The 72089-nt window shown below is 36.1% G+C and overlaps 1 protein-coding gene and 1 long non-coding RNA gene across 3 annotated transcripts; one reads left to right on the forward strand and one right to left on the reverse strand.

Moving 5' to 3' along the window:
* Positions 1-5959: 5959 nt before the first annotated feature.
* Positions 5960-36928, reverse strand: WDR75 (WD repeat domain 75). 2 transcript variants are annotated; one of them, XM_047873653.1, is made up of 22 exons: positions 36750-36894; positions 35009-35109; positions 31277-31406; positions 28445-28510; positions 27474-27564; positions 23691-23815; positions 22067-22137; positions 20955-21074; positions 20358-20446; positions 18279-18437; positions 17419-17478; positions 17218-17333; positions 16002-16177; positions 14696-14853; positions 14126-14306; positions 13202-13296; positions 12325-12420; positions 11598-11767; positions 11002-11061; positions 7971-8117; positions 7562-7653; positions 5960-6676 (listed from the first exon to the last, which is right to left on the reverse strand). In XM_047873653.1, exons 2-22 carry the CDS (start codon positions 35065-35067, stop codon positions 6472-6474), a joined length of 2466 nt encoding a protein of 821 aa, XP_047729609.1. In that variant the 5' UTR covers positions 35068-35109; positions 36750-36894; the 3' UTR covers positions 5960-6471. The 2 variants fall into 2 exon arrangements, with proteins under 2 accessions (XP_047729609.1, XP_047729608.1); XM_047873652.1 differs by lacking the exon at positions 35009-35109 and having other exon boundaries at positions 36750-36928.
* Positions 36929-36947: 19 nt separating this feature from the next.
* LOC125173978 (uncharacterized) lies at positions 36948-47075 on the forward strand. The gene is made up of 3 exons (XR_007155208.1): positions 36948-37032; positions 41976-42202; positions 46922-47075. It is a non-coding gene; the product is annotated as an uncharacterized LOC125173978 (long non-coding RNA).
* Positions 47076-72089: the final 25014 nt, after the last annotated feature.

A 72089-nucleotide genomic window follows, 5' to 3' on the forward strand; every position in this document is an offset into this window, starting at 1 on the left:
TAAACACAGAAGTATTAATGGTTGCCAAGGGTGTGGGTCGGGTAGGTTGGGAGAAATGGGAAGTGATTGCTAATGAACTGAGTTTTGGGGTGACAAAAATGTTCTGAAATTGTGGTGATGGTGTACAACCCTGTGAATATTCTAAAAAACTCCCGAATGTACACTTTAAGTTGTATAGTGTATGAGTTATATCTCAATCTGTTAGTTAAAAAAACTGTATAGGCCTTACTTGGATACTGATTCAAACACACTAAAAAGCCATTTATAGCAATTCTGTTAACATTCTTTGAAATGTGCTCTTATAATTTGTCTACTTGACTGTTCTGACGACACATAATGCTACATTAGTTTCAAGGGAATAACATGGTGATGTGACAACTCTATACATTACTTTATGCTCACCATAAGCAATCATCTGTCACCATACAAACCTTACAGTATCAGTGATTATATTCCCTAAGTGGCACCTTTTATCCTCATCATGACATTCTATAACTAAAAGCATGTATCTCCCACTCCCCTTCACCCATTTCACCCATTCCCCCAACCTCCTTCCCTCTGAGTATTGTATACAAACAATACAAATACAATACAATTTGTATATTCTTGCCTCCTTTGTTATAGATTAATTGGCCATATAAGCATGGGTTTTTTTTTTCTGGGCTCTCTGTTCCATTGATCTATGTGTCTTATTTTTGTGCCAGTTCCATATTGTTTTGATTATTACAGCTTTGTAGTGTATCTTGAAATCTGGGAATGTGATACCTCCATGTGTTCTTTCTCAAGATTGTTTTGGCTATTTGGGGTCTCTTGAGCTTCCATATAAATCTTATCATTTAGTCAAATTCTGTGAAAAATGCTGTTGGTACTTTGATAGGGATTGGATTAAATCTGTAGATTGCTTTGGATAGCGTGCACATTTGAATATTCTGCTATTCCATGTGCATGGAATATCTTTCCATTTATTTGTGTTGTCTTCAATCTCTTTCATAAGTGTTTTATAGTTTTCAGAGTACAGGTCTTTCACCTCCTTGGTTAGTTTATTCCTAGGAATTTTATTATTTTTGGTGCAACTGTAAATGGGATTGTCTTCTCAAGTTCTTTCTGCTACTTTATTGGTAGTGTATAAAAACACACCTGATATATGTGTATTTTTTATCCTGCAACATTACTAAATTCATTTATTATTTCTAAAAGTTTTGTGGTGGAGTCTTTAGGTTCTATGCATAGTACTGTGTCATCTGCAAATAGTGATAGTTTAACCTCTTCCTTACCCATTTGAATGCCTTTTCTTTTTCTTGTCTGGTTGCTGTGGCTAGGACTTCTAATACAATGTTGAATAAAAGTGGTGAGAGTGGACATCCTTATCTTATTCCTGTTCTTAGGAAAAAAGCTGTTTTTCACCAGAGTATGATCTTCACTGTTTTCCATATATGGCCTTAATTATGTTTAGGTATGTTCCCTCCATACCCACTTTGTTGAGATTTATCATGAATGGATGTTGAATTTTGTCAAATACTTTTTCTGCAACTATGGAGATTATATTTTTATCCTTCATTTTGATAATGTGGTGTATCCCATTGATTGATTTGTGAATACTGAATTTTCCTTACATTGGCCATAAACTCAATTGTGGTGAATACTCAATGCATTTTAAATCAAGTTTGCTAATATTTTGTTGAGAATTTCTGCATCTATGTTCATCAGAGATGTTGGCGTGTAGCTTTCTTTTTGTAATGTCTTTGTCTGATTTTGGTATCAGGATAATGATGACCTTGGAGAATTATTCTGGAATCTTTCCTTCCTCTTCTACTCTTTGGAATGGTTTGAGAATAGACGTTAACTGCTCTTTAAATGCTTGGTAGAATTCATTTTGGAACCCTGGACTTTTTTGGAAGCTTTCTGGTTACAAATTCAATTTGTAACTAGTAATTAGGTTTCAGGTTTTCTATTTCTTCCTGATTCAATTTTGGAAAATTGGTTCTAGGAATTCATTTCTTCTAGATTGTCTGATTTATTGGCATATAACTTTTCACAGTAGTCTCTTATAATCCTTTGTATTTTTGTGGTGTTGGTGGTTATGTCTTTTTTGTTTCTGATTTTGTGTCCTTTTTCTTGAGGAGTCTGGTTAAAGGTTTATCAATTTTATATTCTGAAATCAGCTCTTGGTTTCATTGGTATTTTCTATTTTGTTGTATTTCATGTATTTCTGCTTTGATCATTATTTCCTGTTTTCTACTACACTTTGTTTTTCTACTTCCTTTAGGTATAAGGATAGATTGAGATTTTTTTTTTTTTTTTTTTTTTTGAGGTAGGTCTGTATTGCTGTAAATTTCCCTTCGAACTTTCACTGTGTCCCAAGGATTTTGGACAGTTGTTTTCATTTTCACTTGCCTCCCTTGTACTTTCTGATTTCCTCATTAATCCATTGGTTATTCAGAAACGTTTAGCTTCCATGTTTGTTTTTTAGTTTTTTTTTTTTTTTTTTTTTTGGCGGGGGGAGGATTTTTAGTTTACCATTGTGGTTGAAAAAGGTGTGTTATAGGACTCCAATCTTAAATTGATTAAAGTGTTGTTTTGTGGCCTAACATGTGAACTATCCTGGAGAATGTTCTAAGTGCCCTTGAAAATAATATGTTCTGGGGCGCCTGGGTGGCTCAGTCAGTTAAGCGTCCGACTTCCGCTCAGGTCATGATCTCGTGGTCTGTGAGTTCAAGCCCCGTGTCAGGCTCTGTGCTAACTGCTCAGAGCCTGGAGCCTGTTTCAGAGTCTGTGTCTCCCTCTCTCTCTGACCCTCCCCCATTCATGTTCTGTCTCTGTCTCAAAAATAAACGTTAAAAAAAAATTAAAAAATAATGTTCTGATGTTTTTGGATGGTATGTTCTGTATGTATCTGTTACATCCATTTGGTCTAACATGTTCAAAGACACCATTTCCTTATTGATTTTCTGCCTGGATGAACTATCCATTGATGTAACTGGGGTGTTAATATTCCCTACTCTTTTATTGCTGTCAATTTCTCCATTTATGTCTGTTATTTGCTTTATGTATTTAGTTGCTCCAGTGTTGGGTGCATATTTACAAGTGTTGTATCTTTTGTTGGATTGATCCTTTTATAATTAGGTAATGTCCTTGTCTCTTGTCATAGTCTTTGTTTTAAAGTCTACTTTGTCCGATATAAATATTGCTACCCCAGTTTTATTTTTTTATTTCCATTTGCATGAAGTATTTTTCTACCTATTCACTTTTGGTCTGTGTATATCCTTAGGTTTGATAGAAGTCTCTTGCAGGTAACACATAAATATGTCCCCTCACCCCAACCCTGTATTTGGATTGACAAATTTAGACCATTTAAAGTAATTAATAGGTATGTACTTATTGTCATTGTTTTCTGGTTTTCTTAGTACTTCTTTGTTCCTTTCTTCTCCTGCTTGTTTCCTTGTGATTGATGATTTTTAGTGTTATGGTTGGCGTTCCACTTTTTAGTGTCTGTTACAGGTTTTGGGTTTGTGATTACTATGAGGTTCATCTATAACATCCTAAATATATAGCAGTCTACATTAATTTGATAATCACTTAAATTTGAACACATTCTAGAAGAACATTTTTACTCCCTCCATGTTTTATGTATATTTTATATCTTTATTCCTGATTTTCCTATTTCTAATTATGTTCTTTTTCACTTAAAGGAGTCCCTTTAACATTTAAAAAAATATTCATTTTGAGAGAGTGCATGTGTGAGCAGGAGACGGGCAGAGAGAATCCCAAGCAGACTCCATGCTCAGCACAGAGCCTGACCTTATGACTGTGAGATCATGACCTGAACCAAAATCAAGAGTCACTTAACTGAGCTATGCAGGCACCCCTTAACATTTAAGGCCTGTTTAGTGGTGATGAATTCCTTGAACTTTTACTAGAATTTTGTTTTTTACACCTCTCCTATTTTGAATAGCCTCCCTAGGTAGAGTATACTTGGTTATAGGTTTTTTTCCCTTTCAGCACTTTAATTATGGCATGCTACTCCCTTCTGAGCTGCAGTTTCTGAAAAATCAGCTTTTATCCTTATGGGGTTTCCCTTGTACTTAACTATTTGCTTCTCTCTCACTGCTTTTAAAATTCTGTTTTAATCTTTCACATTTTAATTATGTGTCTTGGTATGGACCTCTTTGGATTCATTTTATTTGGAACTCTTTGTGCTTCCTGAACCAGACTTCTTCAGGTTAGGGAGTTTTCAGCTATTGTTTCTTCAAGTAAGTTTTCTCTTTCTCTTTTCTTCTGGGGCCCCCAAGAATGTGAATGTTTTTGGTTTGATGTTGTCCAACATGTTCCTTAACCTATCCTCATTTTGTAATTTTTTTTTTCCTGTTTAGCTTGAGTGCTTTCCATTAGCCTGTCTTCCAGATGGCTGATCCGTTCTTCTGCATTTGCTAATCTGTTAATTCCATCTATTTTTCATTTTAGTCAATGCATTCAAATCGAATTGGTTTTCTGGATTTTCTCTTTGTTGAAGTTCTGAGTTCTTCCACTCTTCTCTCCAGTCTGGTGAGCATCTTTATGATCATTACTTCAAATTCTATCAGATTATTGCCTATCACTATTTCACTTCTCTGAGGTTTCATCTTGTTCTTTCATTTGGATCATATTCCACTGTCTCATTTTGCTTCATTTTGTGTTTGTTTCTATGAATTAAGTGGATCAGCTACTTCTAAACTTGAAGCAATGGTCCTGTGTATGGTCATCTTTTGTGTAAACTGTGAATGCCTGTTGACTTTGGCATGGGCTGGGGATGCCCTGGTGGGATGGCTGGGCCTGGAGTGTTCCAAGTACTTTGTACCTGTGTCACCTTGGCAAGATGCCTGCAGCTACAGGCATACTGACCAGGGGTATTCAGTATCACACTGGGGCCACCTTGGTGGGATAACTGGAGGTGATGGGGGCTATGGATCTGGGACTCATTAAAGTGCTAAGCTGGTTAGGGTGCTCTGACCTTGCTCCCATCCATGCTATCAATATGGAGGGAGAATATAAACCATGACACTCACCAAGCCCTCACTTGGAGTGAGGGCAGCAGCTCTCCTACTGGTTGACAGAGTTCTAGGGCTGAACACTTTCTATTCTAGTTGCTCTTTTAAACCGTGGCTTTTTTCCTGTGCTCCAGGGCAGACAAAACTGTTTGCATGCAATTCCTCAGTACTATTCCTCCACTGCAGTTTGCAGTGTGGGGAGTAGATGTTCTCTCCATTACTGTGTCTCTGTCTCTTTGGCTGTTGTGTATGTGGTTTATCTTTTGTTGTGCAGAAGCTGCTCAGTTAGTCCTCAGGAATTGCACCAGAAATATGTATAGATTTGGTGTGTCTGTGGAGAAGTGCAGTTCCGGGTCATCCTATGTCATGGTCTTGGACTGGAGAGCTGTGTATTTTACTGTTTTTGTGTTAATTTTTTAATGTCAATTTAATAGGGATAGACTGGGAAAACTCCAAACGCTAAATGGTTAGAAAGTAGCCACTTCAGTACTTTAATATAAAACAGATACTTGCATTCTCCTCTATTAGCAGTGGGACTTTTGGTTAAAAAGTAGTTGTTCTTAGGGTACCTGAGTGGCTCAGTTGGCTAAACGTCTGACTTCAGGTCATGATTTCACGGTTTGTGAATTTGAGCCCCACGTCGGGCTCTGTGCTGACAGCTCAGAGCCTGGGGCCTGCTTTGGATTCTGTGTTTTCCTCTCTCTCTGCCCCTCTCCCGCTCATGCTCTGTCTCTCTCGCAAGAATAAACAAACACTAAAAAAACAAACAAAACAGAAAAAAGGTAGTTGTTCTTTGACTCAGTACACATAGCCAAAACACTGACAAAGTAATATCAGCTCTTCTTATTTTCCAAGGCTTTCCTAAAAATTGTGAGTAGATAAGCTTTTAGTCAAAAGGCTCAGAGCCAAATGATTTGAATTTAGAATTTTTCAGATTGTAGGCAGCCCATATTATTTAATACCCTTAGTGGGGTCTGTGGAACACCACATAATCAAATAATTGCTCCACATTTCTCTATGAGAAATAAATACACCAAAAGGTATGAAGCAGGACTACAGAAACATCACATCTGTTCAGGTCCTATTTGGTTATCAAATGAGTTTTGATGTTAAATTTAACAATAGTATCATCAACAAAATCTTTTGATTTTCGACTATTTATATCCCCAAATTGCAAATAAGGGGACATATGCTATAATCACCTGTGAGAAAACTAGCTTTTTTTTAAGGCTGATGTTACTCAAAATAAAAAGGAGATGGTATCTATGTGAATGCACCCAGGAACATTAAGAATGATGCAAAGACAGCTTTGAATTACCAGTTATTTAAAAAGTAAATCCTGTTCATATCTAATATTTTAAGAAAAGAAATAACATTAGATGTTTTTGGAGTTTCAATGTACAATAAAAAAACACAAAGTGCAAGAACCTTCCCCCACCTCCAAGGCTCAAAGGACAGTTATCCAGCTGTAGTCTACTTTCCTGAATTTTCTTAGTTCTTTTTCTTCAGATTTTGACAACTGATGTAGAAGGTCTTCTCCCAAGTCTGTGTTATTTGTATCTTGGATCTTTTCAGTAAAATCATTTTCTTCATCTGAATCATCACTTTCTTTTCCTTCTTCCATATCTACGTCTTCAGGAATTTCTTCACCACTTTCATTACAACAGAATAAAACAAACAATTTAAACAAACATTTTTCTAACTAAACAATAAGTTTCTAATTTAAGACACCTATGTAGAAATATAACCATACAGGGAAAGTAAATGAAAAACCTTATTAAGTGCACTTTAAAAATGATGGGTTAGGGCGCCTGGGTGGCTCAGTTAGTTAAGCATCTGACTCTTGGGCTTAGGTCATGATCTCACGGTTCATGAGACTGAGCACCATGTTGGGTTCTACACTGACAGCACATAGCCTGCTCGGGGTTCTCTCTATGCCTCCCCTGCTCTCTTTCAAACAAACATGAAATTTTTTTTAAATAAATTACGGGTTATTATAAAAAACAGGTGTGTAATTTTTAATCATAGATCAAATCCTTAAACCGTACACACATGAGGTCTTCCTGAAAGTTATTTTCAATGTGTTTTATTTACTTGGCTTAATCGTCATATATCCTTTAACTACATGTTAAAGCTTAAATAAAGAGAAATACAGTTGACCCTTGGACAACATGGGTTTGGACTGCAGATCCATTTACACATGGATTTTTTTTTTTTTATGCAGTACAATACTGCAAATGTATTCTCTCTTATGATTTTCCTAATTTCTTTTCTCTGGCTTATCTTACTGTAAGAATACAGTATACAACACATAAAATGTGTGTTAATTGACTGTTATTGGTAAGACTTCCAAGCACCAGTAGGCATTAGTAGTTAAGTTTTATAGGAGTCAAAAGTTACACACTGATTTTTGTGCAGGTCAGTGTCCTAACCCACACATGTTGAAGCCTCAAAGTGAAAGAACATTCTAATAAAGGCTAACATAACCATTTTGTTTCCCAAAACAATATCTAAACATATTTTAAAAACTGCTTTACCTCTTGGTCTCCTTAGACAGCAGCAATGAGCTTACAAACTTGGAGCACAGGAAGGAAGCAGATGGCAATACATGGGCTGGAGTATGAAGAAGCTAGAGTAAAAAAAAACAAGAAAAATAGAGTTTCATTTAAAATGATTTAATGCCACCAGCTGAATGTAACAGGGTTTCTCCACAGAAAAACCAAACCAAAAAAAAAATTTATTCCCGCCTTCCTATACTTAAGCGAACAATAATCTCTCCCCTCCTGTCAGGTCAGACCACAATAATCTGGAATTGCAAATTTATGTTATTTGGTTTAGGTATTAAAACTGCACAGTATACAAATAATTATTCAAAAATTATAAACTGTATAAAAACTATAAGGTGCTTTAATGTATTTAATCTGTTTCATGTTGTGAATCACTTACCTCACTAATCGCAGGTATATTTTCTGTTAAGGGTAGTTGTACCAGTTGACTCTCGAAAGCTTCATTTATTTTTTCATCCTGCTGTTCCCTGTGCTTTCCCAATATGAAATAAAATGGGGTTGTTGGAAGACTTTCTTCTGCTAGTAGCTATAAAGATTTAAGACAACGGGAAATTTCTTCAATAAAAAGAATTGCCTTTGACTCCATAAAAAAGTACTAGAGTCGTAAAATGTCAAGGATGGAAAGAACTTTAAAAACTATCTAGCATGATTCTTACACTTTATAGGTAAAGCAACTGAGGTCTAGCAGCCCACTTACTATGGGAAAAGCTAACAGTGGACACTTGACAGAACAAAATACGTAACACTGCTTCTCCCCCAATGACAAATGACAGCAAATGGGTTTTCAAAAGGACATAAACCCACAGGAGAAAGAAAATGGGTAAATAACATGTTGGAAGGTGGAAAGCAGGTTCAAGAGTGATAAGTAATTTAGTAGACACGAGAAAGAATCCTAAGCTGGCTGGGAAGCATTCTGACTTATATTGTGGAATCCTGCAAAGGCCCAGGAATTGGTGCTAACAAATAACCAGGGAGCCAGGCTGAATGTCTGCTTAGAGAGGACTCAGATTCCTAGATCTTCTTTTGAGCCCCAGCAGAGGGCTGGAAGTACATTCTTGGGAGAGTGGAACGAAAGTGTGACTTTAAACTGAACTGCCTGGTGGGGGCTGGTGGCAGTGTCGTCACAGCTGCAGGCAGTTGTACTTCACAGAACGTGCTTCCAGGTTGATATCCTCTAGGCAAGAACTTAGAAGAATTTTATCTGGGCAATCATAAAAAGACCTAAAAATAATGACTTTGGAGACTTTCTTAAAAATAGCCAGATGGCGGAGGCCAGCAGAGAAGTTCTACTTAGGCAAAGACCTTCCAAATGACTTTTTTGATCACTTTTAAATAAAAACAGCCAAGAAATCATCAGACTCTGATGAAAACCTCTGAAATGAAAGACACCAGAACAGATGGAAAACACACATATGAAGGATGTGGGAGTATGCGAAAGAGAAAAAAGCAGATAAGATGATAAAGATGAAGCAATCTCCCTGAAAGTAGAAAGAAAACAGGTAAAAAAGTAAGAATATTAAAGCACCATTCGAGAAGGTCCAGCACTAAGTAACAAATAGACAAATTGAAGGCAAAGAAGGAATTCTTTCTTAGTCATTTCTTGGATTAAAACTCTTGAAGGGGCGGGGAACCTGAGTGGCTCTGTTGGTTAAGAATCTGACTTTGACTGCTCAGGTCATGATCTCAAGGTTCAGGAGTTTGAGTTCTGCATCAAACTGCGTGAACAGTGCAGATCCAGCTTTGGATCTCTTGTCTCCCTCTCTCTCCAAGGTTCTCTCTCTCTCTCAAAAATAAAAAAACATTAAAAAAACCAGAACTCTCCACGGGGTTCCACATTTTACTTGGAGGAAAAGCCAAAGTCTCTTATTCATCAAGCCCTACTTTGCCCCACATAAAATGGCAAGCTGCACCCCACACCCATTTCCTCTTTTCCTCCATCCATAATTATCGCTTTTTTTAACGGCGGGGGGGGGCGGGGGGAGAGGTAGAGAGAGAGAAAGAGACTCTTAAGTAGGCTCCATGTTCAGAGGAGAGCCTGATGTGGGGCTCGATCCCACGACCCTGGGATCATAAGCTGAGCTGGAATCAAGGGTTGGACACCAAACTGACTGAGCCACCCCGGCACCCTCTTACCACTTCTTAAAGTACTACATATTTTACTTATTTCATGCTTGTTGTATCTTGCTGCTAGAGTGTAAACACCATTAAGTTTAGAGACTTGAGTGTTTTGCTTACTGGTGTACTCCAATCATCTAGAACAGTTCCTGGCCTATAGATATTAAACAATAAATTGTTGAACAAATTCAAGGAGTTTTCAGAGGAAAACAAAGCTAGTTTACAGACAAAGGAATAGGAATAAGAATGGTATTAGACTTCCAGTAACACCCAAAGCTATAAAATAGGACAATACCGCCAAAGCTCTAAGAGAAAATGATTTTCAACCTATTACTTTATAACTCAACCAACCACTCAAGTGGGAGAGAACAGAAACATTCCCAAACATCCAAGGTCTTAAATTTGCCTCCCACGCACTAACAGAATGTGCTTCATCAAAGCAAAGGGGTGACCAAAGAAAGGGGAAAGCTATAAGATCTACTAGAGTAGAGGTAAAATGATTCCCCAAATGATGGTGAATGTAGATCCTATGACAACTACTGTGTAGCAAGTTTATAAGTTTATAGAGCAATCAGTCCAGACTGAAGCAAATCACAGGCTCCTGGGAAATATTCAAGATTTGAAAGAATACTTAATATATCTGAAAATTCTGAGAGAATATTTATACAACTTGAGCAAATAGAAAACTATACAAATAAGAAGATAATCATTAACCCTAGAGAAAACAAAGTTGCAAATAAAAGAAAAATAATCTGTTGGTTACTACATGACTCAGCTGTGAATTGCTATTGGTTATAATGAATACTGACCTGATTTGTCTATACTGAGAAAACTGGGGAACAGGAAAGGTGTGTATGTTATGTACATGAGGGAAGTGGTGGTGTGAAAAAGAGTAACAACTTGATCAGTTAAGAGATAATAACTTAATCTGAAAAATAAAGAATTAGTAACATAGACATGTTTCTTAGAGATAGAGAGGCAAATAAAAACTCCAGCTAGAAGAGTTGAAAGTGATGATTTTTGTGGGTGATGGCAGTGATGTTAACAAGTTTTCCTGAGAGTCTTGTATAGCTATTTGACTCTTTAAATCACAAGCATATATTTTTGATATTTCTAAAACATAGTTTTAATTTGTAAAGTAAATATAATCTCAAAAGAGGCCAAGTGGCTTACAAGTATATGTTTAATTCCACATTAGGGCAGGTGGAACATTCTTCTCATAGCTGAATTCAAACAGATAAGGTTATCTGTGTAGGGAGGCAATGTAGTCTGCACCATTAGTGGCTAAAACATACCTGTTTGCTTGTTGGTGTGAGTTTCTCTTCTGGAGACTTTGTACTGAATGTCAATAAACTCTGAAAAAAGATTAATGATGCAAAAGCTAAATAAAAATTTGTTGTAGAGTTAAAAAAGGAGGTCAATATTTCATCTTGATATGTTTATCTGCCCAAATAGAAAACTTCAAACATATTTAGTGACAAACTGCTGTGACAGTTAAGATTGTTCTGAGAAATCTTATTTAAGAACTGACTAGTAATGAAATAGAATTCAACTGATGGATCAACCAGAAGCCACACTTGTATTTAAAAAATATATATATCAACCACACTAATAGCTATCATTCAAAGGATTTTAGTTGTCTTCTGCCTTTCCACAGTCATGGAGATAATACAGACACTACTTAGAAGAATCTCAAAGGTACGGGGTAAAGTGGTGTTAATATACTTACACTAATAAGACTGCTGTGTGAAGAAGCATAATGGATTCCTTCTTTTGGGAAGTAATCTTTTAATGAAACTGTTCCACCAGTTATGGGCTATTACTCTCAAATATCAAATCAGATGAAAATTATATATATAAAGTGGTTCCCTTTTTGAGGTGGGATGGTTACCTGTGATTTTGTTAGGAAGTAAAACTGGGATCTGTTCAGCCATTGGTAAGCTTCTGAGGTGAATGATTCAGGGACATCTCGTGGAACAAACACTCCCCACTGGACTTCCTCTCTGGAGATATTCTTTCGAATATACAATGGCCTTGGCTCACTAGGTTTAAATACAAACACTAGAGGGAAAAAACAGACAGACAATAACATTTTGCCGGCAAAGGTCAGTTCCAGCCTCAGGTTGGCAGATCACACTAATCCTGGGACTTACCCCATTGAGTAAATGGCCCAGGTCATGATTATTTTAGGCTCTGATTCAACAAATATCTACTGGGTGCCTGCTACGTGCCAAGAAGGTTAGGAATGAGGATATGAAGATAAAAAAAGAGGAAGAAGAATCCCCGTTCCAGAGACCAGGTCCTACTGCAGAAGGCAGACACCAAGATATTATTGCACTATTTTGTTGTAGGTACTAGAATAGGGATCTGTAGAAGTGTTTCAAGAGGATAGAGGAAGAATGATTAAAGCTTCCTGAAATGCTTCAGAGGGACAAAATCAAGAAACTTTAACTCAAGAGACTTTAACTCAAGAAAGGGCAATAGCACACCTCAGGCCAAATGGCCTAAAACAAACATTGGATTTAAAGGCAAGTCTAACTCAAATTATATTAAAGACGTTAAAAAGAAAATTTTGGTAAGAGATTTACTCGTGTTATCAAAGTATGGTGTGTACTTACAGTCTGAACCCACTGAAGACCGAGAGATTGCAGCAATATTCTCTGAATTAGGATCAGGTTCCATAACTCTAACATTTAATTTTGCACTCCATTCCACTGGGGAAGGGGGGGAGCAGAAAAAGAGCAATTTACTTCTGAGATTTACCAAAAGCTTTTTTAAGCCTGTTATTTAAAGCACATACTCAATTTTTACTGGGACAATCAATTCTATTATTCTTAAGAAGAGGGATTTTATATTTCCAAATAACACATGGAAACAAACTGAAAATGTCTGTGGAAGGCTGCACTAAAGCTAGGGGCAGGAAGTGGAAAAACAACGTACTCCTTCCACATACTATGACATGGTTATTATTTCAGTGCTTTACCATAGCTGCTAAACGTGGGCAAAATGTTAACCAGAATCACTGTAGAGAATATAAAAAGAGACTATCACATATGCTCATTACTAGGCAACCACCATGCCTTCCAAACATACTCAACTGAGTAAAATACCAATGAATGAAATAAGTAAAAATAAGTAAGTCCACACTTGCTGTCAGGGATACTGTCAGGGATAATGCACATTACAAATTAGCAGAAATATTCCTCAAATTGTTATGAGGACAGATATCATGGAAGGCAACAGAAAATTATACATAGTAGAGAAAGGCCAGGATAATGGAAATCAATTTATGGCCAACTAGGCAGTTTATAAATAATGTATGTCTATTATAGGCCTAGCCCTCCAAAATTTGGTGATATCACATGACATGTGACAAATTATATACTCTCTGGATAGAGACACGAAGATACGACCCAGAAGTCCTAAAATGCCAAAGTTTGATGGCCCCTTATTATATGCTTTGCCAAATCACTTTATAGTAAAACAAGATCTTACATGCACAACTGAGCAGATTCCAACAGCAAAGAATGCCATTTTCAGTAGCACCAAGAAGATACTTTGAACAAGTCAATCTCCCAAAGCAAAGGTGCCTATAGTAAAACCACAAGGAAGTTATCTGTCAGTTCCAGCACACCGAGTTTGGGATTGCAGACTTCTAGTATAATTTTACACAATGCAGATTTTTAGATAGACACATATTTTTGTTTACAACTATCCTGCAGAAAAAAGGGGCTAAAGAGAGCAAAGGGAAAGGTTTACTTAGCTCTTTTGTTTCTTTACAAACAGGTTTATGATCAATTTTTTTCTCTAATATGCTGCACAGTATAATTGACACATACTATAGACAACATGTGAAATGTACAAAGGTATTTAACAAAACCCTTTTTTATGCTTGTTTAACGTAGAGGAAGAAACAATATGAATTCTGAAGGCCGTTTTACAAAGCAAAATATGTTGGGAATTAAAAACTTTTGTTAGCCCTCTGTAAGTCTGTCCTCAAATGCCAGTTGCCTGAAGTAAAATCGCAGATAACTGATGCCTTTTCTTCTGCCCTTCTTAGATGCAACAAAGTTTCAGTACGACATTGTTTTTATGGGAAAACAGAAGATAAGCATTGTTTGGATCCACTGAGGGTTATCAGCTTCCATTATGTAGCACAACCATGAAAAGTATTTATTATAAAGAAAAAATTTCTGTAGGTCAAGAGTTAAATGTTAATCTGGATTTCAGAAAGGGGTAAAATCACAGCAAATGGTTCACATACCCAGAATTTTTAGCTTCCCACCACTTTGGTTTGCTGCTGACTCTCACTGACCCACAGACTACCTTTAGCAGAAGCATAAATTACCAATAATGTTTATGTGGAAAGACCCATTTAAGTTAAAAAAAAAAAAATGATATACTCCCCAAATTATTTACCTTATTTTCCCAGCTCGTTGACAAAATGTACATTTAAGTTCCCATGTCTCTGAATCCCATATTGTAACTATTTCCTCAAAACTGACTGCTAGTAAAGAGCCATCTTCAGAGAAACAACAGTTAGTTGCTTGGTATTTGTGATAACTACCCACAAAGTCACAAGTCCAGCCAACGGCTTTTTCTGTGAAAACATAGATCATATAACTCAGAAATGGTATAAATGCTAGATAATACTTTAGGTAGTTATTAGCAATAAGGATTACAAAAGAAGGACAACAAAAAAACCACCTCCCTGAAACTTTAGAAATGCTACAAAGCATTGATTGGTTTGAAATTTATGCCCATTCCTGGAGATCCTGACCTCCCTCTAGTGGAACAGTGAAGGAACTGCCTTTTTTTTTTTTTTTTTAACTGTACCCTAACAAAAACAATCAGCACTTAATTAATCAAGACCCACAGCATTATATAAGGTAGAAAATGTTCTTCCAGAATGGATACAATTCATGAAAGAGAAATATTTTAAAACATTTTTTAAATTATGCATTGATATACCTTATTTAATTAACTTACTGTATATATCAGAATCATCTGTTAATATCCATACTTTGAAGTGACCATCTTTACTAGATGTAACCAAGGTGGGGTTTTCAAATTTTTCTGCATTACAGAAACAGAGAGCTGTGATGTGGTCTTCATGTGGCATGTTAACCTTTGTGTTAAGAACAAACCTAACAGAAAGGAAATCAATTTATTTTTACATCAGAACAATATGATATATACTGTCATGTAAGAATTTCTTATGGTACATCTTATAAGAGCATCTTTAGGAATGGGCAATTGACAATTATCATCTAGACAGACAACTGAGTGTTCTATCTCTAATGGCCACAAGATATAAAGAGTTCTAACACATTATCTTTGTCTTCATGTAACTTACACAATATAGAGATGATTATGTATACAGTCAACTTATGGTGAAAGCCTACTGTATTAACTCTGCAAGAAAACTGTACAGAACTCAGATGCCTTACTATCTACCTTTGAGAGAATAAGCAAAAAATGGAACGGCTATGAAAGCCCCCACTTGTGGCAAGAAAATACAGAAAGAGAACTACCTATTCAAACTTCCCTGGTCAGTATTCAATATTTACAGTCGTAGAAAATACTTTTTCAAAGCCTGTTTCCAGCTTGACAGGGTGCTGCTATGAATGAAAGATAATCTGTGCTAGCACAGTGTACTTAAAAGAACATCAGGAGAAAACTGTCTTGTGATTTTTTTAAAAGTCCATGTTATAAGAAGCATGACTAGTGACAATCTATTAATCCCTCCGGGCCTGTTTCCTCACCTGTAAAATGTAGAAAATAAGTTTATCTTAGAGTATTTCTGTGAAGATCGGTAGGACAAAAGCACTAAGCCTAATTCTTGGCACACACCAAGGACTTGATAAATGGCTACTATAATCAACGTATGAAACTAGTGAACCCATCTAATCAAAACACGCACGTTATACTACAATACACTTCTGCTGCCTACCACTGCCATTATTTCCGAAGAAGGTAGCATAATGTTAATGAAAGAGCAAAGGAACTAAGAAATCTGGGTTCTAATTTTGGATCTGCTTGCAATTAGGTACTAGGTCCTTGCAGTGTCACTTTTTCATGTTTCTTCATTTATGCATTGAGAGGACATTAAAACTTGGAGGACACCAATACTTTCTCAAAGCAGAAAGCTTAAAGGCTTTATTTGGAGAATAACATCTCTCTCATTTCTCTAAATTTAAAATTTATCAAAATGAAACATTTTAAAGACAAATGAAACCATAAAATAAAAAGTCACATATCTTCCATTCTGAAATAGCCACATAGGTAGTATTACCCTTGTGTTTTCTTATTATACATCCACAGTTTCATTTGCAATTCAAGCTCTGTTTCCTTTTCCTGACGTTGTTCCACTGTTGCAAGCCAGTTACCATAGCAGCCAAATGCAGCCTTTGTTAGCTCGATTTGGATCAGACCATAATCGTTGATATATTCTTGCTGTATAATATCTAACTGAAGGGTTAAAAAAAGAATCCAAAATGTTTATTAATGTAAACACATACATGTTCAAGTTTTCCAGGAATTACAGATAATTTCCAGAATCTATAGTAACAGGTTTTTAAAGGAAAAAAAGGAAATATTTATTAGTTATGGATACCAAAACTGCCATTATTAAGGACATTATATAGCACCAGTTCAGTAGCATTATTATTATTCTCCAATGACCTTAAACTTTAGTGATGACTGACCCATTCACATGATACAACAGAACCTTTAGTTGATAATGCTTGTCTCTTGTTTCTATAAACAAAGAGCTTTACATAAAATCCCAAGGTTAAATTCTGTATCATTAAAAATGAGAAGAGCAAAAATAAAACCTACAATTTTTAGGAAGTGAAGAAAGACAGCAACGTTATAAGTAGACAGAATTTTATGTATGGTTGTTTTCTTTTATCCCATTCCCTTGTCTATTTACTAAATATGGATCAAGTAACTATTATTTCCAGGCACTGTACTGGAAATGTACAAAGAAATAAATTTCCTTTCTTTAAAGGGTTTAAAGGCAGGGGAGTGATACAGATCAAGTGTATAGCCATTATGTTAAATCTATAAAGGGTACCGTGGGGCACAAAGAAGTAGGGAGTCTGGATTGTGTTTATCAGGATTAATAAGCATCCCTTTTTACACCAAAAATTTTATGACACTTTACCACAGAGACATATTTGTATTTACAACCCTCATATTCTTATTTCTGTATTCTTGTGACTCAAAGGCAAGGATGTGTGTGACAGATACTTAGAATGCAGTCTGAAACAAAAATACGGAGCCAGCATAAGAGCTGACTTACATGTAGATTTAATTTGCAACCATGGCCTCATTAGAATCATGCTGTAAACAATTCAACTAAGTAACCACAGATAGTACTGATAATGTTCAAGTAAACAAAGGCACAGAGTCTTTTTTTAGAAGCTACTAAATAAGTTACTTGACCCTAGTGATGCTGTTGGAAACTTTCATTAGATTTAAGGCTAATTAATGGATCAAAATCTTACATTGTACAACTGCTTATCATGCTGGAGAGAATAAAACTGCAAATGGCCAGGTTTTCCATTTAAAACCAAAGCTTTAGTTCTGGGATCAACCATCAAACCGGTGAAGATATTACTGTCTGCAAAAGAAGTGACAAATAACAGTTAAACTCATACAAATATTCACACTTCTAAAATGTGCAGACCCATTGGGTTTTGCAATACCTTTCACTAGGCCTTGAATTACTGCGGAAGCCTCAAGGTTTCTGTGAATGACTATTATTTCTGTGGATAAATAAAACAAATAAATAAATAAAAAATCATAGATTGGTCAGAACCTCAAGGAAAAAAAAAATCAATTGAATTTATGTCATTCTAAAATACACCAGAATACGAAACAACTGGTAAGTTCAATTTACTCAGAGTATTATTAGAAAGTCAAGAATTTATTTTGTGATTTAGCTAAAATACTAGAGTTGGGGAGAAGGAGTTTTTCTGGAGGCTTTAAGTTTTATCAGTTGTGCATATGAATATATCAAGTGTTAACTCAGAAACTTACCCTAAAAGACACAATTTACCTTGAAACAAGTCACGGCACTAATAGATTGTTCACAGTTATGTTTTTTGAAGGGAAAGGAGGCAGTGAGCTCTGAGATCTACATTTAGGCTCCGTAGTAAGAGAATGCGCAAAAAGTTGTGGAGGCATACGAGACTGCGCCCGTCAGAACGCACAGGACTCTTAACGCAGAGTGGCCACATGAGCATTTTTTGAAAATGTCATTACATCTGTGAAAGCACAGATGCTCACTTTCTATGCCCACATCATCTCACATGTAAAGGTTTCGAAATAGAAGCGGTACAACAAGAACCAAATACACCTAGCTCTACATTTTCATAAAAATGATCCTGAAAATGTTGGATTCTGGTGGCAGAGTCAAAAAGGGGGTAGAGAAAACAGGAAGAATGGAAGAAAAAATCCTCGTTAAATCCTAGGCTACTCTTAATTAGATCTCTTATTTTCCATCCCTAGCGTTATAATTTAGGCATTATACAACCCCATCTCCTCACAACAAATTCAGACTTACTATTATCAGAATGAGAAGTACAGAACAAATCCCCTGCTGGTGAGACTGAAATGTGTTCAATAGTAGCTCCTAAACGGGGGAGGAACTCCTTATTCTTCTCTGTTGCATCGCGCCACTCTACAAGGACAGATTCACGACCACCACTCAGCAGACTGGTGCCTTCTCATCCACCCACAGAAATGAAAAGCAAAGTGTTTGGGGGGAAAAAATCGAAAGAAAAATATAATCAACGTTTAAAATTTCCTTACCATGTTAGAGAAATACACTATTTTTAAAGATATGCAAACAAGTGTCTTCCTAGCTTTTAATAAACTTAAGATAACACACTTAATAATCAGTGATCCTAGGATTTTCCTTTCCAACAATATCTGACTCGTTTGTTGCTGACCAGTTCTTCTGCCAATGAGAAAAAATAAATGAAACAAACATCATCTAGGGCAAGATAGCTTCAATGACAAAATTTTCCAAACATTTAGGAAATAAACCAATTTTATGTTCTTCCAGGTAATAAAAAAGAGAACATTTCTCAACTTGTTTACAAGAACAGCATAACCCTTTGCTAAAACTAATAAATTTTAAGAAAATTACAAGCCAATTTCATGACCGATGAAAATTCCCCAACAAAAATATCAGCAAGCTGAATCCAAGGATATGTTAAGAGGATAATATATTGCAAAGTTGAGTTTATTGTAAAAATGTGAGATTATTTTAACACTTGAGAAATAAATGTAATCAATTCCTACTATGGGATAAAGAGAATAATCATGAGTATCTTAATAGATGTAGAAAAAGTAAATAAACTTCTACACCCATGATAAAATTTCTCAGCAACTTCAGTGCTCACAGACAGCGTGACTGGGTGCAAAGCACCAGCCCAGTTTATACTGTTCATATTTGCCTGAACTTATAACCTGTTCTCAAAGCAACTAGAAGTTGTAGCTCATTTACACAGGCAACTAATTTTCTTTTTCTATTAATTCTCTTATACATATACAGGATCAATGCTGACATTTTACTGACAACCATATACCATTTTAACTATTCTTAGAAATAGTCACGTGGCTTAGAATATAAAAACAAGAATTCAACTCTCTAATAAGCCTAGGTTAGCTGCCTACATCAAAGCCTTGGTGCAGGGTAGGGTGCCCTGTATTCTTTTCTTCCCTTTGAGTGCCAACTAGCCGAACTACTCCTTCTTCCCCAAGACCCATCTGAAAAGGCTAATCCTAAATGTTCCAAGGCTTAAGTAAAGCCACCACAGATAGCTGTGACTGCTAACTGCTGTGAGAGGTGGCAGACAAGATGGGCAAGGTAACAAAATAAAGAAAAGTCGGTGACAATAAGTATCAACCGGTCTTGGCCCAGATTAGGGTAGAGGCCACAGCAAAGAAAATAGAAGTGAGGATGAAGGGCAGAAGAAATGACACTGCCTGGAACATGACATACATATGCACACACACATTCCACCCTAGTAGATCGCCTCATTCACATTCACAATTTTTAATAATTCAGACCTTGTGTTCCATTTTAGCTACATGAGAGTTTGTGTAAATGAGCTACAACTCATACAATATTTGAAAACGTAAATTTTTGAATGAGACATAGGTCCAAATCCCACTTACCAGCTGTGTGACCTTAGGCAAGTTAGTTCTCAACTACAAATCTCACTTCCTTTACGTGCAAAAGGAGAAAGACGATGCCTATGTCATGGCTTTAAGAATTAAATGAGGTAGTGCATGTAAAGCACTAGCATAATCATTTGCTCTGATAAACTACAGCTATTCTTATGAACAAGCACTTAACCTTGCAGACATACATTTTAAACAACTAATGTGATTTAAATAGGTTCTTTAGTTAACAACAAGGACTTTATCATAGGTATACACTTTGATACTCTGATGGGCTCTGAAACCTAAAATAAATGGTATTGTGCTGAAAAAAGCTCAAACCACAGGGGTGAGAGAAAAGTGTTTATGATTCCTCTGGTGCAGGCAATTCTACACCTTTCAAACTATAAATGCAGTGAATACTGATCCACATACTTCAAAAGATTATTTTAATTATTAAACTTGCACTTACCTGTCACTGAAAAAGCCAAATCCATAACCATATCATGGTGCCAATGTAAACATGTGTATGTGTATTTCTTATCATCATCAAAATTCCTCCTATTGAAGAAAACCAAAATTGTTATTTTCACCAAAGGCATTAAGTCAGGAAAGTAATGGCATGCCAAATATAATGCACATAATATATGCCAAAAATAATAAATTATATTATTAAGCTTGTAGGTCTCAATGTGTAAAAATTACATTTTCTCTCTCTAACCAGAGTCACTTCTACAAACAATAGATCATCATGGTGTCCTATTAGGTATATGCTCTTGTTAGTCCTTCCTTTTCACTCAAAGCTTGATAAAAAAGTTCTCCTCAATAAAGCAATCAGAGACAAAATGGAATTAACTCCTCCTACAAGCTCAAGGTTACAAATTTTAAAATAGTAAGTCTATGCAATGAAGAGCACAGTAATACAAGAAACAGGGTACCAGCAAAGCCTAATCTCTATCACCAGTAATGGCTTTTCGGTACTATCCTTTTTCCTGAACCCAGGGATAGCTCTGTTGTGCAGGACTAATATAATATATACATTCACCATACTCTTCACGAGTCAACTGACCAAAGACGAATTTTGCCATCCTTGTGACCAGTTGCTATGCAATCTTCCTTTGGGTGACATGCTACACATGTGAAATTGTTCTTAGCATGTTTCTTATTTCTTGATGATGATAAAGTAAACCTAGAAGAAAAAAAAGTGTCCCTTATTAAAGTTTCTTGGTAAGTGGTGATGTAGTTAAAAAAAAAAAGGGGGGGGGGGGGGTGGGGGGAGTTTGTCCCTTATCAACCAAACTGGAGAATTCTCAAAACTCACTGAATACAAATACAGGATTAAAAAAATATATATACCGTGTCTAAGAACCATGAATTTGCAAACACTTACGCAGTATAAACTTCACATGACTAATATTCTACCATGATAACTTGGCTACAGAGGCCACTGACTTTGAAATAAAGCCAAGACAGTCTTCTCAGTGGCTTTTGCTCGAGCCAAGTTTGTTCAAATTTCTTGTCAATTGAAGCTAAGTTTTAACATTAGGTATGAACAAGCCTAATAAATTATATCTGTGACAACTGGCTAATGTATCCAAAGGTATCAGGATCCTTATTATACTGCAAAGAAAAACAAATGTTAATCCTGACAGGGTAAAAGGGAAGAGGGGAGTGTCACTTGAGGAGTCACCATGCGCGCTTCGCACTAGTCTCCTTAAATATGTTATTTTTTTCGTCTTTACAACCCTGTTAGATAGGTATTATGCCTATTTTAAATATATGCTAATTTGAGGTACAGTGAGATTGCAGAAACTAAATTTGACTCATTTTAAACCCAGGTATCTCAAAGCCTATATTTACTCCAAAGCCCCAAAACTGGCCAATAAGCATCACCACCTGGGGTAGCCTTTTCCAACTACATCCAATTTTGACATCGTGTATGAACACCAGAATCTAAGGGAACAAGGAGTTTTGGCTGGACAAAGCTCCCTAGGTGTTTGTGACTAATGATTGATTCTCTCAACCACATGCATTGTTGTGTTAAAAACTCTACCTCTAAATCTAGTGGTTTCACAATCACTTGCAACAGGAAACTAGACACAACTCTGGATCACAGGTATGAAGATGAAATAAAATTGCAACAAATTTGCGTAAATAAAATGATCAAAAAGGAATTCTTACCTTGATGTTGTTTTCTTTTTGAAAAAATAAACAGACAAGTAAAAGTCCCGTACTGCAGCAACATATTCCCCCTGGTATTTCAAAGAGAAGATAACATTCACAAAAATAGGCAACACTCTTTAAGAAGAAATGTTCTCATCACAAAAGTTAACACAATTAACAATTTTTTTTTTTTTTGGCAGATTGAGTATATCAATATAAAATGATATAGGTAGCTATGGAAAGGATACTCCTGTTAGAATAATCATAGAAAATTAAAAGACAAACTTAGGTACTATATCTGAAAACTAAACTCTCTAGCTTTAAGAATAATGACTTGAAATTTTCCCATTAAGGCATAATTTACACACAATACAATGCAACGTCTGACATGTATATATCCATGTAACCACCACCACCACAATCAAGAAATCAAGATTTAGAACATTTTCTTCACCTCAAAAATGCTTCCTTGCTCCTCTTTTTAGTCATTTCCCAATGGTGCTGCCCCTGCCAGCAACCAGTGATTTCTATCACCACAGTTTACATCTCTGTTTGTTCCAGAACATCATATAAACAGAATGGTGCAGGATATACTTTTGTGTCTGAACTCTAGTTCAAAATCACCCTTTTGAGATTCATTCATGCTCTTTTCTGTGTCATTCGTTTCTATTATTATGAAGCAGAATTCCAATAAATTAATACATATCACAAATTATTTATTCTCTTGATGAACATTAGGGTTTCCACTTTGGAGCTACTATGAATACTAATCATTCTTGTACAGGTCACTTTATGGTCATGTTCTCATTTCTCTACCAAGGAGTGTAACTTCTGGCTCATGGTAAGGACAGATGTTTATCTTTGCTCCATATATTCCCAATGCTCAGTACTGTCAGTCTTTAACGTTACGGCGTTTTCTCTACCATAAGAAATTAAACCTTTTCAGAACAATGCCAAAATAATGCTATAAACTTAGATCACAGAAACATGCCACCACAATGTCATCTAGGGGCTTTTGGTGGTACTTGATTTTAAAATAAAAAAGTGGTTAGTAATAGGGGGAGGAAAAATAAATCATGGTATAAACATAACAGAGTTATTATTTCTGATGAACATTTAAGTATACATTCATGCTGCAATGTCAGGTGAAAAAAGGTAAAGAGTCTTCAGATCCTAACTCAGTTTGAGAAAAATTATTTTATGAATGTTTAGGAAAAAGTCTAGAAAGACATTCCCCAAATATCACTGGTAAGATTTAATTTCTCCACTTTATTTTTAACTTGCAAATTTTCTATACTGGGCACACTGATTATGGACAGGAAGACATAATTTTCTAAAGACACAGTCCAAAATGAAAGGATTTGAGTAGCTTTTACATGAGGCAGGCTAAGAAAGAATACAAATGCCAAAATATTGGTATTTTTTGAACAATTAGAGGATTTACAAGAGCAACAGGTATACACAACATTAAGGATCCTAAAAACTCTATACCAAAAATACATGCTAAAGCAACGGAACAAACTTCTTTGCTAACAAAAATACTTTAACTCAAGGCAACATTCAATCACTGGAATATAAAATGCTCAGAGCAAACATTGCTGAAAAGAGATTTTATGTACAAAATAGGAAACTAAAATTTTACCTCATTTCCAAAGGCAATGCACTTGGGTGACTGGTTTATATAATCCAAAACAAAGGAGAGCTCCTTCGCTTCTATCTCCTGGCTTGATGATTTTGGCAGTTTCACTGAAACCAGCTGAAATACATCTAGCCAAAGGAAGCTATATTAATATAAAGCTTCTCTAGAGAAAATGAACATGTGCACTTATTCACAGGAAACTGTTAATTAGTATTCTAGATACATTTGATGCCAAGATAATAATTCTAGGCCATCTTGAACAAAATGTACCTTCACCCTGGACTGTTCATTTGAATATACAAGTTCTGAATGGCAGTCTAATTTCACAACTTGTATACATACATGCTCTCTCTAAATAGAAATACAAAACAATTTGGCTTACTGGTGCATTCTGTCTTCCAAAGTATTAGGCTGACCTTTACAATGGATACAGTATATCACTGAACTGAGCAGCCAAAGGCAACAAACCAGAGGAGAGCTTTCAGAAATGCTTTCAGAAATGCGATGTGCTTGCCACATATTTATAGGATAAATCTCTTCTAGAATATTGACATGCTGTTCTCTTTTTAAAATTTTTTTTTTTTTCAACGTTTATTTATTTTTGGGACAGAGAGAGACAGAGCATGAATGGGGTAGGGGCAGAGAGAGAGGGAGACACAGAATCGGAAACAGGCTCCAGGCTCTGAGCCATCAGCCCAGAGCCCGACGCGGGGCTCGAACTCACGGACCGCGAGATCGTGACCTGGCTGAAGTCGGACGCTTAACCGACTGCGCCACCCAGGCTCCCCCGACATGCTGTTCTCTTTATATCCCATTTTTAAAAAACTCACAAGGGAAAATAGCTGTTTTATTATGTATGCTATTTCCTTATCCTCTCAGACATTATAATGAATATGAAATTCTGTAACACATCGATTTACCATTTTCCCATTTTCCAGCCTGTTTAGTATTTGCTTTGAACTCTTGATTCTTCTAGCCTTCTCAGTCATCACAAACTTCACATCCCCAAACCCTGTATGTTTGATTTTTTTTTTTAACTTAGTCTTCCCCTCTGCCGACTGCAGGAAGTGGCACCACCATTTACCAAGTTGCTTAGACTAAATCCTTGAGTTATCTTTGAATTCTTTCTCATATCCCATATTCAAACCATTAGTAAATCTTGTTGGCTGTCTCTTCCAAAGATACCCAGAACTCAATCATTTCTTATCATCTAACTGGTAAGACGTACCTCTTAACTGTACCCTGTACTTCTATCCTTGCCCCCCTTTAGTCTATTCTCAATAAGCCAGTGAATCTTCTACAATTAACAACATTTCACTTTTCTGCTCAAAACTCTTCAATGGCTTTTTATCTACTCAGAATAAAAACCAAAGTCCTTTCAATGGCATACAAGGATGTATATTATCTATTCTTCCTTGGATTACTCCAATCCAACCTCCCTCCTAGTCCTCAAACATGTCAGAAATGCTGTAGAATATGCTTCTCCAATATGACCATGCGTCTTATTCTTCTCAGAACCCTCCCTGACCACTTATTTAACTAGGTATTTCTCCAATGTTGCCTATTCCCCTCCCCTGCTATATTTTTCTCTAAAACATCTTTCACCTTCTTATATCTTATGACTGATTTGTCTGCTAGATCAGACTAGCAGAAGCCTTTTGGAGTAAACCAAATGCTATAATCTAATTGGAATTCTGTTTATGGTGGGATTAATGTTACTCTCCAGTACTTGGCCCATATCATGAGCACTCAGAATATGAAAATCTAGTTAGCTGTCAGATAAAATTGTGAACCGGGCTTGAACTGGCATTTAATAGAATAGATTTAAATTAATATTCTTCATTTGTTTCATCTTTGTTCCACAATGCAAAACCAGTCTCTGTCAGGAAATTGTATAAATCATATTGAAGTGTGCTTCTGGTTTAAAAATAAATTATTTACATGTCATCTTTTACAGTATCATTTTTTGACTATATGTAATTTATCCATTTAATGTCTAACTGAAACCTACTATGTGCCACATTCTATTCTGTTGGAGAGAATAAAACGGACCATCTCAACAGAATGCCAAGGTCTTTCCTTTAGATCGTATTCTACCCTGGTTTGCACACTGGACTTAAACTAGGGAATTTTCAAGTAAACAGGCCCCACCACAGAGAATCTGAAAATTTTAAATTTTTTGCAGTGATTCTAATGTACAGCCAGTGTTAAGAACTGCTGATTTCACTGATACGGGTAACAAGTTTTGCTACAACTATAGCAACGACTCTTGCAATTGAGAATCACAGTGTTAGCATACAGAGTGGTTACCAACTGTGAGTGATGAGTATAAACACCCGGGGAAATATAAAAATGTAGATTCCTAGACTAAATCTCACAACTAGTGAATCAGTGGTCAGTTAGGGAGATTAGGAACCACATTTTTAGTAAGGATGTGAATACACCTTAAGAATCCACACACTTTTCTATAAGACAGAGCTTAAATACTGAAGAGTTTTATCTAAAATAGTCAACTAGGAGACTTAATTATTTTAAGAAATGTTGCCATTTCCAGAACATTTTTTGGGATACTTTAGAGGTTGTTTATGGGCTAACATAACTAAACTTAATGCTTTTATTCTTTCACATTTTTTTTTTTTAATTTTTTTTTTCAACATTTATTTATTTTTGGGACAGAGAGAGACAGAGCATGAACGGGGGAGGGGCAGAGAGAGAGGGAGACACAGAATCGGAAACAGGCTCCAGGCTCTGAGCCATCAGCCCAGAGCCTGATGCGGGGCTCGAACTCACGGACCGCGAGATCATGACCTGGCTGAAGTAGGACGCTTAACCGACTGCGCCACCCAGGCGCCCCTATTCTTTCACATTTTTGACAGATAAATATTAATCATTAACAGACTTCATTCACTAAATGATTTTTAGCTTAAAAACAGATTTAACTTTCACAGTTTTAATAAAAGTCCATGATATAAAACAATCTTCCAATTTCTCCCAGCCAAAACAACACACAAAACCAATCCTCCCCTCAAAAACCCCCCCAAAACAACAAAAATACACCGTGGAAAGGATTCACTTAGCTAATGAGCCATGAGCCTGTGTAGCAGACTGCTCAGTAATTACCTTAAAGCTGCTTTCATCTTTGAATTCTGTATACAGCTATACTTTAGAGAGAACACCAGAGGTGCAGCAACCTTCTTGAATTCTGATATTAGAAAAATTCTTTGGATATATCCCTCATGTCAACGTTCTGATGTATCAAATTCTCTGCTATAGGGTAATTATTTGTGACCACTAAAGATATTCCAGAAATTCATAAAATGCTCTGAAACATGGCAATTTCAATGAAATAATGTTCCAATGATAATGAAAATGTAATTAATAATTTAATCACACTATTAGCTCTTAATATCAAACTGTTTTCTATACCATTTCTGAACAGATTCAGGGTCAAAGGGGTGTTCAATAATGGGTAAAATTATAGTGATACTTAAGAATGACAGATTAAGTTCAGTAGAAAGATAAACTCTAGTCCACCTCTGCAACACAGCTTTGAACTCTGAGCTCTGCAGTCTATTATTACAACTATATATTCAGTAATCATTCCCTCACTATGTATTTCAGAACTGGTATGAGGCTTCCCCGAAATAAATGCAATAACAGAAGGAACTGAAATGCCAGCTCCAAAAACTGTTAACTTCAGACTAAAACCAAGATGTTAACTTTTGAAAAACTATGGAAACAGTAAACCCATGCTATATAAAACAAAATAAGTTAATTATACTATACCTGGTTTTTCTTTATTTATTATAACAAAGACAGAATCCTCAGCACTGGGTAGAGTAAAGAGGGCATGAAGTTTAAGCCCTACTACGAAAGTCTGAAAGATAAAAAGCACCATATTATTTAACACCTGTCCTCCCCACCCCCCAAACTTAGGTTCCATAAAGGGCAGGGATTTTTTTTTTTTTAACCCATTTTGCTCACTGCTGTATCCCAATGTCAGAAGAGTATGTGGTGTATAGAATATACTCAATATGTATTTGTTGAATACATTTTCAATTAATACATATAGATCCACATATGTCTTTTAAATGGTACTATGGTATTCTAATGAATGAATATAAAATTTTAACTGGCCTCAAGATCATATTAAATTTCTTTCTTCTGTAAATAATGCTGTAATAACTACACATACATGTCGTTATTTCAACAAGAAATTCCTAACAAGTGAGATTGCTGGAGTAAAGTTATTTTTTCATTATCAGTTGTACTCTGATTATGTACAAAAGTATCTGTTTCTCTGCACTTTACCTATTACTAGTGGTTTTTTTTTTTTTTTTTTTTTTGCAGTCTCCAATTTGGAACTGATAGGGAAAAATGCTGTGTCGTTTTTTTTATTTATGAGATTAAACACCTCTCCACATTTACTGGCTATTTGTTATTTTTTTCCCTGGGAGTTACATAGTCTTACCCTATGCCAATTTTTTTCCCACTGAGTTATTAGTTTTTCCTTATTGATTTTGGGAATTTTCTGTATTTTAGGGATAATATCTCTTGTAAATATTTTCTTCCAATTTTATTACTCATCTTTTCATTGAAAGTTTAAAATTTTCAAACAGTCAAATTTCTTTTATGGTGTGACTTTTACAACTTGTTTAAAAGGCTCTTAGGCCTTCTAAAAAAAAACAATGTGTCTGTCATTACATTATGTTGCCATTCCTTTCCAAAGGATAAAAATGGAAGATCAATCCACGTACCTTTATTAAAATGCCATCTACATAGTCCCACAGTTTAACTGTGCCATCAAAGGAACAAGAATACAACTAAAAGGGTAAAAACAGTACAGAATTTATTACAAAATACAACTTCATTAAGATATTAAACAAATAATTAAGCAATACAGATGGCATTTTCTGTTCATTAAATCCTTAGCTTTAAAGAGGTAGAGTCACTTACTCCTATTTTTTTTTAAATAGAAAACCTAATCAGAGCTCTGTGAAGGAATTTCAAGTTTTAATTAAAATGAGGGGGAAAAAGTCAATCCTCTATCTTCAAGAAGATGGTAAGTTCTTGAGCTACGAAAATACTTAAGAGCTTGTCTAGAGCCCAGTCCTCTCTTATTAGCAAAACCACTTTCATCTTACATACATTAAAGGACTGCTTCTCAAATGATCTGAGAATGTCCTCTTTTAAAAAAAAAAAAAAAAAAAAAATCCAACACACTAAAGACCAATACTTTTGTAAAATACAATTAAGTTATCATGCACTCGAATGCTGTGGCAATGTCACAGTGGTCTACAGTTCTGGGTCATTCAATTTCCACACTTATCTCATTGCAGAATGGTAACCAACCATTTGTGGCACTGGTTTGTGCACCACACTTTGGTAGCACCAGAAGGCCTTAATAGCATGTATTTTTAGCTTTGTCCCAGTGGACTTAATTTTACTAAGGCCACACTGGATTACTTGTCGCCATTACGGTGAAAATACATCACTTAGAACATTTATAAAGAATTTTAAGTTTTCTGAAAGCGGCAATTTTAAGATTTCTGCCAATGAGGACATGGAATCAGAGAACAGAAAATGGTATCATCTATTCAATAAAAGAATTATGTCATGTAGAAAATATACATCAAAATTACTACATATAAAGGATCATGAAAAAGGATTAGTGAAAGATAACAACCAACCATACAATCACTGTCAAAACACAATGGTTAACAAACAAATCCTATGACTCTGAAGTCCAGAGAATCTGCACTCCCCATAACCTCAACCAAACCTTTCAATAAAAGCATTCTCTAACTTTATTAACTTTCACTCACGTGAATAGATTTTTATGCAATGATACATGGTTTTTGTTTGCCTACAAAATGTAGTCATACTGACTTCACAAATTCCAGTTTAAATGAAAGGATACTGCTGCTATGAAAAACATTCAAGTGCTACACATAACAATGAACTGTTCTGTTAAACCCCCAGAGGACAGCAAGGAAAGTAAACTGTGCTGGCACTCTGCAGAAAAGCTACTTAACTTTGACTTTCATGTAGTAGCTCATTTAATTTTGGAAAGAAAAGATCCCTATTACATTAGGCCCAACTTCTTTGTGATAAAAACACAGTGAATGGCGATACAAATAAACCCATTCTTGTATCAAGCAATAACTTCCATGTTGGCAGTAAGTAATCTAGAAAAATGGAACTTGATCAAAAACTAGAGCAAGAGAGGGGTGCCTGGGTAGCTCAGTCAGTTAAGCATCCAACTCTTGATTTCAGCTCAGGTCATGATCTCATCATTTGAGAGATTGAGCCCTGCATCGAGCTCTACACTGACAGTGTGGACCCTGCTTGGGATTCTCTCTCTCCCTCTCCCTCTCACTGCCCCTTCCCCATTCATGCTCTTTCTCTCTCTCTCTAAAATAAATAATTAAAAAAACAAAACAAACTAGAGCATGAGTCAACCATTTTTGAGATGTCTTTAGTGGTTGCTGAAATTTAAGAACAGAATTAAAATGACATTATTTCTGAATTCTGAGCTGCTTTGTGGGGTGAGTGGGAAGGTCTGGACTAAATTAGATTCCCAAGTTTGCCCTGAAATTAACTGGTCCATCCACTGACTAATCCTTCTTGTCCAGCACTGGCCTTAAGATAACATCTGCACCAACACTAAAGAGCCTCATCTGTAAAGGAAAAGATCTAAAACATCAATACCTCTTAGCCAGCATTTTGAAAAATGGGTTCCAGAAACCAAAGGGGTTAAGGACATTTAAGCTTGAGAAACACCAAACAGTATGCACCCTTTTTGGATATTTGTAATGCATATAAAAGGATTTGAGAAGACCTACAACCAAGAAATTATCTAACTGTGCCTAACCTTCAATTTCAGTAACGCACACAGCCAAGAATGTTTTCTTTCAAGCAACATCTATTAGCATTCTCTGGAATAAATGGTTTTACAGAATACAGCATGGGCAATGTAGATCTAGGCTGTGACCCTATTTTAATAACTAAAAATGTTAAAAAGTACCCTGGATCAAAAAAATCAACATATAGGTTTCTGCTGCTACCTGAAAGTAGAGTATTTCTATGAAACCTTTCATAGAAAGGTGGAAATGGTGTAAAACAAAGAAGCAATTACCATTAATTTATACAAACAATTTTGAGCATTCCCACATCCAAAGAAAAACCTCTCTTAGGCTTTTCTGGTACCTTGGGATTCATCTTGCTAATGGATGTACAACATATATTGAGATAAAGCACAGATGATCATAGCTTAAAGCTATGGTAGCTTGATGCTGAGCAGTTCCTGGGGAAGGAGCCTGGTGGGGCCACTCTCACTGCCAGGGGTGCGTGCTGCCTCTACATCACCCTGCCGCAAAACAAACACGGAATGCTATTTTTGATTTTCATCTTTTTTTGGTTTGTTTTTTTTTTTATAAAAACGAAGCGGCACAATACGAACTTTTGAAAAGCAAGGGATGCATGTATTTTTCTAATTGTAACTTGGTAAGTTTCCCAGCTAAAATCAAATCATAATTTTCTGGTAACAACAAAGCCAATATTACATTTAATTATAAATCATTTGACACCTGTAGATGATTGTTGGGGTTGAGTTGGATTCCAGTCACCAGATTTCTGTGCCCTTGCAATATGTGTACACATTCTTCTGTAGCTGTGCTATGAACTTTAACAAAGTCACCAGAGACACAGAAGATATACCTGGAAATAATAAAAAAATAAATTTCATGTATTCTGTATACAGCATAATCTTTTTTTTATAGTTCATGAAAAATCTTTTTCACTTGCAACAGAGGTTTCTTTTAAAACCAACAGTTTCAAAAAAAAAAAAATAAAACCAACAGTTTCAAGAACTACATACTAAAAATTGTGTGCCAGGTTCTCACTTACCACGCACCATTACTCTAACAGCATCTTCCCATGTCCCCCCTGCTCTCCATTGTTCACTGGGGACACCACCTTACAAACGCTAAGTCGAAGCTCTCTCTAGTTGGCAAGGCCTCTTTTATAGCAAAGTACAAAGACTTTGTGACAGTTCTTTCACTTGTTGCCGAAATGTTAGTTTTGTTTTTGTCTCTCTGGATTTGTGGCTCTCTTCAAAATAGGAGAGGCTACTAAATTACTAAAAGTAGTTAAGTGGGGGCAATATTTGACAATTTTCATTACGGATATAACCACAAAACAGAGCTCGTAGTATAGTAGTACAAACCTTCTAGTCTCTACAAAATAAAAAATGTTCTGTGCCTAATACGTAGAACATTATACATGTCTAATAGGGTGTTTTTCCATGCAGTACAGAAGGTACAAACCACAGAATCCCCAGGCCAGATATCTTCTCTGTGTTCCCAAAGCAACCTTACATGACTTGATCCTACTACTTTTCACACTGTGTTGCCATTACTTGTTTACAAATGTATCCCCCTTCCTTATTAGGCCATAAGCTCCCATCGGGCAAATACCTTAATTTATCTTTGACTCCCAATGTGCAATCCGTTTGTTGAACAGAACCCACTCAATTCTCAGAGATTTTGTAAACTATCTGGATAAAATGAACCAATAAAAAAAATTACAAGATAACAAAAGAGTAAATCTTCTAATGCTGACCAGGATCACGACTACCCTATTTTATCAATTCTAAGACACCTGCTTTTTCACGTTCACCTCTCTGAAATCAGGACGCATTATTCTAAGTGCCAGGAGGCAATCATGAAATGACTTGTTTCACTGTCTAAAAGATTAAGCAAGTTCAAGCAACAAAACATCTGAGACATATGGTTACCCCTCTGGCTGGATCCTCCTCTTCATTCCCATGAGTACCTTAATTCAGAGTCTTAACATCTCCAGCCTGGACCTAAGGGCTTCTTACAGTCTCCAGGTGTGGCCCTTCAATTCATCTTTCCCACTCACACCAGATTAACTTTGCAAATTTGACATTACTTCTTTAAAGATAAAATTAAATTACAGTTTGTCAATGTTTTCCCACTGCCTTTGGGATATGATCTAAACTCCTAAGGCCTTTGGTGATTTGACCTGATCTAAGTGGAGCTACTTTGTCATTTTAAAACTGTCCTCTAGTCAAGTGGTTTACAACTCCACTACCCTCCCACTCCCCACAGACACACCCCATTATACCAAAAGGTTGGCTAGGCATTCCCTGAGATGGTGGTGGGTGAAGGGTACTATGTGCCAGGAAAACTCCGATTCTGATATGATTCCCCAGAGAAAAGGAATTTCCTCTCTCCTTGCTCCTCCACAGAGAATGGCTTTAAATTTGAAAGCAAGCCCCCAAAAGAAACACTCTCTCCCTGCTTTTGTATACATTGCTGTCTACACAGAATACTCTTTCTTTCTGACTACTTCCTTAAGACAGATTCAGCACATGTGAAGCCTTCCTGCATTTTCTCATTCTAGAGCAGCACCACTCTTAATGTGCTTACACAAGATGGTAGGCTTAGCGCTATAAGAGCACTGACCACACAGCATATTGAAGCCTTCCCCTACTAGACTGTAAGCTCTTTGAGGGGAGGAAAGGTGTGTTTACTTATTATAAATAACAATAGAAATATAGTAGGTAGAAAAAGGACACAGTTTTAAGAAGTCAAACAAATGGGTTTGAATGCCAGCTTTACCACATATGGGCTGAATGCTGGGAGAATTTAATTCTCTAAAACATCACTGTTCTCTGCTGTAAAAGGCAGGTAATGGTTTCTCACAGGGTTATTATGAGGACCAAAGGAAACAACACATGCAAATGCACCCTTAGCACACACAGTATGCTTAGCACACTCAAATGCTTTCATAAAATCAGAATACCTAAAACCCTGCAGACAGAAATGCATGTAAAGCATAGACCACAATGCCTGCCACATATGATTCAATCAACTTTACTGAAATGAAGAAGTTAGGGATGCTTTCAAACAGGAACCAGAATTTAAATGAGGCTCCAAAGGATGCATAATTTAAGAGCTGGGAATGAAAAAGAATACCAACATAAACATAAGCTGGGAAATAATTAACACAGTACCTACAAGAGATAGGAAATGACCTAACAAAGTGTATATGATAGGTTATGTCAGGAAATAATTGGGTAAGGAGAGTCAAGCTAGATCAGGGAAAGTCATGAAAGCCAGAGAAAAGAGCTGTAGATAAGGAAGGCAACAGAAGATTAATAGGGTTCTGAGCAAGATTAGGAATAAGGGTGAGAGTTATGATAGTAACACTTAAGGAAAATTATTACAGCAATATACAGAATGGTCTGCAAAAGAGTATTTAGAGTTGGACACTAGCTTTGTGGGAATTTAGGAATGTAAAAGACAAGAATGACCTACTTTTTAAATTTTCTATACCTTAGCAACCTAATGCTTAGCACCATGTAACTGTAGGAGCTAAAAGGATGTAATATAAACAGTGCTGGACTGGGAGTCAGTAATAACTGATACAGGAATACAAGCTACTCTCACGTATACCCACCTCTTGACTTGCCTCTTAAAACAACCCCCTCAAGTAGGCAGAACAGAGTTTTTGTCTTAGTTCCAAGAGGACCCAATGAACAAGAGGAAACAGATAAAACTCCAAAATTCTAGTCTTATTTACTATCTCAGCTTTCTTGATGACCTCCTTGAAGCAAAATACAAAATTACCTTATTCCTTTTTGTATAAATTAGCCAACACCTGTAGTACCTTTTAGATAACATCCAAAACCTTGATGAGTTCATTATGACCCTGTTCATTTGCTAGAGAGCTGATTTTAATTACTACTTTTTATATAGACACAAACAAAACCCAAACACTCCACATCTAAATCTTCACCAAATTCCCCAAACTTCAGTACTGATTTTCTACCTACTTATTAGGTCCACCTGGTCATTTCATAGGTACTTTAAATTCAACAGGTCCCAAAGTGAACTCGCTATCTCGTTAATCCGAAGTGCTGATTCACTCCAAAATTGTCTATTCTCTTCATCTTCAATATTATCTTGGTTTAGGCCAAAGTAATTTCTTGTCTGGATGCCTGCATTAGCCTTTTAAGCCATGGTCTGTACTCTTCCAGATTCTTCTCCCACCACTTCCCTATACTTTATGCTACAAACTATACTGACTTTACACACATCACACTACCTACCCCTCTCACCCTACCCCAGCAACTTCAAGCTGCACACTTCGCTTGGATGCCTTCCCCCAATATCAGTGGTGGAACAAACTCCTGTTAGTCTTGTAAGGTCCCACTACTGAAGGGAAACTTTCATTATATAACTCCCTCCTCTATGCCATCTGTGTACCTCAAGTATGCTAAGTCAACCTACCTCTGATCTTGCCACTCTCCACCACTTATTAGTTTTATGCATAGTCTTCGGATTAACATTCTTGAAGAAACACAATCATGTTACCTTCCACCGCCCTCCATCTAGGGAATAAAAAAAATAGTCTCTTTGGACCAAACAGCCAAGAACTGGCTTCACGTTCCTTTTTCAACCTCACTAGCTCTCTTCATATACTAGTCATATGAGCTAACTGTACCACAGTCTGTTCAATATATTTAGGTTTCTACTCTTCTTGCTTATACTGTGCCCACTATCTGGAATGCCTTCCATCCATATCCTCTAGTCAAAATACCATTCACCTATTTAGGCCTAGCCTAAATGTCATTTCCTCAGCAACCTGTCCATCCTCACCAGTCTGAAGTACTCTCTCTTTAGTAACTCCCAAGGAACCATAGTATGCAACATCTGTTACTAATTATTTTTTTCCTCACCAGACTGTAAAATCTTGAAAATAGGATCAATATTAAAATTATCTTAATTTTTGTCATGCCAGCTTGTTATAAATAATATGTAGCTGACAAATACTTTAAAACGAATTGTAGGACTTGGTAAATGAAACACACTGCATCTCATCCTAAGTCGTAGAAGCACTACACTGGAAAAAGAAACTGGATTCCTAGCTGTAAGCAGAACTGTGACACCCTGAAATCTCAGTTTCTTCCTGATTTATAAGATGAATATCAACAAAGCTCTCTTTCATGTAAAGACCAAGGATTCTTTTTTTTTTCTTGCCTCTACTGCTATTTATGAAAACTCCTTCAGTCATGCATGCATTCAACAACTATCATACACCCATAAGCAAGACCCTGTGGGGGATACAAACTTTCATAAGATATTACCGTTACTCTTCCAAGACAGAAAGGGGTAATTAACTAAGGGTCACGCTGTCCTTAAATGATTTGAAAACCTCTTTCTACGGGATGTCGTTTGTAAATTATACTGACAATAGAACAATGACAGCTGACGCACACTGAGCCATTAGGTACCAGGCTTGTTTTTACCTGATTTACATGTATTAAAGCACTTAACCCTCTCAACAACCCTAGGAATTGGATTACAAAATATTATTCCTGTTTTAGGATGAGACTACTGAGGCAAAGATAAAGAACTTGCAAAGGTCACACAATGTAAGAACCGGGTTTTGAACCCAGGGAGTAGTTTGGTTTCCAGCTATACTGAACTCCCGAGAATAGAGACCAGGACTTTCATACGTAATCATTCCGCACAGACTCTAACATCAGTATCACGCATAGTTGCAATAAGGTTGCCAAAATACATCTTTAGGGGAAAGAAGAGTGTGGAGAAAATGGAAATCTTTGATCTTTCAGTAATTCAAAGTCACGACTCTTTCCGAAAAAACACTCCTCGCAGTACTGCAAGGGCAGTGATGTACAGATCTTTGCCCGGACTTTCTCGCCGCCCCACGGCGGAGCTGATTCCAGGCACGTGGGCCCGCCCCCGGTCCCTCAACCACCTGCAGGTAAACTGTCCTGTAAAGAAGCCTCAGCCTGCAGTGCCACGGGACTAAGTGGTTTCTCACTCCTCTAAACAGCACTCAGGCAACGGTTCCCTTACGCGTGGCCTGGGGACTCCCGCACGCGCCCCCTTCCCAGAGCCCAGAACCGCCGGTTGGCGAGTCCGGACTGGCCTGACAGTTCTTTCCTCCCCCTCCCCGGGGACTCACGTCCCTCAGCCCGGCAGACAGTGCGCGGTGGCCCCATACTTAGAATCCGCAGAGAACACAGCTCTCCTAAAGTTCAACTCGCTGCCGCCGCAACGAACCACGCGGACACTCTCCTCCTCCACCATCTTCGCGCAGACGCAGGAACTCACGACCGCCCGCAAGCCCCGAACTTCCTTGACGGAGGCCGGGCGCTAGGGCACGAGTCTCAGCCCACAAAAGGCGTGCACGGGCTTCTCTAGGCCTCAGTCTCTATGGTAGGACCCAGCGCCTGTGCCGCCATCTTTTTTGGGGGCAACTTTAAATTACAACACAGGTAGGAAAGGTGAGACAATGAATTTATATTAGACATCTTTGAACTCTTAGTACAAATAAGTTTCACTCTGGCCTGTTAATTTGATTCTACCTACAACTTCGTTCGCCAGAAGGGAAGGGTGGCCTATTGTGTATCACGTGACCTCCAGACGGCCTCCCTTTCCCACTCACCAAGGCCTTTCCTTTCTCGGTAGTGATTCGGGCGCTGCGAGATGACGCCAACGTATTCGTGCCACCTGGTTTCACCGCTCAGCTTAGTTCTTGGGTGGAAAGGTAGCTTTCTACCATTTGCATAGCTGTTTGTCCCTTTCATTAGCCGTCATTTTCTCCTTTTCCGCCGAGCGTAGCATAGGTCTCTACAAAATCTCCGCAACAACGAAGGCCTTGCCTTTTCCTTTGGACACCTGGCTCCTGCACCGGAATTCTGGTGCATCCGTTTTTCTGTTCGGTGGAGCTGCTCGCACCGATCTGACATTCCCTCCCACTCCGGCCCAAGTTCCGACACCGCTGCTCCCTGTTTGGCTACGGTTTTTTTTTTTTGTTTGTTTGTTTGTTTTGGTTTTTTTGTTTTTGTTTTTGTGCCTGTTGCTTTGGTTTTAGCTTTTCCATTAGTCCACCTTGCCTGTAGGTTAGGAGGCCCCGAACTCGGAGCATGGTTAGGCCTCTATCACCATTCCTTTTTATAACGCCATGTACATCCTCTTCGTGGTCCAGGTTTATTAGGTGTACACTTACCTTTATTTACTCATTAAGTACACATTTATCAATCCCCTTGCCGGCACTGTACCACTACTAAGTGAAGAGCCACTGACAGCTTAATTTTATTTATTTTTTTAAATGTCTTTTTTAAAAAATGTCTTATTTTTGAGAGAGAGAGAGAGATTGTGAGCGGGGGAGGGACAGAGAGAGAGAGAGAGAGAGAGAGAGAGAGAGAGAGGCACAATTTGAAGCAGGTTCCAGGCTCTGCACTGTCAGCGCAGAGCGAGGCATGGGGCTCAAACCCAGAGATCATGACCCGAGCCAGTCATTCAACCGACTGAGCCACCCAGGTGCCCCCTGACAGCTTAATTTTAGCAGGAACAGGTCTGCCCTGTACGTGTTACCTCTTGATAGGTTACAATTTATCAGTTTTCTGGAGACAAATAATAATTATTGTGAGGGACGGTGCAAAACAGATGGGACCCCTGTCCTGTTAACCTTCCACGGGAGGGACGATGTAACTGTTTTACAAATTAATGACAGATTGTGTGCTAAAGAAAATAAGACTTTAATATGAGAGAAAATGGTTTTCTCTGAGGAGGTTTAGGTTTAACCTGATGAATATGTTTGTTAAAGTTATGCAGGTTAAAAAATACTTTAAAAATTCATTGTTAATACAGATTTGCTGTAAAATAATTCAGTACAGAAATATGATTAGGATCACTCCCACCCACGAATATCTCTCCACTGCTAAAAGTTTGGTGTGTATGCTTCTTGATATTTTTCTAGGTATCCATATACTTTCACATTATTCTTCAGTACAAGGCACTACATAATTCTTTCTTCCCTCTCTCTAGGCTTTTCACTGCATACCGATTTTATCTCCTTTTTAGTGACTTCATAGTATTCCACAGAGTAAACGTGCCATCATTGATTAAGGCATTTCCCCAAAGGTGGATATTTAGTCATTTCCATTTTGTAAAGTGACAAATAGTGCTATAGAGAACATGAATTTGTGACAGCATTGCTATAGGAGAGATTCCTAGAATAAGTATTGTAGGATTGAAGGTATCTACATTTTTATTTTGCAGGAATATTTTGTGGAACTGAGATATGTGTTATTGGGGAAGCTAGGGGGAATAACTAATGATAGCCAAAAAAGGGGAGACATTTAACTTTGCTTTGTAGTCTCAGGTTGGGGGGGTACATAAGGAGAGAGTTACAAGATAGTATGTTTTCTTAAGAACTCATGATGGAAAAGGACTGATGAAATGGTGTTAGGCAATTAGCAACAATTGAAAGGTAGCCAGGACTAGGTAATCCATTATTTGAAATTTAGATTGTAATGTGGGGTTTTATCTTTTACTCGTTGCTTTATTGGGTGGTGGTTTTCTTTCTGTTGAGTTTTGAGATGATTTATTTTGGATACACTTTCCGTGTCAAATATGTAAATTGTGAATATTTTCTTCTGAACTACGGCTTGTCTTTTCATTCTGTTAATAGTGTCTCTCGTGGTACTAAAGTTTTAAATTTGCATGAAGTGCAGTTTATCAGTTTTTTTTCTTTTCTGGATCATACTTTTATTGTTGGACCTAAGACCTTCTTACCTATTCCACACTCATGACGATTTTCTCTTATGTTTTATACAAGGAATTTTATGTTTTATAGTTAATATTTAGGTCTGTGATCCATTCTGAATTAATTTACATTTGATTCTTTTTTACAGCCTCTATTTTTTCCATGAAAATTTCTATCTTTCCATTTCTTTTAAGAGCATTTTGCCTACTTTTTGGAGTATTGTTATAATTACTGAATTAAAGTCTTTTCTAATAATTTCAACATTTGGGTCATCTTGGTGTTGGTGCCTGTTAATTGCCTTTCCTTTGAGAGTTACTGAGATTTTTCTGGTTTTGGTTTCGTGTTGAATAATTTCATATTTTATCCCAGACGTAATGTTAAGAGATCCTGGATCCTATTAAAATCCTTCAAGCCTTGGCCATGTTAATTCTGCGTAGTCTCATGCATGCACAGCTCAGAAGTGAGCCCAGTATTAATGATTTAAAAGTTACCTCTCTCCAACTCTTGCTTCTGTGATGTTCTATATTTTTGGGCTTCCTTGATTTTCCTTCTTGGTGTTCTGAATATAAAGCACAGGCTTTTTCCTCCCACCTTATTGCATACTTTTCCACAGTGAGGCCTTGTACTGAGGCTAGGTGGTGAGGGCAAAGGATATGTGGGGCCATATGGCCATCTCCCTCTCTCCACCATTGTCATTGCTGCTGAGTAACTGTACCTTTATTATTGGATTTCATCTGGGGTGAATCCAGGAGAATTAAAAGAGCTCCATCTCATAGGGGACATTACTCCCAAATGGGGGTAGGAGAAAGAGAGAGCTGCTTCATTTCTTGTTACTTGCTACTAGGTCTTCCTTGGAGTCCTCATCTTCCTACCCTACCACTTGTGTTTACCTTGCAGAGGCAGCTGTTAGTTTATTTTGTATTTTGTTTAGAATTTTTAGCTGTAGTTAGTGGGAGAGATAGAGTAGAGTACCCTAATTCCAGTTTGACAGGAGCTGAAATTCTCTAGGTTAACTTCTTAATAGAATTACTCTGATTCTTGTACATAGAGACTGGTGAGATGTTGCAGGGAGTATGGCCGGAGTCGCAAAAGATGAGTCTGCAAACAAAGTGCAGTTAAGTGAAGGTCCTCATACTCGAGTCGGAATGAGTCCGGCCCGACTCTAGAATGAAGCTTCTTTTTATTAGGATAATTGCTAAAGACTACATGCATAAAGTCAGCTAAGCAAGTGTGTTGGTCAGTCTAATGGTTTAGCTTTTCAAGGTTGAATTTTGAGTTAATTGGTTTCTATAACACTAGGAAGGGTCAGGTGTGAAGGAGGATCTGGCCTTGGACACTGTTAATGGCTCTAGGCGTTCCTTGTAAGCCAGCTGCAGTGCTATGTAAACATGTCCTAAGGCCTTGCACCTTCTCCAGCCCTTCCCATTTGAAGTCTTTTCCTTTGATGCTTCTCTCCTGCATCTCCCACAGTATGGAAAAAAGGTTTGAAGCTTGAAGCCATACTAGGAGTGTCTTGAAATAGTGCAGTTGAGAGATAATGGTGGCTTAGACTCGGGCAGTAAGAGTGGTGAGAAATGTTTGCGTTCTGGGTATATTTTGAAGGCAAAACAAATAGTGTTTTCTGATGGATGAAATGTTGTATGTAAGACTATGGGAGAACAGATGACTCCAGAGGTTAGAACTGAGAATTTTGAATATTGAGATCACCATGCTCTGTGAAGGAAAGACTGTGAGAGAGCAGATTTTTTTTTTTTTTTTTTTTTTTTTGCCGGGGTGGAGGGCGGGGGGGGGGGGTGTGTGGAACTAGGTATGAGTTTTTTATAAGACATTGAAATGGAGATGTTGAGTAGGCAGCTGAATATCCCTTTGGAATTTAGTGCAGAGATATAAATTTGGGAGTCATTTGGATATAGGTTATATGGAGGGGCAATGAGGATGGCTGAGGTCACCAGTGGAGTGTGTGTAGGTAGAAAATGGAAGAGGTCCAAGGACTGAGTCTGAGGTACTTTAATATTTAGGGATCAGGAAGATGAAGAGGAAATGAAAAAGATTAGCTAGTTTAAGAACAAAACCAGGAAGGTATGATGCCATGAAAGCCAAATGAAGAAAGAGGTAGAACTGATCTTTTTGTCAACTGTGACTGATAGGTTAAATAGCTAGAAGACAAAGAATTGACTGTTGCACTTAGCAATGTGGAAATCACTGGGGGTGTTGATAAGAGTAGTCTTGATGGGAGTGCTGGGAATGAAAATCTGATTTGAGTGGGTTCAGGAGAGAATAGAGAAGTGAAATTAAAGACAGTAGGACTTCTAGGAGTTTTGGTGTACAGAGAAAGGAAGAAACATGATAATAGCTAGAGGGAAAGTGAGGTCAAGAGACACTTTTTTTTTCTTTCTGTTTCTAAGGTAAAGATATAGCAGATAGTAGGCCGATAGAAAAGACATAGGAGAAAGAGAAAAACTGACAATCAAAGAAAGTAAGCAAATAATTGCAGGAACACTTCTTAAATAGGTGAGAAAGGATGGAATCTAGTGTTTAAGTAGAGGGATTGGCCTTTGCCAGGAGCACTGACACTTCAACCATAGAAATGAAAAGAAATAAAGATGAAGGTAGATGGGAAGATGTATTTATGGGAGAATTTGAAATTTTTCTTTTGTTTGCTTTCTATTTTTTCAGTGAAACAGCAAATAAGACAATCAATTGAGGTAACGATTGGGAAGGAGTTGTTGGAGGTTTGAGGAGAGAGAAGATATGGAATAACCATTTAGGATGGCATTCAACCAACTGTGGCCTGTAGGCCAAATGTGGCTTGTCATCTCTCTTGAAAATAAAGTTTTGGGAACACAGGCGTGCCTCCTTGTTAATATATTGTCTATGGCTGCTCTTGCACTACAGTTTCAAAGGTGAGTAGTTGTGACAGAAATTGTATGTCATGAAAAACCTAAAGTATTTACTGTTTGGTCCTTTTCAGAAGAGTGATGCTGACTCTCGGTTTAGGAGGAAGGAAGGGAGAATGGGGGTGTCTATGAAGACTAGAAACCTAGATAATATTCTATTTTTTTTTTACAGAATTAAGATATAATTCAACTGGGGAGTTTCACTGTAAAAGACAACTTTTGTTGTTATACTGATAATTTTTTTTTCTCAGATTATCAAAATGACATCTCAAAATTTGAAGATTCTAATTTAACTCTCAGATCTCAATTTAAGAGACAAAGCAATAGGGAAAAACTTCATAAAGCTAAAATAATTGCACATTTTAATGACAGCTATGCAAAATAAGCTCTTCAGTAGTCTCTGAAGCCCTATCCCCATAAAAATGAACTTACACAAAACTCTATGCTTAAGTACCTGGCATTAATACTTTATGCCTGTTATATCCCCAAGGGAGAGTCTTGCTATTTATACTAATCTCTTACTAAATTCTCATTACTATATATAAGCTATACATAAGAAGTACCTGGAGTGCTTTAGAAAATAATGAAACCTCCATAGATTCTGATGAAATTGGTCTGCAGTGTCACCTGGACATCAGAGTTGGTTTTTTTTTTTTTTTTTTTTTTTTTAAGTGTGGTGAAATACACACAGTATAAAGTTTTTATTAGTGACATTTAGTATATTCACAATGTTACAGAACTATCACTGTATCAAGAATGTTTTTGTCACTCCAAAAGGAAACTTTTTACCTTTAAGTCACTTCTTATTCCCCCTCAATTGCTAGTGTATAGAAATAAAATGGATTTTTGTGTGTTGATATTGTATCCTGCAACTTTGCTGAATTCATTTATAGATCTAATAGTTTTTTGTTGTGTATTCTTTAGGATTTTTTTAAATATATTATATCATGTCATCTTTTCTAGTTTGCATGCTTTTTGTTTCTTTTTCTCACCTGATTGATCTGACTAGAACTTCTAATACAATGCTGAATAGCAGTGGTGAAAGTGGGCATGCTTGTCTTATTCCTGATCTGAGGGGGAAGGTTTTCAGTCTTTCACTATTGAGCATCTTGTTAGCTGTGGGTTTTTCATAAATTCCTTTTATCTTATTGAGGAAATTCCCTTCTACTTCTAGTTTGCTGAGTGTTTATGACTACATTAATGAGGAATATTGGCCTATAGTTTTCTTTTCTGTGGTGTTTTTGGCTCTGGAATTAGAGTAATGTTGGCCTAATAGAATGAGTTAGGAATTGTTTCCTTATCTTCTATTTTTTTCTTGGCAGCTATGAAGGGTTTGTTTTAATTTTTTTAAATATTTGGTAGAATTTACCAGTAAAATAATTTGACCCTGGACTTTTCTTTGTTGGGAAGTTTGTGATTGCTGATTCAGTCTCTACTGGTCATAGGTCTATTGAAATATTCTATTTATTTTTCTGTTAGTTTTGGTAATTCATAACTTTGCAGGAATTTCCTCATTTCATCTAGGTTACCTAGTTTATTTGCTTATAATTGTTCATACCATTCTAATTTTTTTTTTATTTCTGTAAGACTGGTGGTAATGTCCCCACTTTTATTTCTGATCTTAGTTATTTGCATCCTCTCTCTCTCTCTCTCTCTCTCTCTCTCTTTTTAGTCTGCCTAAACATTTGTCAATGAAACATTTTGTTGATCTTTCTAAAGAACCTAATTTTGGTTTCATTGATTTTTCTCTCTATTCTATTTTATCTTTATTATAACTTTTATTACTTTTCCCAACTGTCTTTGAATTTAGCTTTCTTTTCTTTTTTCCTTTTTTTTTTTTTTTTTTTTTTTTTTTTTTTTTTTTTTTAGTTCCTTAAGGTGTAAAGTTAGTTGATTTGAGATCTTTCTTTTTGGGCATTAGGGTTATAGAAGCTTCCCAGTTGATCCTAATGCTAAAAGACAAAAGTACTGCCGTGTTTGGAGACAGTCTAGACCTTGCTTACTGGTTATTTACCTTGAGTGTCTATTAGAAACATCTGAAGATAGATCTAAATTTGAATTCGAAGCATCATTATGGGCTTACAACTTATTTTGTTTTTAAAACCATATTTTGTTGGGGTGGGCACCTGATTTCATCTCAGGACATGATCTCATGGGTTCATGAGGTCAAGCCCTGCATTGGGCTGTGTGCTGACAGAGCAGAGCCTGCTTGGGATTCTGTCTTTGTCCCTCCCCTCCCCTCTCTCAAAAATAAATAAACTTTAAAAAATGCATTTTGCTACTAAGCCTGGATGTGGCTTATAACTTCCATTTTCTACTAAAAGGAAACAAAGCTCCTTAAAGAAATGGCTGACAGAGATGTATAAGATTTCTTATCATACCAGAAAGAAAGAGAGCTATCAAAGACTACTGAGGTTGAGTTAAATGGACTCAGGAACAACTTGAAGAGGGTCTCACTGAGTTGGGACAATTTCAGTATCAAAAATAATAATTGCAATGGATTGAAACATGTTATGGTTGAAGTAATGAGTTCATAATAATACAAACAAAACAAAGTCATTGGTCATCTTTGGAGGGTATTAGGAAATAAAGTTATTACTTCAAAGAACTTACTGAAAAAAAGAAAGTAAGAGTCAAGCATTTATAATCAGGGGTAAAATGGTGCAGTTAGAGTTTCTCTAGTAGAGGAGCTTTTATCCAATAATAATAGTTTTATAAAACTAATGCTACAATGATCAGTAGATATTTCACAGTGGACAATAAACTTCAGAGCATTTTTAAATTTGGTTAAACTCTTGAGAATCAGACTATGTATTTACCAAGGCAATAATACTAAGTCAAGTGGTAGGAGAGTATTGCCTGTATTTTGCAGCCTTAAGCAAGGTTCTGTAAGAAAAAGATTAACGCAGATAAGATTTAGGTCAACTGAATGCTGAGAGGGAAAGACATGGAAAAGCTGGATTCATTACTCTAAGTGGTTAATGAGAGAATACAGCAGAAAGGCAGAAAATTAATATTTATCAGAGTTAGGTTGGGCCAAACGACAAGGATAGTACTACAGGTCTTTCCCCAACCCCTCCCTTTGAGACTGTGAGAGAAACCAGTTGCTTAAATTAGATTATGGGTAGTAACTCCGTGTCTAAAACCATTGAAATATTTCATGAAGTTTAAGAAACATTTTCAGATCTCTGATTGAGATATGTCTTACAGTCAATGGAATCTTATAATTGATGACATCTTAATTCACTTTCAGGAACAAGTCATAATGTAATTGTCATTGTCTCTCTAGGCTGGGTCTTACTTGTTATTTCTGGTCACATGACTGAATACCTACAAACTCTTGATATTTCAGTCAACAGACCCTTTAGGGACATTTCTTATTCAGTGACAAGTTTCTATAATCAGTCAAGTCTTTCAAAAGGTATAGCTATAACAATTTTTTTGTTTTGTGTTATTAAGAACTCTTAAGTAACCTTGAGGTTTATCTGACACACACATCCTAGGCACTGCGTTTCTCAGAAAGCCCCCATACTTGTAAACTTCTCCCTTATCCTATATGCTTGGTTTATACTTGATTCAAGTTTCTTGACCTGAGTGAGGTTCGAACTAATTCTTATAGTCTCTGGTTCTGCGTATGGTAAGATCTACCTTGTTCATTGTTCTCCATTGCTACATCTGAGGTGGGCATTTAGCAGACTGCTCTTTAGAGGGGCTATATATTTTCTGTGACTTATTTCATGTTGGTATACATTCATTCAGAGACCCAGGGATTAATTAGGGATTGGGTTGTTGTAAGTAGTTTTAGACCAAACTTAGAGTTTCTTTGAACAAACTCCATAAAAATTGAAGTCATTTATTTAATTTGCTCTTCATCAATTCCATGGTAAAAGAGTATGACACACTGAAGATAAATTGTCACATGTATAATAGTATTTCAAAAGTCTGTTCTCATATTACTACTATGTAACAAATTACCCCAAAACATAGTGGCATAAAACAAACGGTTTAATTTTGCTCACAGATTGGGTGGGTGGCGAATTCAGGAAAGGCTTGACTAGGCACTTTTCACTTGGTGTCTGTTATGCAGCTGTAATCTTACATTGCTGGGCTGCAGTCTTTTGAAGGGTTGATTTGACTGGACATCCAAAATGACTTACTCATAGTTGGCAAGTTGATGCTGGCTGTCAGCTGCAAACTTAGCTGGGGTTATCAATCTACATAACCTGGCCTCTCCAATGTGCAGTGTCAGGGTAGTTGAAATTTTTACATGATGGCTGACATCCTGCAGAGAGAATCTCAAGGAAATCATCAATAGCTTCATGACTTTTTATGACCTGGTATCAGAAGTCCTAAGGATCCCCACTGCTGTGTCAAAGTAGTCATAATTCAGCATGTAAGGAGCTTAGAAGTCATTACTCTCATCCTCACAGTAAGAAAAAGCTGAACAAACCAAAAATCAGCAACTCTTCTTAGATCATTCAAAGAATTGAGGTTACAGGAAAAAGTACTGCCCCTGCTCTCAAAAATGAATATAGGTAGATAGAATCATGACTTATTAGAACAGATGCCCAAGAGCAGTAATCACTGCTGGAGCCAGTACTAGAAAAAAAATGTGAACGGTAATTGACAAATTATTGGAGGATCAGTGTGGACAAGTTTAAGAGTTAAAACACATGGGAGCGTAGTCTTAGAAATACCTCACACTTTCATGTGTTTTGCCTTCAGGAACTCTACCAGATTCTTACAGTGAAGATGGGAGAAGAAAAGTCCCTCATGTGTCCAGGACACTTTTTTAAAATAGGCCCAGAGCATTCTCTCCTTCTTGACAAGTCCTGCCCTTGATAGCTATCTTACCAGAGCCTAACTGATTGGGATTTTACTGGATTCCCACTGACCAGGGGGAAGGAAACTACTCAACTCTATTCTCTCTAGCCTTCTTGTCTCACTTAAGATGGAAAAATCTGAGAAGCACTCCTGAAGGTTACAATGTAGGGGAATAGATTCACTAAAAGACTGGGATCTGATCATATCACTGTAGAAACTTCCCTTCCCTCACACTTTACCACCACATCAATAGCTCTCCTGTATAATAAAATGGGTATATAACTGAAGTAACTGCATGACTCAGATCCTGTATAAGGATAAATCTCTAGGGAAGTCTGAAGACAAAGGGAAACCCAAATACAGGAAGGGAGACAAAAATAAGAATACCATAGGATATGTTAGCCTCTGACACCTAAAGCTAAATAACAGCTAAAGCTACCAAAGCCATAAACACGGCTTAACTAAAGCTACTATAAACAATAACTACAGCCAAACTCCTAGCTAGATAAACACAAAACCTTTTTAAGCCTATTTACCTCAGTTTCTTTTATCCAGCGCATCATGTCTTTCAACAAAATTATGAGGCATATTAAAAGACAAAAACTAGTTTGAAGGAATGGTGGAAGCATTAAAAACAGACACAGAGATGGCAGAGATGTTGGAATTATCAGACTGGAAATTAAAACAACTATATGCTAAGGGCTGTAATGGAAAAAGTGGATAACATGCAAGGACACATATGTAGTGTAAACAGAGAGCTAGAAACTCTGAGAAAGAATCAGAAGGAAATTCTAGCAATAAAAAATACTGTAATAGAAGTGAAGAATGTCTGATATGATCATTAATAGATTGGACACTGCTGAAGAAAGAATCAGTGAGCTTGAAGAAATGTCAGTAGAAATTTCCAATGATGAAATGTAAAGAGAAAAAATAATGCAAAGATAGAATAGAATATCTAAGAACTGTGATGCAGTTACGAAAGGTATAACTGTGTGTATAATGGTAATACCAGAAGGAGAAGAAAGAGCCATAGAAAAAGAAGAACTATTTGGAGTAATAATGATTGAGAAGTTTTCAGAATTAATGATAGACACCAAATAAGAGATCCAGGGAGCTGGAAGGATACCAGACTGGATAAGTACCAAAAATTTATGCCTAAACATCATATTCAAACTGTAGAAAATTAAGGACAGAGAGAAGATATTGAAAGAAGCCAAAGGGGAAAAAAACGCACACCACATTAGCTATAGAACAAAGGATAAGAATTACATTGGACTTCTCTTGAGAATGATGAAAGCAAGAAGAGAGTGGAGTGGAATATATAAAATGTTGAAAGCAAAAATCACTAGCTTAGAGTTCCTATTCAGTAAAATTATCTTTCAAAAGTGAAGAAGAAAGACTTTCTCAGACAAAAACTGAGGAAATTTATCTCCAATAGACCTGTCCTGCAAGAAGTGTTAAAAGAAGTTCTTTAGAAAGTAGGACAATGAGATAGTCAGACTCAGCTCTAAATAAAGAAAAGGAGTGTTAGAGGAGGAATAAATTAAGGAAATAGAAACTCTTTCATTTTTCTTATTAACAGGCAACAGTTCAACATAGTAATAGCAACAATTATTGGATGATTATAACATATGAATAAATGAAATAAATGACAACAATGTCATGAGGGTGGAAAGGGCAGGAGGTATTAGGGATATTCTGTTTTAAAGTATTTGCACTACCTGTGAACTGGTATTGTGTTATTTGAAGGTGGACATGTATTAGTCGTAAATGTATATTGCAAACTCAAGGACAGCCACTAAAATAGTAATATATATATATATATATATGTATATACATACACATATATAGAATTGATATGCTAAGACAGTTAAAATGTTTAATTGAAACGAGAAGGCAGAAAATGGAAGAAAAAGAAACGGAACAAGGGAAACAGAAAACTGAAAAATTTATGGTAGCTATTAATTCAGCTATAACAATAATCACTTTAAACATCAATGGTCTAAATACACCAATTAAAAAGAGAATATCAGAGTGGATTAAAAAAAGAAGACCCACCTATATGTTTTCTATAAGAGATTTATTTTAAATGTAAAGACACAGATTAAAAGTAGAGAAAGATACGCTATGCTAACACCTTTTTGAAGAAAGCTGGAGGAACTATATTAATTTCAGACAAAGCAGACTTCAGAGCAAGGAAAATTACAAGCAAGAAAGGGGCATTACATCATGATAAATGGGTCAATTCTCCCAGAAGACAACAGTCTTTAATGTGTATGTGCCTAACACCAGAGCATCAAAATATGTGAGGCAAAAACTGTTAGAACTTCAAGGAAATAAATTGAATCCATTATTAGAGTTGGAGACTTGAAAGCAGTCACAAGGCTGCCTAGTTTCAACTAAAGGGGAAGTTGACTGACTTTTCCAAGGAAGAAGCGGTACCATCATATTGTAGAAAAGACAGGAGACATAATAGTCATCTCTATAAAATACAGTCCTCAAGCGTATATATTCACACAAAGGAAGTGTCCTCTTTTCCAGGTTTTCCTTCCCTTTATGGAATGTTTTGGTCTCACTAGTTTGTGTGTTCTTGGTGAGGTTACTTTTTGTCAAGGTATATACAGGTGTTGGGATTCCTATGACTGGAGTCTCTGCCAGCAATATAGCTGCTCTATTGATGTTTGCCTGTGTCTCCAACCAGTGGGGAACAGTCTTCTCCTATGCTTTCAGTCATCCCTAAGAGCATGATATGAACCTGCAGCAATGTATCCTTTCGTTTTACTACACAAGCACTTTTGGAGGATGAATAGGCGTGCAGTTAAGAACAGTTTGAAACAGTACTGGAAACCAATGATCTCCTGACTCTCAGGTCCTAAAATATTTATTAGTCCTGGGGATCTTTTCTCTCAGGGGTGAAATTGAATCTCCTTATAATGTGGCCTTTTTTTGTTCTATACCCCTTTTTAGTCATTCCATCAGATGAGTATCTATATCTCAATCAATTTGTATGTAGATAGGGATACATTTCTTTCCTATGGGTCTTAAGAGTCCCATGCACATTGAGATATAGCTGGGCAATCAATATGTCCCCTGAGCATTTTTGGACAGGAGATTTAGGAGGTGGGTGTGGTGCAGGAGAGAGGAGGGTGCCTAATTCCACTAACACTCTCTGGCCTGTGGTTTCCTTGTTTGAGAGGAGCTTCAGATCAAATCTGTCAATCCCAGGTAAGTACATTAAAGGACCCATTGTGAGGAGTGTGGGCAAAGGATTAATAAAACCTTGACTTCTTCTACCGTAGTAATGTGACCTTTAGTTAACTTTCTATCTCTGTCCTACTGGAAACCATATAAAGATAGGATATCAATTATATTACAGGCAATATTACTTATGGTAAAATGACCCCTGATTAATAAATTGCATCTGGTTAAGGAGGAACCATAAATGAACCATACATACCTGATGAGGACGCTTTATGCTCCTCTGAGTGTGTTCAATCTTGTAATTGAGCATGTCCCTCCTGTGAACTCTGAAGTAATGCGTATGGGTTTGGTGCAAGAAATATTGTCTCTTGTGGGACATTTGGCTTTTAAGCAGGGAAGCTTCTTGCCAGATGAGATGAGGATGAGATAAATAATAAAGGTAAATTGAAGTTATAATTTTTAAATCTCATACCCCCAGGCATCATCTTATAAGTGACCCTCTTTGGAAACTACTGCCTCAGAGATATCCCTTTAAGACACAGACAATTGGAGAGGGTATCTGAGCTAAGGAGCCAATCAGATTCTCCCACATAGGAATTTGGGATACAAAAGTTGAAATTGAAGGCCACAGGGATTTGGATTCTGAAGCTGCAAGTTATAGTGAGGTGATTTGTGTGTAGAAGAGATATCAGAGAAGAATATCTTAATTTGGTCTATGGGCCTACTATAAGGTTAGAGATGAGTTTTTATATTTAAGTGAAGTATATTAGTACTTCCAAAACATGACAAGAAATAGAATACCTATTGCCAAACTTAGTATTCTTTTATATTTTTAATTTTAATTTTTAAGCTTTTTTTAAATGTTTATTTTTTGGGGGGAAGGGGCAGACAGAGGTGGGGACAGAGGATCTGAAGCAGGCTCTGTGCTGACAGCAGAGACCTTGATGTGGGGCTCAAACTCGCGAACCATGAAACCATGACCTGAGTGGAAGCTGGATGCTTAACCAATTGAGCCACCCAGGTGTCCCTATTTTTAAGTTTCGATTTAAATTCCAGTTAGTTGGTATACAGTGTAATATAAGTTTCAGGTGTACAATATAGTGTTTTAATACTTCCACACATCACTCGGTGCTCATCAAAGTGCACTCCATAATCACCATCACTTATTTAACCCAATCCCCGACCCACCTTCCTTCTGGTAACCATCAGTTTGTTCTCTATAGCTAAGAGTCTGTTTCTTGGTTTGCTCTCTCTTCTCTCTTTCTCTCTCTCTCTCTCTCCCTCTCTCTCTCTCTCTCTCTATTTTTGCTTCCAAATTTTTATTTAAATTCTAGTTAGTCAACATATAGTATAATATTGGGTCCAAGAGTAGAATGTAGTGATTCATCACCTACACATGATACCCAGTGTTCATCATAACAAGTACCCTCCTTAATGCCCATCACCCATTTAACCCACCCTCCTCCCCCCAGCCTCCTTCCACCAACCCTGTTTGTTCTCTGTCGTTAAGAGTCTGTTATGGTCTGCTTCTCTCTCTCTTTTTTCCCTCCTTCTCATATGTCCATCTGTTTTGTTGCCTAAATTCCACATGAGTGAAATCATATGGTATTTGATTGACTTATTTCACTTAGCATAATACACTCTAGTTCCATTCTCGTCATTGCAAATGGCAAGATCTCATACTTTTTTATGGGTGGGTAATATTCATATATATATATACATACATACACATGTATATGTGTATACTACGTATATATACACATACATATATACATATATATACGTTCATACACACCACATCTTCTTTATCCATTTGTCTATTGATGAATACTTAGGTTGCTTCCTTGTCTTGGCTATTATAAATAATGCTGCAATAAACATAAGGGTGCATATATCTTTTTGAATTAGCATTTTCATTTTCTTTGGGTGAATGCCCAATAGTGAAATTACTGGATCATATATATATTTTGGGGGAACCTCCATACTGATTTTCACAGTGGCTGTACTAATTTACATTCCCACCAACAGTGCTCAAGGGTTCCTTTTTCTCCACAGTCTTGCCAATACTTGTTATTTCTTATCTTTTTGTTAATAGCCATTCTGAGAGGTGTTAGATGACATCTCATTGTGGTTTTGATTTGCCTGTGATGATTGGTGATGTTGAGTATCTTTTCATGTGTCTGTTGGCCATCTGTATGTCTTTGGAAAAATATTCATACCCTTTACTCATTTTTTAATCAGATTGCTTTTTTTTTTTTTAAGTATTGAGTTGTATAACCTCTTTATATATTTTGGATATTAACCCCTGATTGGATATATCATTTGAATATATCTTCTGCAGTTCAGTAGGTTGCCTTTTTGTTTTGTTGATGGTTTCATTTGCTGTGCAAAACCTTTTTATTTTGGTGTAGTCCCAATAGTTAATTTTTGCTTTTGTTTCCCTTGACCTAGAAGATATATTTAGAAAAATGTTGCTACAGGCAGTGTCAAAGAAATTACCGCCTGCATTCTCTTCCAGGATTTTTATGGTTTCAGGTCTCACATTTAGGTCTTTAATCCATTTTGAGTTTATTTTTTGTATGGTATTAGAAAATGGTCCACTTTCATTCTTTTGCATATATCTGTCCAGTTTTCCCAGCACCATTTATTGAAGAGACTGTCTTTTCTTCATTATATATTCTTGCCTCGTTTGTCAAATTGACTATATAAGTGTGGATTTATTTCTGGGGTTTCTGTTCTGTTTCATTCGTCTGTATGTTTATTTTTGTGCCAGTACCATACTGCTTTGATTACTCCAGCTTTATAGTATATTTTGAAATCTGGGATTATGATACAGTTTTATTCTTCTTTCTCAAGATTGCTTTGGCTATTTGGGTCTTTTGTGGTTCCATACAAATTTTAGTATTGTTTGTTGTAGTACTGTGAAATATGTGGTTGGTATTTTGATAAGGGATGGAATAAATCTGTGGATTACTTTGGATAGTATGGACAGTTTAACTATACTCTTCTAATCCATGAGTATGAAATGTTTCCCCATTTGTTTATGTTCTTTTCAGTTTCTTTCACCAATTATTGATAGTTTTCAGAGGTTTGTCAGTGTTTTTTGATGTTAACAGATGTGTGCTTTTTTGTGATCAAGACAATATACTGTTCTGCCAGGTATCATAATTCAGTGCTTCCTACATTGTGAGAAAATAGTTCCTACTTATTGGTTGATGATAAATTAGTATGTAAATTATCTGTGAACCGACCCTATGTTCCTAAAACTTTGATAATATTTGCATACCAGCGGTTTGAGCTAATGATGAAGACTTCAGAACTAGGTATAAAAGTTATTATTTACAAACTTCAAACTATGACTGCAAAGATACAGATATACCACATGGTGGCAGCAAAGGAACATCATTAATTTTACAGGTTTTGTATTCTACTTCAGTCTATGAGAAATTATAATTGTCCTATTAGCACAGGAAAAAGATTTTTAATGCCTAATAAGACTAGGGAAATGTTATTGAATAAGCATTTCTTAATTTTAAAAAATTCAAAAAGCTTTTTGTATCTTTTTCTTTATTTACAAAAACATCTCTTTAAAATCTAACATGCCATGTTGTTTTAGAACCAAATTCCTTTACTTTCTTATCCCTCTCTACTATAAAATTTTCATGAGCATTAGGGACTGTTCTTTGACCTTTAGGTTTTGACTGGAGTCATTGGTGACTCCCAGGATATTAGACTGTGTAGAATGTGGACCTATACAAATTCCAGCTGTTGATGGTACATGTAGTTCTTTTGCAGACAGGCTTCTTAGGCATGTTGCCTAAGTTTAATTCCATGTATAAAGTCATTCTCAAAGTATGTAAACTGAAACAGATGTTAGTACTCTGAGAATGCATTTGGTGCACGAAGGAATAGTTTCCTTGCCTCTTATTCTACCCCTACTTTATTTTGAAAGCTCTTTTGAATAGAAAAGGGCCTCTAGGGAATCATGTAGTGTCTTTGACCCCATTAGTGTGTAGAAATTCATCCCTGGGAAACAATTGCCCCAAATAAATGTTAGAATCTGCTTTAAAGTCCTTCTTTAATAACCGTATGATTCTATTTCCTTCTCTGTAAGCTTTGTTTAACTCTTCTTTAATTAGGAAGCTATTCACGCTAACAGTACAAACCAAACTAGATCTTACTGATACTGTGATTTAAATAATAACTCTAAACTGTGATTTTCCTAAAGATTAGCAGTAATAAAGGCAGATGTTTTGCAACACCTATGTACCTTATTACTGTGTTTTGAGATATTAATGTACCATATTTGAAAGTCTTCCCAAACTGAATTATGTTGATAATAGTTCATAGAGTTCAAGTCACACACTTGGTGATTCCAAAAATTTCCAGAAAAACAAAAAAACAAACAAAAAAACAAAAAACCCCAAAAGTAGAGTTACTGGAAGTAGTATCTGACTTTTCTTTACTTTCTTTGTATCTTATTTCCTTCCTCTTCCCCTTTCTCCTTTTCTTTTTTCAAAGATATTTGTTAAGGGCCTACCCCAGGTACCATGCTAGCCTTAAAGACAGATCCTGGTGTTAAAGAAAGAAAGACGCACAATTAAAAGTCTCTGGCAGCACAGAAGAGCCAACCCACAATTCTGGGGAACTAAAGAAGACTTTACAGAGGAGATAATATTGGAGCTAGGCATTGGATGATGGAGGAGAATTTCTCTTAGCAGTGAAAGGGAAGGCAGATTTTCTAGGCAGCAGAATGATATGAGCATTATAGGGTGGGTTTGTGGAACCTGGACTCTGTTACGGTTTTCTTCAGATACTGGGGTGGGGGGTGTGGTAATTAGGTGATGAGAATGGAAAGACAGGGTGAGGCCAGAATTAGGTCGAACGGTTTGGAAATAAAAATGTAAAATCTTTTTTTAAATTAAAAACTAGTGATTATAGTTTTAAATTTTTGACACATAATTTATAATATGTTCTTGATTCATAATAATGTTTTGTTTTATGTTACTTCAGGGTGGTAGTATGTGACCTTTTTCTGTATAGTAAAAGTTTAAATAGATATCATAATGAGCCGATGGTCTTAAAGTTAGTGAGTTACCTTCTACACGCATCAGTAAAATACATCAATTGAGTAAAATTTATGCAATTCCATGTAATTCACATAATTTTGTTACATAAACCCAAAAGTCTCCTTGAATTTGTCTTTATATTTAATCATTCAAGTTCATGATATTTAGCTACTAGATTAAGAAGCAAAGTTTAAGTGAAAAATTATGCAGATGTATAATTATAATGCTGTATTGGTAATTGATATTGGTAATTTGGCCTTTATTAATGGGCAACTTAGCTAAAAGATAGCTCTTGTATATGTTACATATAACAGGAATAATTTAATTTATGTATTAAATGTAACAGAGTTTTCCTCACAAAGAATGGACAATATTTTCCTTAGAAAGTAAAACCCAAGTTCAAAGTATATGTGGAGAAATTCATGTTTAAAAAATAAATTCCATGTTGTTTAGTTTTTAGGATCACTGATGAAAGGGTTTCATTAGCTGTAGGTTTTTTTGATAATCCTATTTTATAAAAATAAGTTAAATTTTTCTACTTTTGATTTTAGTATTTGTTTTATTCTCAAATCATACATCTTTTGGTCCTGCTACCATGGTCTTATTTACATGGAAATGACTGATGCTATTTGTTGGGGCAAATGTGGATGTTTAAAAAAATGTTGTTGGATGTTTCAGAGTATTTTATATATCCCATCTTTCTATTGGATCAGAATAAAGCATACTTCTAAATGAAGAAAAAAGCATTCATATTGCTTTCTTCCATTTAATGCTGACATTTAACTCCTTTATTTTTTCAGCCTGAATTATAATTCTAAAACAAACAAATTCTTAGTACTTAGCTTTCCATTTTAAAGTTCTCAGCAAAGTGCAGTTAGGGAGTGGATAGAAAACTAACATGATATTCTTCAGGTTTTCTGGTCTGCTTGAGTGATTTCATAAATAAATTGTAAAGCTTCAGTAATTTCATTTATGAAAGCCACTTGAAAAAAATAATTCACTAATAATTTTGTCACAAATAAATTCAGTCTTACAAAGGGGTGTTATAAAGATTATGCTTTTTATTTTTTGCATTAAGATAATTCTCTTTTTATTTTTGAATTTTATTTATTTAAATTTAAGTTAGTTAACATATGATGTAGTATTGGTTTCAGGAGTAGAACCCAGTGATTCATCACTTAAATATAACACCCAGTGCTCATCCCAAGTTCAGTCCTTAATGCCCATCCCCCATTCAACCCATCTCCCCATCCACCTCCCCTCCAGCAACCTTCAGTGTGTTCTCTGTATTTATGGTTTGCCTCCCTCTCTGTTTTTATTTTATTTTTCCTTCCCTTCCCCTATGTTCATCTGTTTTCTTTCTTAAATTCCACATGTGAGTGAAATCATACAGTATCTGTCTTTCTCTGGCTGACTTACTTCTCTTAGCATAACACACTCTAGTTCCATCCACGTTCTGTTTTTCAGATGAAGTAAATCTGAAAAGTAAGGATTTAAGTGGTAATTTCAATCTGAATTTTCATAATTTCTTAAGGTTTCTCACCTCACCTCCCAGTTAGAAGTAGAATCTAACTCTTATTTCTAGGGCTTGTCAGAGAACATATTGAGGAGAAGTAAAAAAAAAATTCCTCGTTTCTTTGAATTCCTTACACAATGTTGTAGGACAATGCTAATTGAGCAATTAGACTTGCATTTCTGATTGACTAGGGCATATGTCCCAGCATTGAGTGGATTTATGGAAATCAATAAAATGTAAGGGTATTTAAAGTAAGGCTAGTGATAAAAAGATAAACTAGTATGTATGAATCATGGTATTTAAATTTTTATTACATTCCAATTTATTTTTTAAATTTTTTTGAGATTTAATTGACATAACATTGTGTAAGTTTAAGCTGTAAAATGTATTTATTTGATACATTTATATTATATTCCAATTAAAGAATGACCATCAAAGGTAACCATATTCACTGAGTTTTATTCTCTGTGTTGCTTTCCTTTTTATAATTTATATGCTGTGGTCTTCAAACCAGAATTAAGAATTAGGAGTCACAGAAATTTTTTTTAAAACACCTTTATTGGGATATAATTAACAAAAATTATATATATTTAAGGTGTATAACTTGATGTTTTGATAGACACAGATGTTTTTAAAAGTCTGAATGTAGCATTCCAAGTCTGTTTACATAGCAATGCTATCGACACATTTTCAACATCACACCATCAGAGAGGCAAAAAACAAAACTGCATATATCCAAGTTCTGTGGTTTGTAATGAGCAGGGTATTAATGTCAATGAGATTTAATTACCTTTAGCTTCAGCTTCAGGTATAGCCTCTTACTTCAGATAACTTAGTATTATTTCTCTTTAGATTTGCATTTGCTTCCCATTGTCTTTCACTCAGAATAATGGCTTTCTGATATGGAGTGGGCCTCTTGTGCTAAATAACTGGCTGACGAACACAGCACAGTTTTTTACAACACAGACGTCAGAGTGGATTTCATCTTGAACTGTAAATCAAGCACATGAATCAGGGTCAAGATTAACAGGTTAACAGCCCAGGTTAATAGAACCACTCAACTGAATCTTGGCTTGATCAGCCTTAAGTAATGCACTCTAGTTTCACCATTGAAAATACTGTACCCATCCTCAGTGAAAGATCTTTCATCTGCCATAACAAGATCTGAAGTTTAAGTGTGACTGGAAATACAACCTTAATATTTTTCTTTTCCTAGAAAATGAAAAACAGAGAATCTCTCATTTTCTGACATGCCAACTGTTACAAATGTCTTAAAGCAAAGAAAATGGAGTCTGATTTTGGTCAGTACAACAGTACTAGTTAAAGAAGTGTCTTGCTGCAGTGTTTCCAAAAGTGAATTTATTTGTTGCTTTAGAAAGAAATTCTGTTGCCATTAAAATTATGTCTCTGGGTAGGTGATTCATAAACAGAGAACCTGGAAATGGAATCAGTCTCTTGAGCCTATTTACATTCTTAATCATCCACAGCTGCTGAGCTCTTGGAGGCTTTTGGATTTTTCAAAAACAGTCTTATCTTTTGCGATTAAAATGTTAGATCATGATCACATAAATACAATGCCAAGTAACAATAGTTTACAAAACTAAGTTTTGAGGAAGGTGGACATCCCTTTCAATGTGTAGTGAATCTCTTTTTAGGTACTTTGAGCTAGCTTTTAGCACATTTTAAAAACATTTCCTTTGATGCAAAACAGCTGTAGCTATGTTTTGAGAGATGTAAACATTTCCTTCCACCTCCTCCTTACTCTTACACTTTCCAGACTCAAGGCAAAGGATTTAAAAAGTTTGCAGTTTCTTCTTACCATGTACTTCCTACGACTGTTTACCTTCTAACTAACATTTTTTAAGAAAACTTTTACAGAACGGAGTTTGAACATTTACTTGAAGCAAAAATGGTTGAAAAACATTATTTTCTTGAAAATTTGGTATAATCTTAAAACACCTTCTTAAGGTATAGCCATTGACACATTTTCAAATGCATTTCCTGCTTGGGAAGAACTTGGCCAGCACAAACAGTACAAATTAATACATGTCCACAGATATTTGGGTTGTAACAGGCAAGCCAATTACAATACTTTCCCTTTAGAGTTTATAGGAAATGATCCTTCCAGTTTCTTCAACCATATAAATTATAGCTCTATCTTTCTTGCTTTTGTGATGATTTATCTCGGGCTCTTGTGTGAACATTGTTAAGGTCTTGCCTGCACCATTTCTGAATTTCCCACACTTTAGATGTATTAACAAATTAATAACTGTTTCTTGTATCTGAAGAATACCATGCCCAAGGTGCTTTTAAGATATAAGTAGTCCAGTCTAAGCCAGTTTTCATTTTTTCCTAGACACATGGCTGTAGGTGAGAGCTGGGTCAATCATGTTTAGTTACAAACCTTTTTTCATATAGATATTATCTCCCAAGACCCTCAAGGGGTACATTTCCTGGTGGGGTTTGGCAGGGGAAAGAACTTGATTTTAGACTGAAGTGAAGTGCTGGGGCACCTAGCTCAGTCAGTTGAGTGTCTGACTTCGGCTTGGGTCATGATCTTGTGGTTCGTGAGTTCGAGCTTCACGTGGACTCACTGCTGTCAGTGCACAGCCTGCTTCAGATCCTCTGTTTCCCTCTCTCTGCCCCTCTGCTGCTTTCACATGTGCTCGCTCTCTCTCTCTCAAAAAAAAAAAAAATAAACATTTAGACTGAAGTGAAGTGCAAGGATAAGACTATAATTGGTGGCAGGAAATATGCACTAAAACTGATTTTTCAGATTTTAGCAATATATGCTTTTGGATGGCCTTGGATATTTCTCCTGGACATTAGTCAACTTTTAGTAGTGTCTGAGATGTTACTATCTCAGAGATGGAGTCTACCATTTCTTCATTTTATTTGTGAAATGTGTTGTTTCCACAAAATATACATTGGAATGTATCTTAAAAAACATTACTTCTTTGCTTTTATGTTAAGCAAACAAAGCTGGGCAAAATAAATCAAACTGTATGTTTCCATTTATATGAAGTTCAAAAGCAGTTCCAAATATGAGAACTTTCTGGGAAGGTGGAAATAAATATTCTACCTGGTGGTAGGGATGTGAATTATATGGTTGTACTCATTTATCAAAATTGTACTTCTAAGATTTTTGTACTTTATGTTAAATTATACCTTAAAACTGTTAAGAATAATGATAATTAAATGGGGATGGAGTGTGGAGTGGCTGAAGATATGGACAGAATAAGAATGGCCAGATATTGATAATTATTGAAGTCTGGTAATGGATACATGAGCATTCATGTACTCTTCTAATTACTTATATATGTTTGACCTAGTTTGTAATAAAAGTGAAAATTGACATCTTAGTGATTCTGACGTGCAGCTAAGGCTGAGAACCCACTGATCTAAGTAGATTAGAGTAAGCGTAAATTGTGTTATGCAAAGCTTGAGCCTGGCCACACTTTGTGAGGAATTAGAAAACAGTGTCCTAACACCATAGCTGGAATTAAATTTATCAAGTCTCTATTATTATCTCTAGTGCACTGAAGAGGAGATGGAGGCCCATGGGAGCCAAGTGTCTGAATAATGCACATAATGGTAGGACTAGGGCTAAAACTGAGAAAAGATACATCTTGCCTCGGTTTGTTCTGGAAATTACCCTGGTGGCTCTCTCTTCTCCCTTTTGGTGGCTTTGCAAAAACTTGGTTCAGCAGGAGCATGCTTGTTCAGTGAGCATAACAAGATCTTTCACTGACACCTGCTATGTTTCTAATAATTAATACTTTATTTGAGCTGCATATGCCCCCTTTTCTTTAAACATTCTTTCACCCAGGAAGCTCCCATTGATGAATAATCCACCTGAAGTTTATCTTGCACCCATACCACTTGACAGTGATACACGGGCAGGGTTCTTTACAGGATGAACGTAGCTCTGCCCAGTCCAGTTGCTCTGTTCTGTAGGATTATAAACACTCTTGGTATCTTGTGCAATCTGATGTTTTCTCCAGTTGTAAGTTTACTTTCTAATAAACCTTACTTTATGCTTATACCATCTATTTATAGGGCTGTTTTTCTGTTTCCCTTGAACAATGGTTGTTGAGCATGGAGGTAGACATAGTACTCATTCCAGTGTTAATTATTTTGTTTTAATTAATTGTGGAATAGTTCAAGTGGAAATATCTGCTTTCCAGTTATGTCAAACTAGTAAGTGGTAGCTTTGGCTTCTCCTAGCCACCATAACCCCAGAACACTAGAGTCTAGTAACAGGTGGATCACCCAGAATTCCCACAACAATGGGTATGCTAAGAAAGTAAAAACTAGGGGCGGGGGGATAACTTGAGGATATGTCAACATTTACAATATCCTGGATGCTGGAGCATTTTTGCTGGATTATGTTTTTTTTTTTCTTTATCCTTTTTTTCCCCTCCAGATTGCATTCCTGATACAGACTTTCAGAGCTACCTGAGACTAGTGTGAATGCACCAGTAGTCTGGCTGGAAATATTTTTTTAAGATTGCAAATTTAAGTGATATAATGTAGAAGAGAGTAGCCAAAAGCCAATAGATTAAAAAAAAAAATGAAGTTAAAAAGAGCATGGGCCAGAGAGTTTCATTATTGTCAGTTGTAGACTGGGTTGCTTAAAACCAGTTCTGTTGAGGATGATTATAAAGTCTGGATAAAATATGAAAAAGAAAATATCTCTATGAAGGCATTAGATAGCTACTAGTATTTCTAAGCCAAGATCTGAAAGAAGATGGAAACTAATAAAAATGAGCCCAGGATTTGATACTTTCACCTTCAAGGAAATTGTAGATCTCAAAAGCGAAACCAGTGGTTGAAATGCTGAGAAGCTGAGGGAAGCTTCTTTGAGTATTATGGAGGTAGAGGAATAAAAATTGGAGTTGAGGATTTGTCAAGGGGGGTAGACTCCATTAAATAGGCTACCTTTTCAGGTGGGACCTTCAAAGGCTGCTTCCTAGAATAAGGGTAAATCAGAAATTTACTAGCCTTGAAGGCCAGGAACTGAAGGCCAGTTTCAAATCATATTGATCTCTAATTTGGATTAAAGCAGACTTCTCTTGGCCTTGATGCTTAACAAAAGCAAAAGTAGATTATCTGGAGGAAGATAACATCACTCAGATCTTCAGATTATATTTACAGTCTTAAAATCTGCAGTGTTTTTCATCCAATAAAAACCTAATCCACTCATACAGAAGTAAAATAAATGACCCAAACAAAGGATGATAGAAATATGGTCTCAGGAGGTCCAGGTGCTGATGTTCCCAGATTTTAAAATAACTATGATTAATAGTCAAGGCGGAAGAATTTTGGCAGAAAACTGCGAACTGTAAAAAAGTCAAATAGAAATTCTAGAACTCTAAATATCTGAAATTAAGAACTTATTGGGCACCTTACTAGCATATTTGGTACAACTAAAGAGAGAATTAGTAATTTGGTATATGGAAAATAAGAAAATGTTCTGACAGAATCACAGAAACAAAAGAATAGAAAATGTAGAAAAGAATGTAAGAGGCATGAGATAATGTGCAAAGGTCTGACCTATGTGTAATTGGAGTTCTGTAAAAAGAAAGAGAAGGGGCAGAAACAATATTTGAGGAGATAATAACTGAGAAATTTTCAAAACTTATTAAAGAAGTCAAGTCATATATTCTAGAAGTACTGTGTATTCTGAGCAGGATAAATATGGAAGGGAAAAAAAACATATCTAAACAAATCATAGTAAAACTGCTGAAAATCATAGCAAAAAATTAAATCAGACTAGGAGAGGTTTCTTTGTCAAATGAGCACAATGTCTTACAGTTGACTTTTCAATAGAAGAGAAACAATGGAAGACAGAAGATAGTATGATTATAATTTAATGCAAAGAAATGTGTAATATAATATATATCGGCCACAAAAATTCTATTCTATAAAATAATAACCTTCAAAGAGGAGGATGAAGTAAATATTTTTAGGTAAACACAAACTGAAAGAACTTATCTTCAGAAGATCTGTACTAAAAGAAATAGTAATGGAGTACTTCACATAGAAGGAAAATATTTCTACCTGGAAGTGTGAAAATGCAAAAAGGAATGAAAACCTATGGACATGGATGCATCCAAATGGTATTGATTGCATTAATCAATGCTACTATCCTGCTGGTTTTAAAATATGTAACAAAAAGCACAAAATGGTATATATACTGTTAGACTTAAAAGAATCAAGGATGCATGTTCTAGTTGTAGAGTAAACTTAAAAATTTTTTTAAAAATGTTTGTTTATTTTTGTGAGAGGGAGAGAACGCAAGTGGAAGAGGAGCAGAGAGGAAGACACAGAATCAGAAGCAGGCCCCAGGCTCTGTGCTGTAGAGCCCAGCGTGGGGCTTGAACTCAAGAGTTGTGAGATCGTGACCTGAGCTGAAGTTGGACACTTAACCAACTGAGCCACCCTGTACAGTAAACTTTAATAGTAAAAAGAACGTTTACCTAATAGAAAGGAGGAAATGAAATAATAAAAACTACATAATTAATTGAAAATAGTGCAGGAAAGAAAACAATACTAATTTGGAAGATTGAACCCCAAAAGATCAGTTATTTAACATGAAATGTAAAGAGATGAAATATAACAATTTCAAGGCAAATATTATAAGACTAGATACAAAAACAAATCCCAACTGCACTCTGTTCTGATACTCACGGGTTGAATATAAGCACACAGAAAGTTTGAATGAAAAAGGATTATGGAAGATACCTCATGGGAACAGCAACCAAAAGAAAGTTGGTATAGACTCCAAAGCAAGAAACATTGTAAAATGTTGTAAATGTAACATTGTAAACACATTGTAAATGTAAAAGGAGATATAGATAATAGGTGTCAATCTTTTAGAAAGATATAATTTAAAATTATATGTGTCTAATGAAACACCTTCAAAATATAGAAAGCAAACATTGCTTTTACTAAATGTAAATATGGAAAAAATCATACCAAAGTGGGAGACTTATAACCTCTTTAAATAAATGCTAGTTTGAGCAGATGTAGAAGAATACAGAAAATTTGAATAATAACAAAGATTTTGTAATATATAAATATTTAGCACACTTATAAACTTGCACCCTGCAACTGCAGAATACTTAATATAAAATATTTCCCATGTGCTTGGCTACAAAGCGAGTCTCAACACATTTAATGAGATTTAACATCAGAATATGTTCAGTGAGCACAATTTAATTATTCTAGAAATCAGTGACTAAATTTCAACTAGAAAATTTCCAAGTGTTTGGAAATTAATAAATACCATAGTGAATAAATCCCTGGGTTTAGAGAAGAATTGCCATAGAGATTAGAAAATATTTCAAACTGAATGCTAATGAAAATATAACATATTAAAATTTGTGGAATGCAGCTTAAGTCCTGCTTAGAGAATTCATGGTCTTCAATAAATTTATTATAGGATAAAGGCTAAAAATCAATAATTCATCTTAAAATCATTAAGTAGCAAATTAAACTCAAACTAACAATAAAAGACATAATGAGGGTAAGAGTAGAAATTAAGGAAATAGAAAAAATATGTAATAGAGCAAATTAAGAAGCCTAAATTTGATTTTTATAAAAGACCAATAAAATGGATAAAACTTCAATGTGATTAATCAAGGAAAAAAGAAAGAAGGCACAAATGTCCAATATTGAAATGAAAATGGGGGACATCACCACTGATCTTACAGACATTAAAATGGTGGGAAGGAAATATTATAAGCCAAATTAGGCTAATACATTAAAAAGCTTAGCTAAACAAGTTACTTAAAAACTCAACCTAACAAAACTGACATGAATGAAAGAGAAAATATGAATCCTTCTAGATATTAAATAGAATCAGTGATTGAAAGCCTTCCAAATGGGATTAAGTTTTGCCTTTAAATTTCTAATACCAAGTAGAATGTCTGATATATATAGCTCACATAATAACTAGTTGACTGAATAAATAAGTCTGAAGTATTGAAATAATCCTACCATATTGCCAATATGTATCTCCCCTGTTAAACTATGATCTTGAATGGAACATGGTGTCTTAGCTATCTTTGTATACCCAGCATCCGGCACCAGTATTTATAACTGATCAACAAAGTTTTGTTGAATAATTGAATTAAAGAGGAAGAGAACTAATGTTTAGTGACTGTCTTCTAGACACCAGGATCTATGCTAGGAACATTTACATAATTATCTTATTATTTGTTTTTTTTTACATTTTTATTTAAATTCCTTCCTGGGAATTTAAAGCAGGGGAAACAAAAGCAAAAATAAATTATTGAGACTTTGTCAAAATAAAAAGCTTCTGCACAGCAAAGGAAATAATCAACAAAACTAAAAGACAGCCTATGGAATGGGAGAAGATATTTGCAAATGATATATCTGATAAAGGGTTAGTATCCAAAATATATAAAGAATTTGTACAACTCAGCACCCAAAAAAATGAATAATCCAACTAAAAAATGAGCAGAAGACATGAATGACATTCTTCCAAAGAAGACCTACAGATGGCCAACAGACACATGAAAAGATGCTCAACATCACTCACCATCAGGGAAATACAAATAAAAACTACAATGAGATATTACCTCACATCTGTCAGAATGGCTAAAATAAAAACGCAAGAAACAACAGGTGTTGGTGAGGGTGTGGGGAAATGGGAACTCTCTTTCACTGGTGCAACCACTCTAGAAAAACAGTGTGGAAGTTCCTCAAAAAGTTGTCCTATTCTTAACAATACTTTTGTGACAGGAATTTTTAGTCCTATGAGGGGAAATTGGGTAATTGACTTGCTCATGCTCACAAGTGACAGAGCCAGGACCTGAAGTATCTTTAAAGCCCATTTCTTTCCTCTATTTCAGTGGTTTCCAAATTGACTGCATGTACCCTGGGGGTACTCAAGGAAAAAATTTTAAGAAGGAACAAACTGGGAATGAAAGTTTGAGACAATAATTTGTCTGAGATCATACACTTCAGCTTTTCATCTAGCTCATTTATCATTAAGAAAATATCTATAAATTGCTTACACTTTATGAAGTTTAGCAAAGCTAATATTGATACCTTGGGACCAATGATAATAGAGTTTTCTAAATTCTGAATAAAAGGATCTTGGTTTCTACTCTCAAATATTTTGATTCTGATCTAGTACTTTATATATATTCTCTGTAAATGGTGTATTCTAAATATCAACAAAACAAAAAACAAAGTAGATACCACTTCTCATGCAAAATTGTGAAATCAGCCAGTAGCTTCTTAAGTTTGGCTTTCTATGCTGCCTTTGCTCCAAATTTCATTTAGAAATGTGAACTATCAGCTATGTTTTCCTAAGATTGTTAACTAAAATAATGTAGTAGTGACAAAAAATTCCAAGTTGTATCTGGAATTTCTAAGGTAAAAAATAAAAGGAGAGCTTGTGGAGTTTATTGAAGTTCATTATTTTTTGTTTTGTTTTGGATTCCAAGTGTATGCATAGAGGTGGTTTTATAAAATGGAAAAGGAGAGATTAAAATTTGGCCTGTAAATTGTGATGTGATCTTGGTAGATGTTGCTTTCCAGCATATATCTACCCTGTGGTTTTCTTTATAAATTTTGTTTCATTTATTTCATTAATTCATAATGTAAAAATTATCCTTGTTCCAAGGATCATGATAAGTATGAAACCATTTTAAATGGCATTAAAAAGTGTGCAATAAAGTATGACACAGAACTTTTCAAAATTGTAGGCACTTTTTGACAGTTTCTCAGCTTTTGGTTAAATTATTCTTGGTGCACCTGGGTGGCTAAGTCAGTTAAACATCCAACTTTGGCTCAGGTCATGACCTCACGGTTCATGAGTTGGAGCCCTGCCTTGTGCTCTGTGCAGACAGCTCAGAGCCTGGAGCCTGCTTCGGATTCTGCGTCTCCCTCTCTCTCTGCCCCTCCCCCACTCTCACTCTGTCTTTCTGTCTCTCTCTCAAAAATAAATACTAAAAAAATTATTTTTAATTAAATTATTCTTGTAGCATCATCTGGGAGTAATTTTATTGACTTTGAAATTCTTTTTAGAAGATTATGTTTATAGTGACTCAGACATTTCTCTGGTATCTTTTTTTATCCAAAGAGCTTTGTGGAAGTTTTAATAATGATCATTGTACTCTTAAGAAAATAACACAAATTATGGAACTGCTAAAAACCATCTCATGGAAAGACAGACCTAAAATGAACAATTAAAATGTGTAAATCAAGACTAGTTATTATTCAATCTAGTTTAGAATATTTATTTTGGGGGCGCCTGGGTGGCGCAGTCGGTTAAGGGGGAGACTTCAGCCAGGTCACGATCTTGCGGTTCGTTGAGTTCCAGCCCCGCGTCAGGCTCTGGGCTGATGGCTCAGAGCCTGGAGCCTGTTTCCGATTCTGTGTCTCCCTCTCTCTCTGCCCCTCCCCCGTTCATGCTCTGTCTCTCTCTGTCCCAAAAATAAATAAATGTTGAAAAAAATTAAAAAAAAAAAGTATTTATTTTGCTTTGAGCAAAATGTGAATCTCTGGGACAGGGACAGTTTTTAATTAGGTAGAATTAGCCTTCAGTGAGCTTCACTTCATTTTATTGCACACCTTTTCCCTACTCCATCTTGCCTCCTATTCTTTGTGTCTTTATAAGCCTACAGAGATGAAAATATTTTATAAATCTCTGACTCTGTCATGTGAATAGTTTGCTGAATTAACCCATCTAGGTTATTTTCGGCTGTTCTAACAGAATACCATAAACTGTGTGGCTTAGACAACATTTATTTCTCAAAGTTCAAGAGGCTAAAGTCCTAGATCAGAGTGCCAACATGGTCAAATTCTTGGGGGAAATCCCTCTTCCTGTTTGCAGATGGTCGTTCTCTCATTGTATCTTCACATGGCAGAGACCAGAGAGAGGAACCAAGCTGTCTTGTGTCTCTTCTTATTAGGGAACTAATCCCATTATGAGGGCTCCATCCACCCTTTGACCTAATTACTTCCCAGTGGCTCCATCTCCGAATACCATCACAAAGGCAAGTAGGATTTTCAACATATGAAGTTTGGAAGGGACACAGATATTCAGTCCATAGCATAACTCTTCCAAGAATATTCATATTTTAAAAGGGAACCTTTGCATGAAGAATTGTAAAGGGATACTTTTTTTTTCCAGAATCTTCCTGATATTCCTTAGTCATATCATGTCTTACTCTTGCACAGCACATTACCTACTCTAACTAGGTTAAGGTCAGTCTTATCCAGGTACAACTTAACTTTTCTGCTGGAGGGGTAGATCTTTGAAAAGAAACCACAATAATAACTAGTATGTTGGTTGCCATGGTAACTTGTAATTAGGAGGTGTGCCAGAGGAAGGCCTGATTTAGGCTGATTAATACAGTTGAGCAGAGGAAAATGCCTATGAAGGATGATAAAGCATAAAAGTGGTTGAGAAGGTGTGAAAATTAAATGGACACTATGGGGGCGCCTGGGTGGCTCAGTTGGTTAAGCGTCCGACTTCAGCTCAGGTCAGGATCTCACTGTCCGTGAGTTCGAGCCCTGCGTCGGGCTCTGTGCTGACAGCTCAGAGCCTGGAGCCTGTTTCAGATTCTGTGTCTCCCTCTCTCTGACCCTCCCCCATTCATGCTCTGTCTCTCTCTGTCTCAAAATAAATAAATGTTAAAAAAAAATTTAAATGGACAGTATGTCTTTAAAGCATTAACAGCAGAGAGGCATCTGGGAGCTAGTGTTGTGTGAAGGCCCTGCATGCCTTGAAAAGCCAGATGTTAATATGTCTTGCCACTGTAACTGAGAAACACTGAGAGGATTTTGGCATAAAGGAAAGGCTCTTTAAAGTTCACTTCTTTTGGCATTCTAGGAATAGCAGAGCAAAGAGAAACTGCAAGAATGGAGGGATAAAAAGTAGTTATTGAAAAATCTAGTTATCACTTTATAACTATGTTTTTTGTTGATTAGGAAAGAGTTTGTATCACTGTTGTCTAGGAGAATCCAACTTTAAATCTCTCTGTTACAAACAGCATTCCTCATATCATGAACCCATCCCATCAACCATCATACATTATACAGATAGTGCTTTGACAATGACTCACATTCTCTCCAAGAGAAGAAATTAGAGTCTTGTAAAATATAAGTAGAGATGTTAGTTAGATTGTAGAAGGATAGGTTTCTCTAGTTTTAACAAGCATTTGGGCTGATGGTAATATTAAAAAATGAATTAACAGGAATGTGTCAAAACTCTTAAAATATGAAAATTTCCAGCTACTATGAAATGAGACATGGTCTAGTCCCATTAGTTATTAGTTTTATTTTATAGTTAATTTCTTTTTAAAGTGTTGAACTGAAGAATAAATATAGAAGTTACCAGGCCTAAGCCTGGACACGTGTAGTATCTTTAGACATATGGAATGAAGTCACAGCTGGAACCAAGCTTCTTTTTGCGTTTTTTTCTGTAAAAAGGATTTGGCGATTTTAAAAAAGTCAGAAAGAGGGAAGACTATGAGTTCCAGGGGCACACATAGAATGTTAAATTGGCTCTGCTAATTTAAGAAGCAAATTGGCAATGAGTTTATTTTAATGTACTCTTACAGTAAAGTTTTTCATTTGTCAGAATTCTGTGCAGTAATCAGGAGTAATAAGATATGACTCAGGGGGCAAACTGGAGGTAACTAGTATACAGATTTTTCCTTTTACAGATAGATGTGGCATCTCTTTGATTAATTCTCCTTGTCTGGTGACAGTACTGTCAGGGTAGCTACTTAAGCTGCTCAGGTGATTGGATAATTCATCACTAAACTAAATCCAAAGAGAAGACGCTGAACAACGCTTCCGAGCAGGGTTAGAAAATAGGTGGTCCTTCAAAGGATCGCCTACATCTTGGGCCATGTGGTGAGCGTGATTGCTGAGCCCATGACTCCTAGGACAACTGCAGTGAATTCTTATTCTGTCTTACCCCTTCTTCCTTCCACTCTGCTGCAAGGCTGAGTCCAAGCTGTTTATAATATGGGAGTGATTGATAGAGGGAAGCCATTTCTACTGGTAATAGGTAGAATGATTTGCTTCTTTAAGTCAGGGGATGTGGAAGCACATTTTTCCTATAAAGTCAGATGAAGATGGAAGGCATATTCTTTACTGCTAGAGGTAGGGAAATGTAAAAGTCTGATTTTGTTTTAAGAATAAGGGAAAAGTGACAGATAATCATTTGATATGAATGTGAAAGTTTGGGACAATTAGGAGCACAGGTGACATAACTGCTCTTGTAGAGGATAAGGTCAAAGTCAGTATGACATTTTTGAGGAAGTATTTCTTGATGTTGAACATATACTCCCAGTTGTTCTGGTTGAATCCAAGTCCTATCAACAAAGTGTAAAGATATCTGTTCTTAGGTTCTTAGCCGCATTTGGCGGCTTTTGATATCCCATAGTTTTCCTTTCCAGATTTATGTGGAATTTTGAGTTGTTGAATTAAGTTCAGTGTCTAAAATTTCAAGATACTTTATAACTGGATGCATACAAGTAAAAATAGTTCTATACATTTCAATATTAAATTTGCTCAAATTCCACATATGAGTGAAATCGTATGGCACTTGTCTTTCTCTGACTGACTTATTTCGCTTAGCACATTATTTTATTTTTAAAATAGTGAGAATAAAGGAGTATTATCATGTATTAACATGGTAAAGAGATATTTTAATAAAGGATAAACTAATATCTCAGCTAAACATTAATAACTTACATAGACTAGTTCCTACTGGGAACACTATTTCAATATGATGTCATACTGAGATGCATAATTGATATAAGGAAAACATATCCATTTAAATCAAAAGAACTAGTGGCTAATTAGCAACAACATCAATGGCAACAAATTAAACAATTTAGCATGAAGAATGTAGAATGTAGAATGAACTATTGTGATCCAAATCTTTTTTCAAGCAAGTTTTAATATTCTTCAGTTTATATTCCAGAAATAAGAAGACACTTAATGAGTATACCTAAAAAGGCTTTATAAATTCATCTTTTCAGAACTAACAGCTCTGTTCTTTATACTAATGGAGGAAAATCAGGTGGATGCTCTCTGAGAAGAGTATATGTAATATAGCAGATAATTGGTTCCTATTCCTAAAAGGGAATGGAGAGTAAATTACACTTTGTAAATCACCTGCTCTGAGTCACTATGTTGCTATTTTGTTCATATTATCATGTTGTTCACCCTGGTTCTGTTTTTTTGTGTCTACAATCAGCCTTTGCCTAAGGAACTAGCAAATTAATTTATTTTATTTACTAGGAGCAATGGGTTCTCATTTTAAGTTTGCCAGCAGTAGGTGGAACCATAGCCATAAGTCAGAGATGTTCTCCACAATTCTTGCTTCCATATAGCCCAGGAGCCTATGCAGCTCCAAAACTAAACTGAATTCCCTATGTCTATTAGATGTTGTTCATAGAACAAAGGGTTAGGGGGTATCCTATCCTGTTGAGGTAACAGGATTGATTTCTAATCTAAATCTCAATGCCATCTCAGAAGATCTAGCCAAATTTGAGTTTCAGAGCATTTGCTACTTTCAAAGGAGTGTTATTGCTTTGGATACCTTTCAAAAATAAGTAATTTTTAAAAGTCTTTGAAAACAACAACCACTAATTTCCCTAATGACTTTCCTTTTAAGCCAACTTTAATAACCTTGCATTTGAACTAAACAAAACTGATGACTTAAAGGAAAACTTTATTATTTTAAGAAACTAGCTCCAATTATTATAGCAGGAATCTTATCCCAAGGTGACAATTTCAGAGAATGAAAATAGTTCAATTTTAATGAATTCCAAAAATAAATTACTCATGCCTTGCTAATTTGGTATAAGTGGCTCAATTTGCTAAGTAAATCAGGGAAATGGCTTCTAAGTACTGACTACCTATTATTACCTTTGATGTTTAATTTTCTTGTATTTGGTTACATTGTAAAGTGAAGGCTGCAGTTGGGAACTCATTATTAAGATCATTAAACAACCGGGAACATAGGTGAGCATTGCCCATACTATGTGTTCTTTATGATATTTGAGAGCAGGGCAGCCACTGTGTTTATATAGCTTCTTATCCCAACATTTTATTCCTGGCTTATCTCTGTGTGTAGCCCTTACTCTATAACCATTTTCCTCCCTCCCTCCCAACCCCACTGGCCATGCCTTGTTAGGTGGGCATCAGCAGCCAGATTTGATTTGATTCACATTAATTCTAACTTGGTCTGTTCCATTCTTTTGGGGCCTTTTTCTGCATA

This window comes from Prionailurus viverrinus, chromosome C1, assembly GCF_022837055.1.
Source record: "Prionailurus viverrinus isolate Anna chromosome C1, UM_Priviv_1.0, whole genome shotgun sequence".
NCBI lineage: Eukaryota > Metazoa > Chordata > Mammalia > Carnivora > Felidae > Prionailurus > Prionailurus viverrinus.

Bases quoted from the DNA above. Each gene is read 5' to 3' on its own strand.
- WDR75 (XM_047873652.1), bottom strand. From the start codon at position 36,835: ATGGTGGAGGAGGAGAGTGTCCGCGTGGTTCGTTGCGGCGGCAGCGAG. The intron at 14,854-16,001 runs GTAATACTACCT...CCTTTCTGTTAG, and splicing joins TATAATAAGAAAACACAAGG to GTTTGTTCTTAACACAAAGG. The intron at 12,421-13,201 runs GTAAGATCTTGT...CCCCTTCCCCAG, and splicing joins GAATCTGCTCAGTTGTGCAT to TGGAATGGAGTGCAAAATTA.